The sequence below is a fragment of the Lissotriton helveticus genome, chromosome 7, assembly GCF_964261635.1.
Source record: "Lissotriton helveticus chromosome 7, aLisHel1.1, whole genome shotgun sequence".
Taxonomy (NCBI): domain Eukaryota; kingdom Metazoa; phylum Chordata; class Amphibia; order Caudata; family Salamandridae; genus Lissotriton; species Lissotriton helveticus.
The window spans coordinates 127176934-127249022 of record NC_136068.1 but is presented as its reverse complement, the minus strand read 5'-3'; positions in this window follow the sequence as shown (position 1 = coordinate 127249022).

The window sequence follows — 72089 nt, the reverse complement described above, 5'->3', positions numbered from 1 at the left end:
TGGTGTGGCCTAAAGTGATGTAGTAGGAAAACAATGGGAGAGCACGCGAATTGTGGGGTGCGTCCGAATCCCCAGTATAATGATGAGCTAAACAAAAGTGGAAGAACCCACTATGTAGATGTGGTACATTCAATAGTATGGTTGGTAGATGGAACATTAGATTTGTTTAAAAGACCCCCTCACATACCAACCTAGTTGGTGTCATGCTTTATCATTTGGGTCCCAACCGGGTGGCCAAACGCCCCCCCGGTTGTGCTACGACACCTGATTACAGCAGAGCTGGTGTGGTGTGAATGTGTGATGTGATGTGAATTATGCTTAAAAATATCTCTGAGAATCCTTGCCTGTAAACATTATTAGTGGCAGCTCTTTTTATTATACACTGCCCTGTGCCAGCTGATAAAAAAATGAAGATCAGCATGTCTTGTGGCCTAACCCAACGCGGCTGCACCGCTGCTCACTGGTCTTGCACCTGGATGTGGTAATGCTCCTAGCTTGTGCAAACTGGCAGTAAGAGAGAGACTGGGCAACGCATACCTGTGCGCCTCACTGGTGACAGGAGAGTGGAACCTCTGCAGTCACACCACCAGCCTAATATCCAGGATGCAGCAACACCTTTAACCGAAGGGCTCAGGGCATTGGGGAGCGCAGGACGACTGCTCCAAGTCAGCTGGAGAAGGTGTAGTGTGGTGTGCGTGTGTATGTCCGTCCCGCCAAAGGGTTCGTGCAGCCACCCACCTCCTTACAAGACAGGGCACCTTAATGAGTTCCCAGGTACCTTCTGTGATGCAGATGGCGCTCAAACTGGTACATGGACAAGCAATGTGGGCAACAATAAAATAAGTAGCAGATTGGACACTGCAGTCATGAGCAAAGACCAGCAGTCCATGGGCAGGCCCTACAAGTAAGCTCGGCAGAATACAGGTGGAATGGGCTTCCACAACCAGAGGGAGCTGCAGCATTACATAAGCAGGCACTGGCAGCACGGAGACAGTCATACGTACCAGATGTGTCTGCGACATTCCACCTTTACTTGTACGGACAATCATTAGTGGTGCACACTTACCACAAGCTTCCGATCTTGCTGGCCCAGGGGTCATCATCTAAGCTGCCCCAGAGAAATGAAAAGTAGGTCCTCCAATTGCAGTACTCCTTTCGAGTGGCCTATATACCCGGGATCTTGACTCTGGCAGACTATTTATGAAGACATGTGCATCCATTAAGCCAAAAGAGGAAATGGCAGCTCAAGTAACAGAAGACTTTGGGCCCCATTAGATTTTGGCAGTTGGGTCCTCCTCCTCCAGGGTGATGGAGTATTTTATTCCGTTGCCCTTGCAGATGTTTCGACTGCCAAATTTAGAAATGTCCATCGGGCAAACAGACATTTCTAGCATTGACAGGTACAGCGTCAAGACGGTTCCTGTCAATCTATTGCAACTTTGCTACACAGCTCCGTCAAAGATGTCAGAGTCGTACGGTAAAGTTTACCTTTTTTTTGCTTTCAACAACAAAACCCCAAAGTGGGATTTTGGTTTTGAAAATAAAAAATACAGTGTCCCCTTTGCCACTGGAGTTATCTCCCATGACAAGGGGGCATATTGAAGTTTTTACTGCCCCTTAACTTCAGGGTTTTCCTGGGAGTGATGGGCAGGGAAAAATGTCCTCATGTCTGCCCATCTAAATTGGACAGATGGGCATATAGCCAATTCTCAGACGGCACTTACGCCGAGACAGTGTGGTCTCCACTTTTGTCAAACTATGGTCTGCCCGCTTCTAAATTGGGTAGGAGGACCATTATGTTGGCGGGAAGAGTACTCTGTCACTGTTGTGAGGTGGTTATGAAGCTAGAGAAGATAATGGCCACGCTTGAGTTTCTGAATGAATTGTGTACAGACAACAGACCTCCATTTCAAGTTCAAGAATAGTCCGACTACTTAAAATCACTGAACATCACCTACCTCAAAATAACTCCTCAGTGGCCACAGGCAAATGGCACGGTGGGTCGCTTCATGTGTACCATTGCCAAGATTGTCCTGATTTCTTATGCCAATCACCTGCAATCAGAACAGGCAATATACTCATAGGTTCATACCTACCAAACTACCAGCAAACTCCTCAAATGACGACTGGTTGGTCACCAAGTCAGGCGTGTGTGGTACGATGTCATCCTGCATTGTCCAAGCTTGACGTCTAACTCTATTGATAATGCACATGTGTTGTATAACCGTTGTAAGCAAAATACAGAGACCAGTAGATGGAGAAGAGCTAAGTTCTCGGACCTGAAGTCTGGAGATCTATTACTTGTTCCCGATCATCATTCAGGGAGCAATTTCAGGCTTCCATTTGAGTCCGTTCCATGCCAAGTGGTTCAACAGTAAGGCACGTTGGGGACACTGCATGGGGGAGCAAAGAAAATCACGAAGAAGTCAGGTATGTATTGTTTTTTAAAAAGTGAAGAGATCAGGGGGCAGAGGTTATGTCCTGAGGAGTACCTGTGGAAGATATTCTGATCTCACCACTGGAGAGCGCATTCCCAAGAGAGCTGGGCTCGGAGAACAAGTCGTCTGTGCCGGCAGCCGGCAGAGATGAATGGGGGAAAGTGTAGAGTTTGCCAGAGGTGTGTGGTGATCCTCAGGTGGGAGAACAAACTGGTAAGACTTCAAGTCGAGGGGAAATTAAATGAATTGAAAATATATATTTATAAAGCACGCTAAAACCCGAGGGCATCTAAGCGCTAAGCCAAGCAACAATAGTTTTCAACAAAAGTCTAAGATGCCTAAGGAAGAATTTAAGATGAAAACTGCCAGGTGTTAGGCTTTTTCCTAAACAGTGAGAGAGAATCTAACTTAAAATATGGGTGGGCAGCGTGTTTCCCAACTTGGCAGCTACAGCAGAGAGGGAACAGCCACCTCATCTGACATATGAAAACTAGGAATAATGACCTTTACGCCTGAGGAAGATCTGAGAGCTCTACCTGGTGAATACCAGTTGCAGAGATGTCTAGGGGGCATATTATCAAGACAGGCGATAAAATTATCGCCACTTTATTGGCAGAAAACTGCTGATAAAGCGGCGATAATGTGCTTGATAATATGCTCTATGGAATTCCAATCGAAGCCCATGTTAGATGTGAGGCAGCCTAGGCAGCCTCTCAGTCCAGACGTAGATTGTTTCAGGGGGAATCTCTAAGATGCCCTCTGGTGCATTTTACATTAAATCCCACACTGGCATCAGTGCGGGTTTAATGTGTTGAGAAGTTTGATATCAAACTTGTCAGTCTTCAGTGTAGCCATTATGGTGCTGTGGAGTTCTAATGACAACCTCCCATCGTCATATACTCTTAATGGCATCACTGCACTTACAGTGCCCAGGAATGGCCCTGGGTGCTGTAGGGGCACAGGGCTCATGCACCTGTGCCCACACCGCTGGCATAGGGCACCCAGCTAGAGGGGTGACTGAGGTTTGCCAGGGCAGTGGGTTTTGTGGGCATGGCACACAGGGATGTGTGCCATGTCGACTCTCTGTTTAATCTGCACTGAGACATTCAGCCTGCAAAGGCAGTGTGAGGGTGTCAGGGTACAGGGCCCCTAAGGGTGGCACAATTAGTGCTGCAACCTCTTAGGGGTCTTCTCTGGTCACCATGCCATGGGTACCTAGGGGTACAATTTGCTAGGGGCTGACAGGTGGCCAGAGATGCCAATTGGGTTTTGGTTTCAACACAGGTTTAGGGAAGGAACACAGGCCCTAGGCACCTGGTTGGCAGGAGCACAGGGCACACTCAGTCAAAGCACATCAGCAGTTCAGCAAAAAGTAGGGGCATACCAATGCAAGAAAGATGGCACTTTCTCACACTCTCCCTCCAGCTTGCTGAAGACAGTGTACCGGGTGCAGGGATGAGACGCTGACAAATGCGGCAGCACAAAGACAGCCGTCCGCCCGATCAATCTGGCGCCTGATACTTTCATTAGCTGCAAGTAAAAACTTGAATGACAGTGATCCCTGCAGCGGGGCCAGCACCTAATCTACTATCCCCAATAATTAATACATATGGTGAAAGTCGTCCACCATTGGTGTGTGCACACTGTTAATGCACCCAATGTCCCGGTGCCATCCAATACAGGATAGTAACAGTTTAAAGACAAACACATAGGTGCACCACTCAACACTACAGAAAATGGACACCTAACAAAGAAATAAGTCTGTGTCTAAAATATCCATTCTTCCTCTTGTATTCAATTTTTGTTAAAAACATTGAAGAAACAGCCAACGCATTTCGTCCAGAAGATGGACTTCTTCAGAGCGAATAATCAATGTTGACACTCCCAACTCCAAGATGTCATGGGAATAATTTTCACATGGGCACCTTTCCAGAGGCGGTAATATAAATAGTATCACCAAAGTTTTAGAAATGAGGAGAGTTGTTCCCAACATTTTTATGGGGCAATCAATAGATGTGGTAAACCAAATGAGGCTAGGCTAACAGTCTCACCGAGATAGGCAAGCTTGAAATATCACATAGGATTCACCATCTCGAGCCTTGAGTGTGGTCAAGTGGTGCCCGGGCAGTAACACGGACGCTATCAGTAGCTGCAGTTAGTGCTGTGCCTCTACTGTGGCCACTCTTAAACCCATTCTGCAAAGATCAGTTTCAAAAATTCCTGATTTTTAAGATAATTTTCTAATATTTTAGCAGGTGATTGGGGAAACCTTTCATATCATCTGGATCCATGTTAGGTTTTTTCTGTATGGGAATAACTGTGGCTTCCTTCCAGGGATGAGGAAACATACGAATGTCAATGGTGTGATTAAGCACTCCCAGCAGAGTATCTGCAATGAGATCTGGGGCCAGCTGCAGAATGTTGGGCGGGCAGGGGTCAGCTGAAGACCCTGACTTGAGACTCAAAAGGAGTTCCTTCATTTTCTGCAACGAAATAGGGGGAAAGATTTCAAGCCGTGAGGGATGGGTTGAGATTACAGACACTTCAGTGGACAAATTGCACCCCTCAGAGGGGTTAAATTCAGAATATAAGATTTTATCTCTGAAGAAGATGGCGAGTTCATCTTAAAACTCTTGCGATAAGACCTTGAGTGGAAGGCTGAGACAATTCTCAGGCCTCTTCAAAGAGCTCCTTGGAAACATTTCTAGCCTTTCTAGGAAATGAGAACGTGGGCCTGGCAATACACCAAGGGACCTGAAAGAACAGGGTTGGCAGTGTGTTTCAGTCTAAAAAAGGCCACTTCAGCAGGCTCTAATGACATCATGGTTCTAGTGTACAATTAAAAGACAATTCAAATATAATTGTCAGGTCAGCTCCTCTACAACTGAGGCGATCCAGTCGAGAGATGACGTAGCCTGGAGAGACTGCCACAACACAAATCAAGGCCCAGGTTTCCATGACAAACAAGCAGTCAAGATGGAGAGACATTATAAATGTATGGACTTTGGCTTTGTGTATAAGGAAGGAGCAAGCATTTATTAAAGCACATGACCCTGACAATGAGTGTTAGAGCCTACTGCCATGCCCTTAGGCTCACCCGCTGCCAAAAAGGGGATGTATGAGTCATCCGGCAAGTTAATTTAAAAATTGCAATTAGAACTCTGAAAGCATGTTTTGTGTGTTAAGTCAGACCTTGTGCATCCCATCTTCTAACCCTTGTGGTGGAGCTCAAGTAGCTGTGAGAGAGAAACTAGGAGCTTAGAGGGTAATGTACGCTGGTTCGAAACTGGTGGAGACGGGCTTGGCTTTAGTGGGCCCACTTTAAAAGCCAGCCTCAGAGAGGGCGTGGCCAGGGGGGCCAGGGGCGGCTCCTCCACTAAGGCGGAGGAGCGTCACCCCACTGCTCTTCGAGCAGGAAAACTAAAATTATCATAACATTGTTATTATCATTTTATTTTTCGCAGGTAGGGGCTGGGTCAGAGCAGGGCGGGGCTGGAGGCACAGGAGAAGGAGTGGTTTGTGCACACTGAGTGCATATGACTGCTTGACCGGCTGTCTGGGCCCGGCCAAACAGTCATGCGCACTTAGAATGTTCCCCACCAGGCTGCATTACACAGCCTGGTGGGGAACATGCCTAGGTTCCCAGTCCCCATCTGAGCGCCAATCCACGGCGACAATTTGCAATCCAGCATTGTGATTGGCTATGGGGAGCCTGGGTGCTTCCTGGTTCCTGGACTCCCTAGAAGTGAGGAGAGACGGCCCTCAGCTTATCTCTGAGACCCATCTCCAAGGAAGCCAGAAGCTCAACTTAGCAAACCACAGGGTGTACCGCACAGATCACACCACTGGAGCCAAGGGCGGAGGAACAGCGGTGATTGTCAACACTAAAGTGAAGCACCACGATATCGCACTACCACCAGTGGGGAGTATTGAAGCAACTGGTATGCAGATCCAGACATGTGCAGGCCCTCTACGGTTGATTGCTGTCTTCTGCCCGTCAGCCAAGCTATGCCCAAAGGACCTGGATGCTTTACTGGACCCCAGCATCCCAACATTAATTGGAGGAGACCTTAATGCCAGGCATCAGTGCTGGAACTCTCGCACTGCAAACAGCAAAGGACACGCTCTACTTGCCCACTCAAAGAAGGAGAACTTTGAAGTGGCCAGCCGACTCAACCAAGACACTATCCAGGCTCTGCACGGCATAAACTGGATGTTCTGGACATAGTCGTCATGAAGAATCTCTCCCAGTCTATGAAGCTGGAAACCTTAACAGTGCTGGCGTCTGACCACAACCCAGTACTGATCACAGTTGGGGATGTGCTTGAAGACCAGCAACAGGGCACCAGGCACAACTACAAGAAGGCAGACTGGAGCCTATACAAGAGAAGCCAGGAGGAGACACTGGTCCCCAGCCCTTTACGCTGCATTGAAGACATTGACCAGGCAGTTCACCACTTCACAGCTGCAGTCCACATTGCTATTGAGCGCAGCGTACCCCAGCAGAAACTCCAATGCTGCTCCATCTACGACCTCCCGAAAGGCATCAAGCAGTCGATAGCTGACAAGAACAGAGCCCGAATAGAGTGGCAAAGGCATCACTCCCCTGACCTGCTGAAGAAGTACAATGAGCTGTCAAGACAACTGAAGATGCAAATAAGCTAGCACAGAGATGAAAAATGGGCAGCAGCTACAGCTAACTTGAAGTACTCGGACAACTCTCTCTGGAGAAGGACCCGACGTTTGACTGGGAAGAAGGAACCAAACCCACCAATACAAGGAAAGACTCATCTGGTATGCAGCAACAGGGACAAGGCTGAGGTCTTCGCTGACACGTTGGAGGCATCCTTCAGGCCTCACCAGGCCAACAAACTGGCAGCAGAAGTCAAGCAAGAGGTCGCTAAGCACCACCTGGAGCACCCACCAGAAACAGAAGCTGCAACCATTGAGGAATGCTCAACTGATGAAGTATTGGCCCTGGTAAAGCCACTGAAAAATGGCAAGGCTCCAGGAAAGTACAGAATAGCTAACCAAGCCATCAAGATGCTCCCAGATGCTGCAGTGGTTCATCTTGCTGAGATCTTCAATGAGTGTATGCAGCACCAGTAAACCTGGAAAGAAGCAAGAGTCGTCGTTTTCCGTAAGGGTGAGAAACCACTACGCGATCCTGCAAACCACCGCCCCATAAATCTGCTATCTGGCCAATCGAAGCTCTTCAAAAAAGTTATCCTCGCTCCCTAGGCCTGGGACGACTCATGGTGGCCGACCGCACTGGGAACAGCTCCAACACCCACCGACTACGCACGCAACCTAGGGGCCATCCTCGATTCCACCCTCTCCATGACGAAGCAGGTCAATGCCGTCTCTTCCTCCTGCTTCAACATGCTCTGCATGCTCCGCAGGATATACAAGTGGATCCCCATCAAAACGAGAAGAACGGTCACCCAGGCCCTCGTCATCAGCAGACTGGACTATGGAAACGCCAACCAGTAAGTTGCCAAATGTATGATCCATGTTTCAAAATAAACTGCAGCCTTTTATGTACCATGAACTGTTGTCCTCTGAAAGATTGGAAGGGGGGATGGTGCATGACTAGGCCAGGGAGAAAGGGGTGAACTTGCATGCCTGGGAGGGGTTGGTGCGGGGCATTCAAATCAACACAAGGCACTGGCGTCCTTGGTAAAAAGGAAATACAGCCATGGGACATTTCCACTTTTACAGGACTGGATTGGGACGGACGCCTGTGGCACCAGTAAAATGAGTGCTAGTCTAAAAAAATAAGTGCCCCCGCTGGCAACCAACAGCATAAGTTAAGCACTGGTGCTATTGAAGTCAGGGCAGAGGTCACGCTCAGGAATGTTACTCAGTTGAGGTTTAAAAACTTACACTTTTAACAAAGTTCACAGAAGTTGACACGTTTCAGTGCGTTAAAGAAAGGTGGATTTTTTGATTTTGAAGATATTTTTTCATGTTCTGACCTGGTCATTTTTGCATGATCCCCACCTTTTAAAAACTACAGAAAAAGTGTGATGATGTTATGATGCTCTGACCTTAAGTGTGCTGCGAGTTGAAAAGCTCTATTCAGTATCTGTCGCAGGCAGACTGAATCTATCAATGGGCCTCCCGGTGATCAGTGTGTGTCAACATTTATTATATTGCCCCCAGATGATTTCTTCTCTCGGGCCTCTATTCAGTGCTTAATTTGAGATAGTGGTTTCCAGTGCTCAGCACCGTCACTTAATTGTCAGCACTATGCCCTCTGACAGTCAGCAACACGGGTGCTGTCTGTACAATTTAGAGATGACCACAACAACAGTTAATTATTAACTCAATATACATTAAAAATAAATATTACCTGCCACCCAAGTCATTCTTATAGCTTTGTGGGTTTGAAATAGTCCGAATTGTCACACCTGTAGCAGTGTGAATGTTAGTACTTGTGTTGTTACTATCCCTGGCAGGACTGGCAGGGGCAGTGTGTGGCACAAGGTGCAGTGGTCTCCTGACGAGAGCCCTGGCACCTATTGTTTTTGCAAAGTAAGCACTGCCTCTGTTGCAAAAAGCAAGGTGAGGCACCCCGTGAAGCGCCAGGCTCGGGCTGCGTGTCATGGGGTTTTTATAAGTAAAACCATGCATTATTAGCGTAATGAGGCGCACTACCGAGGCTCCCGGTGTTGTTGTAGGGACACACTAGTTGCAGCCAAATGGACCACGGTGACACCCGCACCGATAGCTTCGGAACCCGGGCTCCATAACTAGAGGTATAAATGCTCCTGCCATTGCTCATTGTACGTCTGCATGAAAAATGGGATGGAATGATTTGCTTGTCATGTATTTGTGGACCACCCTGAATGAGAAGTACCTGTTACTAAAAAATCAAAATAAAGTGTTAAAAAAAAAACATAAAACATGCAGTATTAAACACGTGTTACTGCAAATCAATAAAAAGCGAGGCACCCCTCCAACAACCCTTTTGATGATCAACCCACTACCTCTTTGTCCCCTTCGGCCTGCCCTGCCCCCTCCCATTGAAATGAATGGAGGTTTGTTAACTCCTCCCAGGGCCACTGTATGCGCGCCTTAAAAGCAACCTTATAGATGGCACTGGAATTCACCACACCCTCTAATATGATGTCACTGGTGTAGCTTGTGCTGGAGAACCGCAGCCTTAAGGCCCGGCGGCGCAGGGTACGCCTGAAATCCCCTTGGGTTCACCTGCCTTGTCAGAAACAGAGACTCGGACTCTTCGTCTGGCGTAGTCGATAATATGTATTAGCTGCAGCTAGTACAGTGGTCTTAGAAGTCGTTAGTGAAACGAGGTTCAAAAGAGACTGCCACTTAACTCCGTGGCGCACAGGTTTATATACGGTACAATACAATGCAAAATGCAATCACAGAAGAGTATGAGACATAAACAAACGTTACAGACAATGCATTTAAGCCTAAACAACTCAAGTTTCCCGGTTCTATTTGTCACTCAACCCCTTAAGTAAATTACAAGCAAATCCACACAATTCGATTTACGAGTAGAGAAAACACAGCTGTATGTCGTAGAAGGACAATCGTGAAACAGGAGAATGCATGGAACATGTAGCGAAGGACAACTGATAAGATAACTTAAAGGAAAGAATGGTGTGAACCAACAAATAGTCCGGACGGGGCTTAATCAGCTCAGACAGGAATTAGTGTACTCGGCCAAACCCTGACACTTGTTAGTAAACATAGGCAAAGAAGCCACCTGACACGTAAATGCAGAAACGACAAAAACATCGCGTTCGCCGCGCTGCCTGAGTGAGAGCAACACAAGATGGCGGCGGTTACAAAATGGAGGCTGAGCACGAACGGTTTTGTAATTTACAGAACCTCAGGCCCTCCTTTTGCCATTACTCAGGCAAAGACAAACCAACTCATGCTAATCTGAGTCGGAATCAACATTGATGTTCATAAAATCCTCGAGCTGCTGCTGCACCATCATCCTAATATTCTCTGTCCTCTGAGTTACTGGACGTGGAACGCATAAAGTAGCCAAAAGGCCACACACTGCAGGACCACATTGAACACACAGACAACAAGACAATATGATGGTCAAAATAGCTCCAAGGAACGTTAGAATCTTCCATCCCCAAGTTGACAATATTCCCCAAAACCATCCCATGAAGGACCAATCCCCTTCGTCTTGATGAATTGACTCGGAGATGGTATGCAATTTGGAAATGGCTTGGTATATTACCGGAGCATCGTCTGGAATATAAATGCAGCAGCTAGACCCGATCAATCTACAGACGCCTCCTCGGTCTGCTAAGATTACATCTAGCTCAATTCTATTTTGCAACGTCATAAGACGGTCAGCCTGAAGCTCTGCTGTAATGTTACCTATCGCTCCTGCAGTAACATTAATAGTGGTCTCAACCACACGAACCAATTGCCTCATATGTCTGCTGTTGACCATCGGGCCCCAGAAGGGAAGGAATCCCTTAAGGAAATCTCCTCCCTCTTGTTCTGCCGTGTCCTTGGCATCAAATATACCTCTGCTATTTCTAACTTTGTGGTGGTCTGACGGAGCCGTATATGTAGGGGAAGAAGGAAAGCTATATAGCAACTTCCAGAAAAGTGGGAAGGGAGCCATGTATAAGCTCTGTCTTCACACACAAAATATGTTCCTTGAGACGGAACTAACGGAGGGAAATCAGGGGACGAGAAAATATAGCTAAGTAAGCAACTCTGCTTGCTGTCAGCTTTCTTACTGTTGACTTGGAGACAAAGATTACCTTGATGGGGTACAGTCCATACTGGGGAAGACTCACCCTTTCTAGTTTTGTCACCAAGGCTAGAGACATAGTGGGTAACATTTCATCCGTCATAAGCTCTCTTCTCATCTAACGGAATCTTGCCCTTCTCTATAATCTTAGCCATCGCCACTATTCCTTTAATTAAAGAACTATGGCTAAAATCCAATCCATTCCCAGAAGTCTTTACGGGGTTTCTAAGTCTGTCATGGTATGCGGCCGAAAACATAGTCAGGTAAGCCCAAGCTGAACCTTCAAATGAAAAGGGAAGAACCAAATATGGCATCCCCTTTTGCATGTTGTGTGGCATAAGACCGCACACCCAACAATCAGTCATATTAACAGCCAATTGGTGTTGGTGTAACAACTGAAAAAACGTATTATTCATATATTCAGTTCTCTGTATCCGTTCATGAGGGGGTAGAGTATGCATTTTATGTGACAAGACAGATAGATGAGAGGGCAAAGAAGTTGTAGAGTTAGCAACATTTTTCGGGTGCAAAATATGTACAATCCAACCTATGCAGGCCAACAAAATACACAAAAACATAAAAATACACAAAGTTACCCCAAATCAACTACGCAATGATTTGCAATATTTCAATCTCATTTCCTGTTTCCTATTTTCCCTACCTATGGTTGTTGTACCATCCATCTTTATCTAAAAAAAATGTCGCTCACGGCAATCTTCCTTAATCACTCAGCTATGTACTTCTGTATATCCTGAGGCACTAGCCACTTTACTAAAAGGACAAAAACCAGGTTACAGTCTGAGTCTCCTACCGTGACCCTGCGACGGAGACAGATGGCACATCTAATACTAAATATTTATACAAAAATAAATGTCTCTGAGCAATAAGAAAAAAGGTATTCGAAAAGTGTTCAGTTCCTCTGGCCAGCTCTCGGCCTCAAGTTGTAGCGCGTTTTGCTCGGCACCGTCTGGTCCTTGAATAGGGTTTTTGGATTCGTAGTGTCTATTCGAAGATGCGTAGGCACAGCGGCTTGAAGAATATCGTCATCTGCTTTTTCAGACTCAGTTCCATAAATTTGAGCATCACTGAAAGGCACAAAACAAGGAACCGCTGCAGTATCCGATTCCCTTACACCACTGCAAATCCACTTGTCAAAGGGTAATGGTAGTGGCACCTTTTTACAGTGCACACCATGAACCCAATTTCGCTTGCCGACCACTTTCACAGCTGTGCGGGTGACGAGCAAAACTTGCGTAGACCAACGAGGCTCCAGATTCTTGGTCCGTTGAAAATTCTTGATGCAGACCCAGTCACTGGGCAAAATGGTGTGACCTGGGTCTGTGGAGGCCTCTGGCAAAGTACTTTGTACCTGTTGACGAATAATGCTCAATTTAGTAGTCAAGTCATGCAGATAATCAATTAACAGAGGATATGGTATGTCTGAGTATTTCTTAGGACGAGGGACACCCCAAATATTAGCTGGGCTTCTAAATACCACTTCATATGGGCTAAGTCCCATACGAGAGTGCACAGTAGTTCTGGTTGACAAAAGAGCTAGGGCCAAAGCATCTGGCCAAGCAAGACCTGTACTGGCACGGAATTTCTGTCTAATACCAAGACCAGAACACACTTTCTGCATAATTTGACCCACAAATTCACTTCCATTGTCACTCCAGACAATGCGCGGCAAACCAAACCTTGGGAAAAACTCTTTAAGCAACACTTTAGCAGTTGACAAAGCAGTGTTATCTTTTAAGGGGTAGGCCTCTATCCAATGGGAAAAGGCACATACCACCACCAGAACATACTTAAGATTGTTGCATCGATCCATATGAATGTAATCGATCTGCAACACCTCAAAAGGATATGACGGGGGAGAAAAATGACCTGCCGGACTTGGGGTACCCTTTCCTGGGTTATGCATTAGACAAACAATACAATGCTTAACCACATTCTCTGCACATTTTGGAATTCCTTCATTCTGCCACACAGGAGCCAAAAGTTTACAAATGCCTTTCACACTAATTTGGGCTGGACCATGAGCCATAGTTACAACCGGCAACACATAAGCGTCCGGTAATAACCATCGCTGATGTTCCGACAATTCTGTCCAACAACCCGTCGAATCTAACATTCCCGTTCTTTCTTTCCACGTTCTGAATTCATTCTCAGTAGCCTCTCCCTGAATCGTTTTCACGCTCTCAATCGTGTCTTCACACATTCCAATTTCCCTAACCTAATTTGCGGGCCTGCTACATACATTCGACTAGCGGTGTCTCTAGCTGTAGTTCTTGCTACCTCGTCTGCAAATGCATTTCCACGACCCACATCATCAGTGACTTTCCTATGCGCGCTACATTTTATGATCGCTATCTGTGCAGGCAAGGTAAGTGACTCAAGAAGATCAGTCACTAACTGACCATGCTGGATCTTTGTCCCGTGAGAGGTAAAGAATCCTCTTTCCTTCCACAGCTTACCAAAACTATGTGCAACGCCAAAAGCGTACTGACTATCTGTGTACACATTCACTCTCTTTCCCTTTGACAGTACACACGCTCTGGTTAAGGCTATCAATTCAGCTGCTTGGGCTGAATTATGTTCAATACGTGCTGTCTCAACAACTGTGCATAAGGTGGTAACAGCATAAGCAGAAGTAGTCTCCCCATTTGGAAGCTTGAAGCAAGAACCGTCCACCCATAGGATCCCACCTGGGTCCTTGAGCGGAGTGTCCTTTAAATCAATCCTACCCTTCGTTTCTTCTTCCGTTCGAAGGAAACAATCGTTTTTTTACTGAACGTCTTTCTCATCTGGGAGGGGCAACAATGTAGCTGGATTTAACGTGTTACATCTTTTGATATATACATGACTCGCTAGAAGTGTCAGCTCATATCCAGACAAACGAGCACTGGTAAGGTGCTGTGTTTTTGTCCTATTCAGCAGGGTATCCACTGCATGTGGAACCATAACAATGAGTGTGTTATCCAACACTAATCCAGCAGACTGTCTAATAGAAATCGCCGCAGCTGCCGTAGCTCTGAGACAACTGGGCAAAGCTTTAGCTACCGGGTCTAATGTAGCAGATAAATAGGCACATGGCCTCTGCTTATCTCCAAATTGCTGTGTCAGAACTGACAATGCGCAACCCTCTCTCTCGTGGACGTACAGTGTAAAAGACTTGCTATAATCTGGGGTACCCAGCACTGGAGCAGAACACAGGGTAGTACGTAAGTCAATAAAACTTTTCTGACATTCATCCGTCCAAGGGAGCAGATGTGGCGTATCTTTCAACGTTAGTGCCAACAGCGGTTTAGCCAAAAGTGAAAAATTTGGAATCCATTGTCTACAGTAAGAAGTGATACCCAAAAAGGCACGCACGCCTCTCTGCATGGTAGGTACAGACATCTGTGAAATAGTATGAATACGTTCCGGGGTCAATCGCCTTCCCTCCTTCGACAAGAGATGACCTAAATAGGTAACCTCTTGGCGGGCATATTGCAACTTAGAGGGAGACACCTTATGATGTAGAGTAGACAAATGGTGCAACAACGCACCGGTCACATTCTTACACACATCTTCCGTATCAGCAGCCACCAGTAAATCATCCACATACTGAATAAGCGTAGCACCTGGAGGTAAAGAGAAAGCATCAAGTTGTGACTTAAGAGCCTGGCTGTAGATGGGGGGGCTTTCACAATAGCCTTGAGGTGCTCTTTTAAATCTAAAACTTCGGCCACCTAAAGAGAAACCAAAGATGTCCCTACTTTCTTCAGCAATAGGAATGCTGAAGAAAGCATTCTTAAGGTCTATGACTGAAAACCAAGCTGCCGAAGCAGGAATCATTGTCAACAAAGCTGTAAAATCCGGAACAACAGGAAACTGTGGCACAACTATTTTATTGACCTCTCTAAGGTCAATAACAAATCAGTAAACAGGAGGCTGTGAAGGATCAGTCCTCTTAAGGATTGGAAGAACAGGGCTGTTACAAACATTCCCTCTCATTTCTTCAACCACACCCTTCTGAATAAAATCATCAATAATAACCAAAAGTGCTCTCTCTGCATCAGAAGATATATGGAATTGGGGAATGCGTGGCATTCTCACATTCTCCTTGATTGTGACAACATAGGGGGGAATCGCAAGACAACCCACATCATTCGGTCCTGTAGCCCAAAGGCTTTCAGGAAGAGAAAGCAACTCAGGTGGGAACTGATCTCGGGACAAATACATAGAAGACGTCAGTTTCTTCCCCAACGTAAGATGCACACCAGAAGGGGAACAATACAATGTTGCATATAGTCGTTTCAACAAATCCAAACCCAGCAAGTTCTCACCACAACCAGTCGTCAGAATAAGAGGAGCATTCAAATCATAGGGACCAATCGAAACGGGAAGCTGATATCAATCTTCCCCAAGCCCTGGCCCTCCTCGATTTGTCCGCTGCGTTTGACACGGTTGATCATTCCATCCTTCTCGACCGTGTCAGCGCAGCGGGCGTTCGGGGCGCAGCCTTTTCTTGGATTGCGTCCTTTCTTCAAGGCAGGTCCTAAGCGGTTCACCTCTCAGGCTTTTCCGCTCCCCCTCGTTTGGTTACCTGTGGGGTCCCCCAAGGCTCCTCCCTCTCCCCCCTCCTTTTCAATCTTTACATTTACCCCCTTATCATTTCTCTTCACGAGCTGGGGGTCTCTATGTATAACTACGCGGATGACCGCCAGCTCGTCTTTGATCTTTCTTCCCCCTCGGACTCTCTCCCTAAGTTCTGCTCTACTTTAGTCTTTATTTCTGAATGGATGAGCATCAACCACTTGAAGCTCAATCCGGACAAGACGGAGCTTGTCCTCACGGGTGGCCCTTTAAATCCTTGGTCCACGGTTCACTGGCCCCCTTCCTTTGGTTCCCCCCCCCTCTCCGGTTTCCTCCGTTCGGACCCTGGGCATCAAGGTCAGTCATGACCTGTCCATGCACGCCCAAGTTAGTTCCGTTGTATCTTCTTGTTTTTTGTCCCTTCGCCTCATTCGGAAGATCTCCCGGTATTTCTCTGCGGACGCCCTCAAATCCATAGTCATGGCTCTCATCACTTCCCGCCTTGACTATGGGAATGGCCTGTACGTGGGCATACCCGCTTATGAAACCCGACGTCTTCAGGCCATCCAAAATCAGGCGGCCCGCCTCATTCTTCGCCTTCCCAAATCTTCCCACATTACCCCCGCACTTAAGTCCCTTCATTGGCTCCCTGTGCACCTCAGATCTTTTTTTAAATTGGCCTGTCTGGCTTTTCGGGCACACACCCACTCAGCTCCCCTCTTTATCAGTTCTATGATCACTCCTTACGTCCCTAGCCGCACTCTCCATTCCTCTTCTCTCTCCCTTTTGCACGTCCCCCGCTTCCGCAAATCCAGAACGGGGGGCACCCGTTTCTCGGTTCTGGCCCCCCGGTTCTGGAATAGTCTTCCTCTCTTCATTCGTTCCATTCCCATTTATACCCATTTCCGTAAAGCCCTGAAAACATTCCTGTTTTCCCAGGCATTCCCTTGCTAGCTCCCTCGGATCCCCCCGTTGAGTCAGGTCTAGTCCCCAGCGCCAGGAAGCCGCTTGGCCGCAGTGCGCTTTATTAAGTTTCTTTTTCATTTCATTTCAAGAGACTGGATTGCGAACTGGGGCGCCAGAAAATCCTACAGAAGTATTTATTAAGCCAGACAAAGGTGCCCCAGGGAGTTTAGAATGCATAATAGAACTTCTCATCGCACCAGTATCAAAAAGAAACGGTTCTGAAACACCCATAGTATTGATAGTGACATATGGCCCATTTTGATCTACTGGAATCGATACAACTCCCTCACTTCGTCCATGGCTGTCCTATTCGATCTGAAAATCGTCAGCCCCTTCCCTTCTTCACAATAATCATCATTATAATACTGCGTGGACTGAACCCTCTGTTGATCAAAGCAATTCGCTGTAGATGAAGGAAGAGAACACTGTCCCTGAGAGGACATACCTCGTCCTCTACCTCTAGATCCTGTCTGGAAAGTACCACGACCCCTTGGAGCAAGCATCCCATTATTACGCTGTAATAGAATCGGACAATTATTCTTGAAATGTCCCTCTTCCCTACAATACGCGCATTGATTAGGGCCCAACGAAAGATGTGGTGTAAAATACTCAGGTTTCTGGAATACTTTCTGAAACTGTGGAGGTTGAGAAAACTGAGGTTGTGCAGCACGTGGAGGATAAGCTTGCTGTAAAAGAACCTTAGTCTTCAAATCTTTATTTTTCTTCTCTTGTTTCTCCTTCTCCTCCTTATCTCTATTCTCACAATACTGAGCAGTAGCCAGTATTTTAGCAGGGGAAGAGACAGCCCATGCACTTTCAGAACATTTTAGTTTATTTGACAATTCAGGAAGCAAATTGTAAACAAACTTATCCACAAACAATCACTGACCACCCTCTACACTTAAATCCTGACCACTATGATCAATAAATGTCTCTTCAAAACGAGTGAAGAAATCCGAGACGCTTTCGTCTTTCTTTTGCTTACATGCAGCGAGCTTATCCCAATTAACTCGCACCGCAGGCATCATAGTTTTCATTAATTCAATTATTCTGCCTGGTAGGGCCGTAATCAGATCATCAGGTTTCGCACCACCTTCTTGATTTGCGTCAGCGGCTCTAATAACGGCCCAATCACCACCTAATTCACCAGCATGATTCTCCCTGCGAATCCGTGCCCATAGTGCTTGCGGAACAACATTGCCAAATAACATATCAATATCGGCCAAATTCATAATACAGGCCTCAACTGTTTGAGACAATTCCTTGTAATATCCAGCTGGATTTTTACGAGGATCCGGAAGAGTCTGTTTAAGCGCCAATACTTCAGACCTTTTCCAGGGTTCATGAACCCATATACGCTGGAAATGAGCAGGGATAGCAGGTGGACCAATCACCGCTTCTCTCCATACTGGAGGGACTTCGCGCATCGGATAATTCTTGATGCCCTTGTGTTTGGCAGGATCAGTCTCGGAAAAGGACAGGGACAGAAACATGTTTCGGAACCCAACGAGTTCATTCACCGCTTCTTCAACTCGTGGTCCTACAATAAAACCTTTATCAAAATCAGCTTGTAATTTCAGCAGCTCCGAAGGAACGGTATCCAACTCCATATCTTCCCAACCTCTGATAAGAGTCTGACACATGACATTAAAAACATATCTTTGTGTGGGCTCTGCCCATTGATGAAAAGAACTCATAATGTCCCCTGTACTGTATTCTAATCCTTTCTCAATCCATTTACGAGCCAGGGAACCCAAAACTACTCTCTCATCCGTGAGAGGAAGTTGACAACGAGATTGTCGTCTAGCGAAGGCTGGAGACAAGTTAAAAGACCCAAGAAGAGGGGAAAAGAAATTTGAAACGGCGTCCGCTAGTCTTCTATGTGAGGTAGGGGAATCCCATGAGAGAACAGGAGGCGTAGAAGGCAATGGGGACTGAAACATAGCCGACTGAGGAACAGAAGCGGGGTATTGAAGAGGAGGTGGTGGCTGAATCACAGGCTGCAAAAACGGAGCAGAGGCAGGCAAGGGAGCATTAATAGGCTGAGCCAGTTGCTGAACAATCGGCAACTGAGCAACCATTGGTTGAGCAACAGGAGGAGGTAACAGAGGTGCGTTAGGAGTTTGGGCATAGGGCGGAGGTGAATTTAACAAACAAGACATTAGGGAATCTTCCTCCAATTCCTTACTTTTATCTGAAGAGGAAGTAGGCAGCATTGGATAGCATCTATCTATCGCCATGCGATGTTGTCTCTCTAGTACCTCATTCGCGTCGTCTACTTCATTATTTTTAAACTGCTGAGCAGCCTCTATAATGGACATACTTGTCGCTTTCTTATCCTTTTTAGCTTGTTTAATTTCTTTCTGTTTGGCTTCCTTACGCCAAAGACGAAAAGAGTCAAACATTGCCGGCCGGGCTTTTCTTCTAAACAGAATTGTTTCCAAATTATCTAGTATGGCGGGATCAAAACTACCATTTTGGAGCCATCTCAAAACTCCACTATTTTTCGTATATCGGACCCATGTCTCGTTAAAGGTAATGGGACCAATACCATGTTTCGAATAGAGCTCATAAGTGGGAGTTCCAGCTGGGGGAATCGGACATGAGTCCTCCAACTGGGAATCCCTCGTATAACCTAAACAACAAAGCCTCTTAAACTTACTCAGTCCAGGCATCGTTACTTCTCTAGACTGCTTACAAACAACAAGGGGTAAAAATCGACGAAACAGTACAAACGTACTTACCCCTTGGCTTCAGGTATTGGAATAACTGAATAAAAAAAGAAACCCAAGAAACCAAAGCAAAACAAAGTTTCGTGGGAGCGACCCACCAGAATACTTAACTAAGGATAGTCCTACAGCAGCGAAGGTCCGACTATCGTCTCGCTTTACCAAACATCATCAGAAGGGTCCAAGGCAGGGCGACAGTCAGGGCGGCTGTCGTCAGCAGCCGTCGGAGAGGAGTAGCCGCGCTGTCAAAGACCTTCGGTCCACTTCCGACATACAGGGGTCGATCACGTGGTGCGCTTCCTCCGGAATTTTCTTGCGGGACTCCTCACGACCCTCGGGCTCAACTGCTACCGCTGAAGTCGCCCCGCGTTGGGCACCAGTTGGAGAACCGCAGCCTTAAGGCCCGGCGGCGCAGGGTACGCCTGAAATCCCCTTGGGTTCACCTGCCTTGTCAGAAACAGAGACTCGGAGTCTTCGTCTGGCGTAGTCGATAATATTTATTAGCTGCAGCTAGTACAGTGGCCTTAGAAGTCGTTATTGAAACGAGGTTCAAAAGAGACTGCCACTTAACTCCGTGGCGCACAGGTTTATATATAGTACAATACAATGCAAAATGCAATCACACAAGAGTATGAGACATAAACAAACGTTACAGACAATGCATTTAAGCTTAAACAACTCAAGTTTCCCGGTTCTATTTGTCACTCGACCCCTTAAGTAAATTACAAGCGAATCCACACAATTCGATTTACGAGTAGAGAAAACACAGCTGTATGTCGTAGAAGGACAATCGTGAAACAGGAGAATGCATGGAACATGTAGCGAAGGACAACAGATAAGATAACTTAAAGGAAAGAATGGTGTGAACCAACAAATAGTCCGGACGGGGCTTAATCAGCTCAGACAGGAATTAGTGTACTCGGCCAAACCCTGACACTTGTTAGTAAACATAGGCAAAGAAGCCACCTGACACAAAAATGCAAAAATGACAAAAACATTGCGTTCGCCGCGCTGCCTGAGTGAGGGCAACACAAGATGGCGGCGGTTACAAAATGGAGGCTGAGCACGAACGATTTCGTAATTTACAGAACCTCAGAGCCTACAGGTCGAACAATACCTCGCCCTTCTGGCACATGCGCAGCAGGACATGTCCACAATCCGACTCCATTCTCCCCTAGGAGACACACAAAGATTCGGCCCACTTTATTACCGAGCAGCAAGTAGCCATTTGTTTCTAGATGCCCAGCGTTGTTTCTCACCTTGCCTCCCCCCTCAGGGCAGTAAGCAACACACCTAATGCACCTTACGCTAATAAGCACCAGCCGCCCCTGACTGCAGGCAATGTCCAGGTGGCTTCTGCAGACACAGAAAAGCAGGGTAGTTCTATTGCAAAGCTTAGCATGCATTGGGGATCTCTGTGGAAAATGGTTGGAATAAATGGTACAAAACATCAAGAGTGCACTACATGGGTATAAGGTATCTCTATTACTGGGGTGTGCGCTTAGTATGAGGGAAGCTTGATTGTCTTCCTCTGGCCTCTGTCACTTTTAAGTTGCCAAAAGTCCGAAACTGATTTTTAACCTATTCGATGCTCGAACGTCTGCTTTTTAAGTTGAGCCTGTTGGCGAGATTATAGTAGGCGACCTAAAAAGTCTAACAAAGCTGCGGATCGGACACAGTGCATGTGAGCACAACCACGCGCTCGTACGCGTGCGCCGCGCTCCACCTCTGCTGCCACTTTAGCTCACCAGGCTGCCCACCCCCTCACCCCTCGCTCGCCAATGTCCCTCCCACCCTTCCTTTGATCTGATGCAGGTGCACATCGCCAGCCACGCCACACACCACCATTTGTCCGTGCCTCGGCATCAGACTCCAGAGGCTGCTGCTCCCTCCCACCCTCCCCCCCCAGCAATGCCAAGAGCTTGTTTTTTTTGCATCCATTTCGCGGGGAAGCCGTGTTTTGTTCGGCGTTCTCTGTACCTTTCTCGGTTTTTTTTCTGGATGAAAGTGAAAGCCTACCGTGCTTGTTCACCTTTTTGTCCTTTAAGTGTATTGAAGTTAAAAGATCACTTTGGAAATTCGGAGCCACTATATTGCCCCCGCATTCCAAAATAACCCCTCTACCTCGGATTCTGTAATACCGTCAGGCTCTGTTAAGGGAGATTTCATCTCTGTTGAACAGAAAGCATACTGTCCCAGTCCCTCCAACCCAAAGGGGTGAATAGCTGTAAACTGTCCTCTTCTTAGGTCCCAGTGCAGATTGGGATTGTCTTCCTATCATATCACATAATTCATTTTACTTTTCTTTCTCTGACTACACAGTGGGAGCAGTTTGTAAACACCAATCTAATTTTTTTGCTCACCCTGCCATTCCAGTTTGGACCCAGCCATATGCAAATTAGTCTTGACCCTGCTCCCCATGGGAAGAGTCCAGCCCAAACTGCCAGTCTAGGTCCTCCATTGACCAGAAACAATCATCCTTCCCAGAGCGGTTTCGGACTACTTCGCAATAGAATTCACAAACAAAGAGAAGGGGAGAGGGGGCTCTGCCGCCTGAATCTTTGGTGGTTACAGGCTAACTCCTTTCACGGCTATCTCTACAACAGCATACTGATCACTTCAACCTCAATAAGGGCTCTATCACTTTCCCAACCTCATTCTGGGAGGCCTTTAAGGTAGTCACAAGAAACAACACTATGTCATACATTAGGGGCTAACCCAACTATAGAGAAGCAGAAGTATTGCGGCTGGAGCGAGAAGTGGTGGACCTAGAGAAGGGTTTCACCGCCTGCCCTTCGGAGGACGCCAAGAGGTATCTGAATCTCGCTAGAGTCTCACTCAAACAGAAACTCCTCAATACCACGAGGCTCGGCTGGCTCCACTCCAAGGGCAGAACATATGATATGGGGGACAAGGCTGGAAAATGAATCTACAGGCTCGCTAAAATAGGCCATGTTAGCAGGCAAATCCCTGAGGTTCGCATGGCTGGAGGGCAAATGGCTGAAACAGCATGCAATATCACAGCCGCATTTTCCTCCTACTACAGATCATTGTACACGAGTCGCCAGTCAATCACAGCTGAGTATGATAATTCCCTTGCACATGACCTTACAGTCGGTGTATTGCCTAATGTTGAATGCCACGACTTGGACCTTCCAATTAGTAAAGAGGAGATGTGCCGGGCTATCACCGCCATGCCTTCCAGGAAGACCATGGGATTCATTGGCTTTCCATTGGAGCTTTTCAAGAGGCATTCCTCGCTGCTTGTTCTCCATCTCAGGGACCTGTATGGGGATGCCTGCACATAACAATCCCTCCTCCACTACCTTTGAGGAGCCACAATCACTCTCATTCATGAATCTGACAAACTCCCAGAGGAGTGCGCTTGCTGTCGCCCCATTTCCCTGATCAATATCGAAGCAGCCAATGTCATATGTCTCCTCGTACATGAGGACCAGAACGGCTTCATGCCATGCAGGGGTACCAGGCACTGTCTAAGATGACTGCATATTGTGCTAGCCCACGCAAAAAAATTTACTAAAGACAGTGCCCTCTTACTAGTCGATATAGTACATGCTTTTGCCACTGTGAATTGCCTCTTCTTGATGGTTGTCCTTCGTAAAATGCACTTTAGGCCCTGTTTCCTTCAATTCCTACCTATATTATACTATATTGTGGGACAGGTCAGGGTCAATGGGGTACTACCCAGTCCTTATCCCATCAAAAGTGGCACGGGTCAGGCTTGGCCCCTTTTGCCCTTACAGTTCACTTTGATAATGGAGCCATTAGCAGAGATAAAATGTGTTGATGCTCGAGTTCAGGGATTTTTCTGGCTGGGAGTGCATGAAGATAGGGTCTCCAATATGCTGATAACATGATCCTGCACGTCCGAAGGCCACATACCCCAATTCCCCAACTCATGGAGATCCTACGGGTCTATGGGGACACATCTGGGCTGAAAGTGAACAAGTAAAAGTCTTCACTGGCACCGGTCAGGGGTGACTTTTCTTTGACTGGGGTAGGCATTAGACTGAGTGTGCATCGGACCATTTTCGTTACCTCTGTATAATAATTTCACACTCCCCGCAACGCTATTAGGACCATAATATCGCGCCTCTCTAGACCAAGACTAGAAGCAAATTCAAAATGTGGGCATCCTTACTGCTCTCCATGGCTGGCAATGGGCCCTCTTGATCTCCCTCCCCCGCTTCCTCTATGTCCTGCAGCACTATCCACACCCCCTGCTGGCCTCATTCTTCACTGACCTCTAGTCTACTCTCAGTGCTTTCCTCTGGGTGGAAAAGATTCCCCGAGTGTCATTTGTGAAGTGCGACCAATCGCCATACGACAAGGGCTTGGGTTGGACAGACATTCCATGCTGTACTACTGGGCCTCCCAGATGCTTCCAGTCAATGACTTGTTCAACAGGAATAGACACCAGCTGCAGCTCGTGCAGGTAGGGGCGGTGTGGCCGGATGAGGGGGGATTTCATTGGATGATGACGAGGGATAATTAATTTTTATTTAATTTTCCTTCGTCATCGTCCATCGAAATCCCCCCAGCTGGCGCCACCGCCCCAACGCTCTTACCTGCACGGTCTGCGGCGGATAGGCACAATCCCACTTATGCATTGGAGGTGGAATCCCTTGAGACCCATGTGGTCCTGCATCTACTGTACAGCAGGGCCCCACCCCGCCATTACCAGGCTCCCCCCTTCTCTGCTGGCATGCAGTGCTTAGGCACTTTAAATGGCATCAAACCCTACCGGCCATGACTCTGCTTTGGCAGGGCACTTGGCTGGCACAGGTGCTGTGGTTCCTAGGATTCTCCCAGTGGGGTCTGATTGGTATATCCACCGTAGGGTATGTCTGGAAGGGGAGTCACATTAAAACTTTAGCTGTACTGACAGCAGAGTTCCAGCTGCACCAAATGCAGTTCTACTGGTGTCTTCCGTTGAGACACGCACTGGCCTTCTATCGAGACAGACTGAATGGGTTGCCCGATTACAGACCCCTGGGCGCACTGGAGAAGCTTGGCAGAGTGGGAATCACACAACTGTACAAAACCATTGTGCGCCATTCACCCGACCAACTTCAGAAATTCCGGGTAGCATGGGAGGCGGACTTCAGAGTGCTTGAGGACACAGAATAGATGGAAGCCAAAATGGCCTCCCCTGAGTGTTGATCTCCATGCATCTCACACTCACCCAGGTCACATTCCTTCATCTTAATACTGTGGCTCTGCGAGGCCGTGGCGGGTGGGTAGAGCTGTTAGCCCGAACTGTCTCCGGTGCCGAACCTCACCCGGAAAGTTCAACCACATGGCATGGGGGTGTTCAGCAGTCCATTAGCACTGGCCCTTTGGGAGTATCCTGGGCTCTGTGAGGCTTACTAGAGAATGAGGCAATAAAGGAAGTGCCTTGGTCGGAAATTAACCAGGGGGAAATACTCAGTCTATTTCCTCATACCCGAGAAGGACAAACCATAATCTATTTTAGACCCATACCAGTCAATAAACACGTCAGGATGACTGTTTAAAATTACAATATTGCAATATGTCTCTCAGGTGTTACATAAAGACTCCCTTAGGTTCACAGACTAACATGAGGCCTGATTTCACATGTGAAATTGGGCCTCATGTTAGTCTGTGAACCCAAGGGAGTCTTTATGTAATCCATGGCACTGCAAGCATCTCTTGTTTGTGGCAAGGTGCAACCATTATCAGGTGAAAATATTTTATTTCTGCATATAAACTGCACCAAGGGGAGCTAAAAATGGCTCGCAGTTGTGTCTGCATATATCAGAAGACAGCAACTTTTGTGCATCTGTATCTCGACGATTAGTTGGTGAAGGGGAGTTCGTATTATAAATGTCAGGACAGCATCAACAAATTGCTTCGGCTGTTGTTTAAAGTAGGTTTCACACAGTCAACATGAATCCATGCTACCTTCAGATCCACCGCTTCTCAGGAGGCTGGCATCTCCTAAGCTGGCTGTAGACTTGGCATCAATTTCAGCATTGCTAGAGCCGGCTGATCCATTGCCCGCAAAGCCCTCCTTATCACTGCTAATTTTGAACTCGATCAAAATTAAATCTCAGAAGAGAAAATCATGCCACCTTTAAGAAAATAAGGAGTCTTTACATAGAATGCAGCAGAATGTAATCAGATTTCGATGCAATGCAAATACCTACTCACCCTCTGCATAATGCAGAAGCCAAGAATGAGGGAGGTAGCTTTTTAAGCCCATTTTAACTCATTTGAAATTGCTGGAAGACCTCCAAAATGCCAGTGGCTTGGCACCTCTCCAGACAGCAGGAGGGACAGCTCTCCAAGTGCATTTTTCATCGGTTATAAAGAAGGCTGGTGACACACTGCATGCCAATGCATTAGGCAGAACCTAATGCATCCCTATTCACTGAGATTGTATCAGGGAAACAGACAACATATGTCATCTTGCCCTTCATTAAGGCACCGATGGACCATGTTACCCGAGGCCATGTATTTCTGACACATGACTCATTCCCAAAGCCCTTTTTGTGCCTCTTGTTTGCTTCTAAACGTTTCTAAGCAGTTAGAAAGCACTAAGTGTTCCTGCTGTTTATTTCAAACGGAAACCACCCTCCATAGTGCCAAGTTTCCTATTTAGAAAGCATGGCCAAGGGCAGGCTTTTGTTTCACTTGACCGACATCTCATTTTGATTTTGCAGCCTTTATCCCCTCTTCTCAAAATAGTGACTATCTTAGGGCTATTATCCATGCGTAAATTAAGGTTTGTTCTTGCTTGAACTGATCCTATCTAGTATACTTGTACAGTTTATAAATTTGCCAAATGTTTCACTTCACTTTTCTAACATTATTATGTTTTTGAATTACCTGTATAGTTCATTCACTGATTTTCGGGCACAAAGGAGGCAGTGATTTTTTCGTTGTGCCTTGTGATGCTTTTTCATAACATATCCTCTCTGTTGGAGATTTAGGGCCTGTTTTAGAGTTTGTTTGAGGGGTTACTCTGTCACAAACATAGTGGATATCCCATCCAAGTTCCTTATATCCTATGGCAATCCGTACGCCAAACTCTAAACCAGGCTGATAATCCCCAACCAGTAAAAAGTATGTGTGACTTACTCCTATACTACCCTTGGCATCCGACTCAATTCCACAAGTAAGCCGGGAGTACGCCTCCTTATTCTAGTTTATTCCTGGATTTTAGGAGTACTGCAAGAGTGAGCCACAGCAAACTCTTGGTGAATTGGGGCTGGTATCTTCGGGCCCGATTCACAGAACTAACTTAAGACAAAATCCTAAACTTACTACCATATTCGTATTCACAGAAGACACTTACTCATTTTGGTATTCACAGAAGACACTTACTCATTTCGGTATTCACAGAAGTTAGGAGTCCTAACTTTAGGATTCCTAAATGCCTTCTGTGAATACCGAAAGTCTTAAAATTAGGATTTTTCTCAGTTTAGTAGTAGTAAAGTTAGGACTCCTAAATGCCTTCTGTGAATACCGAAAGTCTTAAAATTGGGATTCTTCTCAATTAAGTAGTAGTAAAGTTAAGACTCCTAACTTTAGGACTCCTAAACGCCTTCTGTGAATATCTAAAGTCTTAAAATTAGGATTTTTCTCAGTTTAGTAGTAGTAAAGTTGAGAAAAATCCTAATTTTAAGACTTTTGGTATTCACAGAAGGCATTTAGGAGTCCTAAAGTTAGGAGTCCTAACTTTACTACTACTAAATTGAGAAAAATCCTAACTTTAAGACTTTCGGTATTCACAGAAGGCATTTAGGAGTCCTAAAGTTAGGACTCCTAACTTCTGTAAATACCAAAATGAGTAAGTGCCTTTTGTGAATACAAAAATGGTAGTAAGTTTAGGATTTTGTCTTAAGTTAGTTCTGTGAATCGGGCCCTTCCAGTTTGTCTGCTGTACAATCAATTATGCTCTCCACATCAGTGAAGGAGATATTTTTCTGGTTAGGCTTCCTCAATTTAGGCTGGAACTCCTTAATTTAGTCCCTACTTTGGCCTCTTGCTTATTTATGGATGTTCGGAAATTGGAATATAGTTCTACTCTCAGGGTGGTTTGATTTGATTTGATTTATGGTTTCTATAGCGCCCGAATCACCCCCGTCGGGCTATCTCAGCGCTTTGACTGCTAGTGGCCAACCAGAGGAGAGTTTAGAACAATGTCGTTTTCAGTAATTTTCTGAACGTCAGAAAGTTGGAACATTAACGCAAGTGGGGGGGAAGCTGATTTCAATACCGTGGGGCGAGGTGAGAGAATGCTTTACCGCCCATACGTGGCCAGTTTGAAGCATGGAACTTGGAGGAATCCTTGGTTGCTTGATCGCAAGGTTCTGGGTGGCATGTATCTGACCAGTTTTTTGGTCAGATAGCTGGATCCCTGGTTGTTCAGGGATTTCTGAACCATTCAGCATAATTTTAATTTTACTCTTTGTTTCACTGGAAGCCAGTGGAGTTCTCGAAGTAGCGGAGCAGCTGAGGTTCTGGGAGGGGCGTTGTTCACCAATCGAGCAGTGGTGTTTTGGACTACTTGCAGTTTGCCAAGGGAAGATTCCATGGCAGAGATAAGTAAGGCGTTGCAGTAGTCTAGGCGACTGAGGATTAGGGCCTGGACCAGCGTTTCATGTGTAGATGTTGGTAGAAGAGGGAAGACCCTACGGAGCAAGCCCAGTGTGCGATAGCATGTCCCTGCGGTGTGGTTAACATGTTCTTCTAATGTGAGTTTCTGGTCACGTTTTACCCCTAAGTTTTTCACCACATGTTTGGGGAGTGGGGCTGACTCTAGTTTCTCGGGCCACTAATTAGGGGACCATTTCATCGTTGCTTCCCCAAACAGCATGATCTCAGATTTGTCAGCGTTAAGCTGTAGGAGATTGTTTCTCATCCAGTGTGTAATACTGTTCATACCCTCCGAGAAGCTGGATTGGATGTTCTTGTCCGTTTTATCAAAGGAGAGAAGAAGTTGCGTATCGTCGGCGTAGAAGATGGGGATATAGCTGAGTTTCCTTAGTAGGTCAGCCGGGGGGGCGGGGTGACATAGATGTTAAATAATGTGGGGCTCAGGCATGAGCCCTGCGGTACCCCACTGGTGACTTTAGTGGTTTGTGAACTGAAAGGGCCTAGGTTTATGGTTTGTGTTTTGTTGGTGAGGAAATTGGTCAGCCATTTCAGGGCATTCTTTCGGATGCCTATGTCCTCGAGTCGGTTGAGAAGAATCTGGTGGGAGATGGTGTTAAATGCTGCGAACAGGTCAAGCAGCACCAAGAGTACTGCTCGACCGTCATCCGCCAGCATACGGATATTGTCCGTTACTTCCACTAGGGCTGACTCGGTACTCGGTTCACAGGTTGTCTCTCTTAGGGCCTGAATTATGAGGCCTTATGCCGCTGTTGCATTACTTTTTTGTGACGCAGCAGTGGCGTAAACAATGTACTACACTGCGCCATATTTATAAAGTGACACATCTAGGCAGATGCGTGATTTTGTAAACTTCTGCGCTACATTATACCTGCGTCAGATAAAATATATGCAGGGTGGGCGTTCCCGCGTAAAAAAGTCTCATAGAAGTGGTGCAGTGAAATCTATGAGATTTCACTGCCCCACTTCTACGAATTCACTGCGTCAAATCCATATGCCTGCTTCACAGCAGATGTTAGGACTGATGCAGGCCCTTTTATTTACATGGTACTCACCCATGTTTAATGACAGATTGCTGGAGTTGCGTCTGCTTTGGGATACACTCCATCAATGCGGCATTACTGGGCCACCAGATACGTCAGCATTCCTGATGTATATGGCCAATCCTTGCGACATAGAGCACTGTACTGTAAATACGGCGCATTCATGGTGTCGCAAGGAGGGCGCACTGAAAAGTGTTGCATCGCTGTTTTCAACCAGCAATGCAACACTTTTCATAAATGAGGCTTAGTCTGTACCGAGTTTATGTCTTGGTCCTCGTATTCAGCCATTCAGGTTCATGCGTAATGAAGGGAGTTGGGAAATTTGAAAGTAGTTCTGTTGTCGGGCAGCTATATTAGTTGTCTCTCTTAGTATGTATTGATTGTACGCCCTGGAGTCCTGTATTCAGGCGTGTGGCTCTTGGGGTACCAGTATATTGGAATGCAGGCGTCTTCTCAGTGAGCTACATTGGTTATCTCTCTTAGTGCACACTGAGTTTATTGTCAGCAGTGTATCTCAACCAGTGAGCTTCAACAGGTGTGATCCTCAGATACCCCGACAATCCCTTTGGTGTACTTTACAAAAATGAGAACGCAGCATCCATTCGCTGGTGGAGGAGTGGAGGCATTGAGAGGGTTATAAAGTTGGGGGGCAGTGGCAGGGTGGACAATATTCAACATGTTATTGAAATAACAAAGGAGAGAGGTTTTTCTGTGTGAAAGGATCTTTTGAAAATTATATAGCACATCTCAGATTACAGGCTCCGAACCCAATAAGATACTTCAGGTGATCTGTTTGCAACATGAATGTCATAGGCTGGGCCACTGAATTTACACTATTTTGTGGTCCTTGCCTTTTCCACATATTTGCAGCATTTGCCATATAATCCATCATAAACTGCAACATCTCTAGATTTTAACAAAATATTGTTTCTAGCTCAAACAGATCAAAAGTTACAAAAAACACGACTACCCTTGTTGCCGCACAAGAGAAGACCCTTCACAAAGGTTGACTGGTCACCTTTCTGTTGCTTATTAGTGTATTTGTGTGTTAAACTGGTACTAATGATAAGGAAATCTTGCCAGGAGGAAGAAATCTTGACAGTGTTAGCATGAGTAAAAATGACAAAATAGTCACACAAAATGAGATGCATTACACAGCATGAGTTGCCTATTCTTTTTTTAAAAAACATTTTTATTTTTATTTTATCATATGGCAACAAAACAGTCATGTCATCACAGGTCAACTTATCACCCCTTCCAACCCTCCACCCCCCTAGCCAAGCCAAAACATACAGTATTCCACTAATCATCTCCCTCCAATCGTCAGTCTTCATTTGTGTCCATGTCGGCCATAACTCAATATAAATCCCCCACACCTCCAGAATTGTGTGTGTGCCTTCATCTCGCCTTGCTCCTCACAGACCCCCATCAAGGCCCCGGTATTTCCTCCATTTGCCCCATACCCTCCCAAATGTTTTAGGGCAGCCCGTGCCTTGTATGTAACCCTTTCAGCAGCCATATAAAGGTCCAGGCCTCTTCTCCATTCCTCTAGCTGAGTTGCCTATTCTTGACGCATAATTTAGTCAACCCATCTGCATAATTTGGTCCTCCACTGTGACATTATTCCAGTGGCTCTGGTCTTAAGTTTCAATGCCAGTAAGGTAGTTTGCTGGGTTGCTGCATTTGCAGCCATGGAAACTGACACCTGCAGGTCATGGCTCTGAGGCAAATGGGTTAGAACTGTAGCCTTGGTGTTTGCTGTAGTGATCTGTCTTTAATATGCAAGTCACTATATGCAAAGCAAGTAAACTAGCTGGTGGACTGATACACCTGCTGGCCAAAGAGGGAGAGTGTGTGTGAATGTGTTTGTGTGAGAGAATGAGCAAGCTGACAGTTATTTTTATTTTATGCTCGGAATTTAATATGGTATGATCCAAACTCCCAGGAACCCTAAAGGACATTGTATGGAGAACATCTATGTTGCAGCAGGAGGTCCTCAAACTTGAGCTGTAGAAACAGAAGTATTGTGTGTATGAAGTTTGGTTGAAACCCTATGCCAGAAAAGAGAACATTATGAGGATGTTGGGAATAGCAATAAGTTGGGAGGACAGTACTAAACAGTAGCCTGATGCTGAATTACTTTTTACGTTGCACATTTTTATATGACATACATTTTCATTTTGATATACAGGGAGGGAGAACATTTTGACCACAATTGTACATTTTGAAACTGGGTGTTTAACCAAGGACTGCAGGTTCAGAAAGCAAAATGAATATATTGAAATATATTAAAAGCTGTTTGTCAAAGTGGGATCTAGGATGTCAGAGCCTATGTACAATTAGCATTTATCTGTTTCTTGGCTGCATCCTCTAGCAATAGAAAACTGGGCCTTTCGGCTTCGGTAGGAAGGATATCAAGACAAAAGGAGTATACATATTTATCAACCGAAGACTAGAATTGAAAGATCGAAGGCTGTATGCACACCCCCATTTCACTATTCAAAATTGCACAAGGGGTCGCGTTTTGTGTCTTGTATTCATATTCCCCTCTTCTTCCTTCACCCCCAAAAAACAGACAAGCTGAGGAATACTGTTCTTTCCTTAGCATCATAGCAACCATATTATGAGAGTGTATCCAAGAGCTGGTGACAAAATAACATGTGAAAATTAATCACAGGGTTGGACATGCAGGAAGCATGGGTTTATAGTGTGAAACGTTTCTATGGACCAATTTATTGCGAGGCCATCAGGATACAAAAGTTGTTAATTACTGCTCTGTTTGTAGGAGGCAGGGAAAGGGTTGTTCTCAGCCAGGGTTCTCCGATGTCGGTGCTGGAGGGCCAGTTCCGTGCCAGATTTTCAAGGGAGCTACATTTTTCTAAATGTGGATATGCTAAAAATCTGGCATGGATCTGGACCCCCAGGAACAACATTGAAAACCCTGTGCTAAGCTAATGCTTCAAAAGATTAGAGGCACATACATCTGTGTAAGGAATGCTGCTGGTGCAGAGGAAACCCAAGACAGACTATCTAACTGTGAGCCATAAGTCACTACTAACAGCCGGAGACTCTGTATCTTGGGTGGGGTATAACACCCCATGCACCCTACACCCCAAAGATACACCCCAGACAAAAGACATTTAAAGATTGAATTCTTTAAATTGACAGCCAGAGTTAAATTTAGAAGATCTGAAGACTGCAGCAAGAATAAACAACCTGAGAGTTTTAGATGTCCCAACCGTTCCCGATAGAGCAGTTGTAAGAGCAGGACTGCAAAACATTATAACAAAAACAATTTTGGGGGATACTTCACAAATCCTCAACAAAATAGGCAAGACACAAGAATTCTCACCATAGTCACAGGGGGCACTCCTTTTGGGGCTTGGACTATTATTGCAGACCTGAAAACAGTGGACAAAGTGATGTGGTAATATCTTCCACAATGAAACAGATGGAATTCTATGTGAGGAGGTATAAAGAGCAGATTTTTTTGGGACCTTTCCCGTAGCTCCCAAGTGGGGAAGCAACAAATCGTCAAGAAAGAAAATGATTTGGCACACACAGAACTCTCCGTTTGGCACTCTGCAAAATTACAAGTTGGGGCAGATGGGAAAATCTGAACATTCACCACGCCAGAAGACACTGATAGGTTCCTGCATAAGGTGAAAGAGAAGAGTCAACCAAATATACAATCCCGTCTCCTGATCCTCTCTTATCAACCTATTGCAATGGTTATGGTCTGTAGAAACCTTGTTCTCTCATAGCTGTGAGGTTATCAGAGAGGCATGTTCTCTAAAGATGTCCTAATATAGCGTAGGTGCAACTTACATACTTAAAGGTCTACCTCAATGCTTCCTACACCCTTTGCAGACTTTTCTCTTTTCTCTTATAGTTACGCCTCATCAGTGAAGTGCAGCATGAGTTCTACAGAAAGAGCACTGGGAAGAACAAAATTAATAGATTGAATGATTGAATTAATTTCAGTCACTCATAATTACTTTAGGCAGCATTCCATTCCATTGTTTTTGGGAATGAACAATATGCCAATCATTCTTGGCCTTGACCCAATAGAAAAAGTCCAGCACAAACTGCTAGTCCACCTCTCCTCGGTATAGGAACACAAGCAGGCATCTCCAGCCATTGGTTCAGCACTTTGGGCCTCATAGGTGAGTTGCAGCGTTGATCCTCCGGCACAGCAAGCCACAGGACCTACGTCTGGGCACTGTGTCTCTCTCACAATTAACAAACAAAAAGTAATCGACAGAATGCTTGAATTAATTACGGCCACTGGTAATTACTCTGGGCTTACATACCAGTTCATTGTTTTGTTTTTTGTTCAAAATCATATGCAATTAATGCTGGCCAAGCTCCATTTGGAACAGTTCTGAAGGACTGACGCGACGTAGGTCAGTCGAGTACCTTTGAAGATTTCACAAGGAAGTCACTTACCATAGGAACCAGCTTCGGCTCATCAAGAAGGAGGAATATTACTGGCCTGAGGGCAAAAATGTAAGTCACAGACTGAGTCACCTATAAACTCACACTCTATTTGCTGCCTCTAGGAGACTTGGGCGTCAAATGAAATTAATCTTGACGTCTACTACACATACTCTGTCCAGGCAACAAAATAAGGGAGAGGCAGGCCTAAAGGAGGCTTGGTCATATGGGTTTCCTGCAACTAAATATATAAATTCAGATAATTGAAAATAATCCTAATAAAAACATTCAGCACATTAGACTCAACCATGCCACAGGGGAACTTCACCTTTTCAACGTCTATCTTCCACCGGGGAACTTGAATGAATTTGTATCTCTTCTAAAAGATCTCAAAATTGCATTACTGCCTCCAGAGAAGAATTCAGTAGCCATCAACTTAGCCTACAGAGAAAGGCGGGATCCCACGCCATAATTGATTGTGGAGACTTTACCAGACCTGACTTGTCAATGACAGATCTCAGGCCGACTGCCTTTGGATACCTCAGGCTACAGCACATTCAAGCCTGGAATTTATGAGAGTATCATCAACGACTTTGTAATAAAACCTGAACTCTGGCCACTGGTAGCTGACTTACAGGTTCAAAGAAGATTTGAGAGGGATCATGATTCGATTGTAGTCACTTTCAAAATCTCTATTTTCCACATTGCCAACCACACATCAGCCCAGAAACAGGTGCTTCTAAAACCTAATAGGAAAAATGTATTCTGGGGTTGTAGCTCTTCCAAAACTTACCTGACTCCCAGGGCTCTGAAGCAATTTCATTCTGTGCAAACAAGTTACTTGCTGCAAAGGAGGTACCAGCTCCAGGAATAATCAAACAACTGGAAGTATTGCTAAAACAGCTTTGTCGTGCAGGCCCTTATAGGAACGGAGGCAAACAAGGATCAGAGATCCTCTCAAGGAAACTGATATTAGAATGGTTTGACCCTGAATTCGTCAAGCTAAAACATGCTCTTGCATCGGCCTTAAGACACAGAAGATGGGGAACCCAGGCTAAAGTTAATGAAGCAGGCATATAAACGCTTAATTTAACCAAAAGAACAGGCACATTGGCCTAAACGCCTGGTCTCTTTTGCACCCAGTGGCAGACGGCACAGGTAAGCCAGGTGGGCAGGGCGCGGCAGGGGGTAAGCCGACAGATGACGGAATAGGTATTGTTTATGTATTTAATCATACCTATTCCGTCATCTCTCGACATCCCCCCTCCCACCCAGCCCCCGCCTCACCACGTTTACCTGTGCTGGCCACCGCTGTTTGCACCAGCAATAAAAGTAAAACAAAGCACTCCTTTTTTCTATTTCTTGACATTACAATCAATCGCAGCACCTGCACTTTAGCTTAAGATGTTTAAAGCTTGTTCAGCTTGAGAGTCAGCATTAGACTGAATTGCCAGCATAAGTTCGGATTCTGCCCTTCTAAGGTCCTCTATCATTTCTGCAATCATAGCTTTCTGTTCTTTTTGCTTAGCCCAACCATAGCTACACGGTCCCCCCCCGACCCCTGCTTTCAGAGAGTCCCACACCATCGGTTGGCTAGCAGTACCTCTATTAAAATCTAAGAATTGTGTAGCCCAAAGTTTAATATGATTAATAAACTCCTCATCGCTTATAAGTTTTTTATTGAAAGTAAATGAGCGTATTGGACGGATCAATTGCATACAAATCACACCCAGAACTATCGGGCTAGGGTCTGACGTAATTCGGGGCATAACTTGAATCTTCGCACCAATAGTTAGGGACCGAGGTATACAAATATAATCTAGCTGCACGAACTTGGAGTGGGGAGAAGAGAAGAAAGTATACCCTGGATTACCAGGATTTATTTTAGCCCATCCGTCAATTAATTCATGTTGGGATACTAACTGATATAATGCCCGATATACCTTTGGCTTACGACCATATCTCTGGGTCTGGGAATCCCAAATATGGATATCACCATGGATATTAAAATCTCCCAGTAGTATTAGTGGCATAGGCCATTGTGCTAACTCCACGTTTAAAAACTCCAAAATATCTGGCTCATCAAGATTGGACCCGTACACAGTACATATTGTAGCTTTCATGGCCCCTATAGCACACTCAGAAATGGCCCATCGTCCAAAGTTATCAACCCGTATCCTACCCGTACCTGTTACAGCCCGACTACCCATTATGACTACACCACGGTTCATGGTAGATTGTTTAGACACTGCTAGGATTGAATAGCCCAGTTCTAGTAAAAGCTTATAGTTAGACCAAGGAATGTGCGTTTCCTGCAAACAAAGTATATCTGGATTAATTAAACGTAATTCGTATTTAACCCGTTTTCTTTTCATACCGTTGTTAAGACCAAAAACATTAAAGGAGCTGATTCGTAGCTTCCTAGCCGCCATCTACACAGATATATTGCAGGTCGTTAATAAACAAACATATTTGTACCCTTGCTCCAACATAACTAAAACAACTGCTATGAACTGATATTTTTTCCCTTTTTCCCCCACAAATCCTTACTCCCCTATCCCAACACACCCCCCAGTGCCGCCCAGCCACCCCACATCCACACACCACCACCCTGAACCCCCCCAACCTCCAGAAGTGTCCCCCCTTAACTAAGGTTGCCAGCGGTAAAGCTAGGATTAATGGGGTGTGGAGTCAAGATATTGCCTCTCAGTATAACATTCATAAAACCAAAAGATATGATTATGGAGAGGCAACGGGGAGATGTCTGGCTCAAAGGATGCGGGGTAAACAGGCGGCTCAACGTATTGATTTGTTGGAGAATGCTAGGGGAGAGTCGGTTGAAACTACAGATGGTATTATGGAGGTCTTTCGTAGCTATTATCAAGAATTATATACACAAGATCCAATCCCTCAAGATCAAATAGAAACCGATCTTAATGACTTGGATTTTCTTAAACTTGGGCCCTCCGAGAGGGAAATGCTGGAGGCTCCAATTACTATGCAAGAGCTGCAGCTTGCCTTAGAAGACTGAGCGTTAGGGAAGACATCTGGCCCTGACAAGCTTCCTTTGGAGATTTATCACTTATTATTCAGTGCCATCAAGGAGGACATGCTCGTTACTTTTATTATGGCTCAACGTGGTAATCCGCTGGCATCTTGGGATGATGCCAACATTGTAGTTTAAAAAAAAAAAGATAAGCCTCCTCAACTGCCTGGGTCATATCGGCCCATATCATTAATAAATGCTGACGCAAAAATATACTCCAAAATATTAGCCACACGACTGCTGCGAGTTACTCCAAAGTTAGTATCCCATCATCAGCACGGATTTTTCCCCGGGAGAAGTACGGTAAACCATCTCCATCGGGTAATAGCGTCAATAGACTATGCAACCGCATTCCAAAAGAATATAGGTATTATTTTCTTGGAATGCGGAGAAAGCCTTTGATCGGGTTGCATGGCTGTTCTTATGGGCAACAATGGGTAGAATGGGGTTTGGTCCTTTGTTTATGCAGGCTGTACAAACCATGTATAGGAGTCCCCGGGCTAAAATTTGCAGTATGGGACAAGAGTCATCACCTGTCCATATTACCCGGGATACGCGACAGGGCTGCCCCTGTTCGCCTTTACTTTTTGCTATCTATATAGAGCCACTACTGCAGCTACTGGAGTCTACCAATCTTATAAAACCAATGATGGTTGGCGATTATGAAGTGCACGTACTCGTGTACGCTGACGACATTGCGGTGGTGACCTCGGTTCCCGAGCTAGCAATAAGGGAGGTTGAATGCTTGACGCAATCATTTGGACAGGTTGCTGGCTATAAACTTTAACATCTCTAAAACTCAAATTGTCTGTTCAATGGGGCTGTGTGTTAGTGAGCCACGAGTGACGAAAGAGGCTAAGTACTTAGGGATTAAAATTAGGATGTGCGTACAGGAGATAATTGATGTTAATTGGAAAGATATGATAGGAGCTGTCAAGAGTCAGTTAGAAAAGCTAGAATGCTTGCACTTGTCAATGGTTGGGCGCCGCAATGTTCTCAAGATGTGTATCCTCCCCAAAGTACTTTACTATTTCCGGACAGTCTCTTTGGAGCTATCCAGGGCACAATTAATGCAGCTGCAAGGCATTTCGGATAGGTTTATTTGGGGTTGGAAGAAGCCCCGTCGTGCTTCTAAATATATGACATTACCTCTGGAACGTGGTGGATGGGGTGTCCCAAATTTTATTCTATATTATCTAGTATGCCTCATACAAAATTCAAGGTTTATGCTACTTGGGGGGAATACACGGGTGTTTGAGACACCTAATGTCTATCAAATGATATTGGGTGATTCGGCCTGTGAAGCTTTGTTGAAGTTTTATGAGCCTAGTTATTTTAAGCGTACCAGATTCAAAATCATGACCGCAGCTTATAAGGGTTGGAAGTGGCTTTGGAAAATTTTGGATATTCAACGGTTCAATTTCTATACACCTTTAGACTCTAGGAACATATTACTATCTATATTCTGGGACGCCAAGATGCGAATTTGGAAAGCTAAAGGGATATGCCGTCTGGGGGATTTTTTCCAGGATGGTACACTGGTCCAATTTACGGATTTAATGGAGGTATACTTGGTGGCGAAGAATTATTTTTTTAAATATCTGCAAATACGGGACTTTTTGTATAAACGCCAACTACAACCTATTGTGAATAATGAATTCATCGAAGCTCTTTCAAAAGGAGCTAAGATTGGTGTCTTGTACGAAATATTACTATCAAAACAATCGGATGATATTGAAAGGCAGGATACCAAATGGCAAAATCGATTGGGATGTTCGGGTGTATTCTTGCAAGATTCAATTGATATGGCAGGTGCAATAGTTTTGTCTGCTAATTTACGCACTCAACACTATAAAACTGTGTTTAATTTGTATCACACACCAGTGAAAAAGATGAAGTGGGGAGATATTTATGATGGAAAATGTTTTCGATGTCAAATGGATGCAGCAGATATTGTTCATATATTTTTTGATAGTAATGCACTTTCTCCGTTTTTTTTAATTATACAGAAATTTTTATTTACAATAACGAAGGTGCAATTTCATATTAGTCGGGAACTGCTGCTTTTTGGGGTTGGTATTGATGATGAAATGGCACAGAACTGCTATCCCCACCGATATTTTCTTTTCATGGCTATGGCGGTAGCTAGACTATGTATCGCTACAATGTGGCTGAAACCCGAACCCCCTGCTTTTGAAATGTGGAGAGCTAAGCTCTATAATGTGTTCCATTTAGAATTTAACTCATATAGCATTAAATCTAGGAAAAAAAAACAACTGGGGTTGAAGATATGGCAGCCAATGCTCCAACATTGTCATTTGGATCGTAATTCTGTTTGATATTTGTCATAGTGTTATAGTATTGTTTCAAATGCTATTGAATTCATGCTTTATTTGCCTTCTTTTGTCTGCTATGAACTGAACAAAGAAAAAAAGAAAAAAAAAAGATGTTTAAAGCTAAAGCACGGGTGCCGCCAATGTAACGAAAGTCAATAATAAAAAAAAAGCATGTGGCCGCAATTGCTTAAAAAGTAAAGTAATATTTAAAAAATGTTTTTTTTTCTATTTCTTTACTTTTGAAGCAATCGTGGCACCCACGCTTTAGCTTAAGATGTTTAAAGCTAAACCGCTGTTGCTGCGATTGATTTGCAATTAAATAGCTCTCGAATTACTGAAAGTTTGAGCTACTGCCGTTGCATTATTATTAGCAATGGCTCAAACTTCAACGCCAATAGCTCAAACCTTTAGTAATGTGAGACCTATTGCATTGCAAATGCTTGTTGATTTGGTAGCTCATTGCAGGGAAATTTGCGATTTATTGTTTGCAGATTGTGTTTTGCCGTTGATGTGATGTCTAAGCTGAGAGAGTCGCACAGGGAAATAGTAGAGATGTCTATTATAGGTTTTAGTTGTTCTAGTTGAGATGCTACAGGAGACCCTCTCATACCATACCCTTGTATTCTGGTAAATGTAGTATGCTTACTTCAATGTTCCTGTAGTTTTTCACCAAAGTTGGTGCAGGTAGTGCTGTTATCTCTAGACATGTGTTTCTGGGTTTAGCCATTCATCAGTAGAGAGCTGAAGTAGTAGAGAGCAGAGAAAAGTCATCTGGGGTTGTTGAAATGCTGCCCAAGTCTTCACAGGTCACAGTACCACTCCACAGAAACACAGGTGCATCCCAGTTGAGCTTGTCAGCTTGTTGGCTCAAAGGAGCCAGTGAAGGATAAAATCCAGAAATACGTGTCTAGAGATTTACAGCACTATCTGCAACAACTCTGGTGAAAATCTACAGTTAATATTCACCTAAGCGCAAACACTGTACTGCACTTACTATAATGCTAAGGGGCAAATTGTGTGTTGTGATGTGAGGGAGTGTGCTCTCATTCCCCTACAATGTCAAACCCGTTTACAATCCTTCCACTTGGTTGAAAGCCAACTCTCTGTGTTTAAATACAAACAAACAGAGATTAGGATTTTTGGTAAACCATATCTTTGATCCTCTTGCTGGCGGCCACTTTCTTTCGGTGATTGTCATACTCCAGTCAGATTTTCTCGCACTTTGGGAGTGATTTTCAGCCCCAGCTTTTCGTCTCTAAACTTGTGTCATCATGTTGTTATGCTCAATGTTATAAAAAAATATATCTCTCCTTCTTTCTTCTGCTACTAGGAACTTGTTAGTTTAAGCAGGTTGGACTTCTGCAATTCTCTATACGTTGGTCATCCCATTTATTTTACCACCAAAGCTGTATGCTCTGGTCCTTAATTTCTTTTTTGTTGTCAATCCTACTATTCAAGAAATCGTGTATGGGTGGTCGGGGCTTTTCCACTATCACTGCTTCGGGGAACATCGTTTACAACGAAACTTTTACCACGCACTACCATTACACCGCAGGAATTACAACGAAAGTCGTTACAACGACTTTCGCATTAGGGCGCTGTTGGATAGGGAATAGTTTAATTTTCTATCCAACACCTTCCCTACTATCCACGGGGACTGGAGATGGAATAGAAAATTAAACTATTCCACTATCCAGCGCCCCCCAACGCAAGACGTTGTAACGACTTGCGTTGTAATACCTGCGTTGTAAAGGCATGCGTGGTAAAAGCATGCGTTGAAACGTCATACATCCCACTGCTTCTACATACCTAGAACAGCCTTTCCATTGCGCTACACTCTCAATCCAATATATTAAGGTTTTATACATTTCTCAAGAGTCATTTATTTATTCTCCAAGCGGCTCTATACCTTTCAACTCCAGTGCCAAGAAACCCTTGTGTATTTTTACACTTTATCAATATCAATTTAAATCAAATAAGCAGCGCCTTCAGGTGTTGCAGTGGTGTCAGGCAGCACAAGGTTACTATTCAAGCTTGATTTCTTTAAATGGTATGCTGCCGGGGCTGTGATGGGACACTATCACGACAGGGGTTGTCTCCGGAGGGTCTCACAGGGGTCTTCCACAGACCGGGAATACAGCTGTCTTCTTTTAATGCATACATTATTTTGAAAGTAGGAGACCCCTATATAATAATGCACTTGCTATACATAGGGAAAAACAACAGTTTTGGAAAAGGTCTATAGCAAAGTAGAACAACAGCAAAATATACAATGAAAATACTAATAATAAAAATAATAATAATGAGACTAGGTGACTAACCAAAATTCAATAGAAAAAGCCCACGTAGAAAGAACTAATGACCTCATGGGTAGAAAATATTTATACATTTTATTAATCAATTATTGATTTTGTATGAAGACATCTTTGGTGAGATCCATACATATTATTCTTTGACTGTGAAGGAGCAATGGACTATTTACAAATGCATAGCCTGTCCTTCTGCAGTATCACTTTCCTAACCTCTCTGAGCAGGCAGGCAAGCTTCTGGACCTTGGGCTTCTCCAGCAAATTGTGCAGATTTCAGGTGATGTCCCCTTACTCGAGACTAGCAGTCATGCAGGCACCAGCTCTGGTCACAGAGCAGCTCCTCAAGTACCATACGTAGTACTCCCTTCCACGGCTTTAGAACTGGTTTTGGATTGTTCTCTTTTGCATGTCATTTTCAGGCTGCTCTTTAGAAACAGCCTTTGTGCCAGGTGATGGCTGTCACATCTGGTGGCAATGGCCCTTACTCCAAGCAGGAGTACCCAAAAACAAGGGTACAGTGTATTCACAAACTCCAAGTGTCAACTTACTACAAAACTGTCAGTTGCATGTCTCCATCCCTTAGAGCAGTGGTTCTCAAACTTTTTTGACCTGCGGCTCCCTTGACCTATTGGCCATTGGCTGTGGCTCCCCATTATGTCACTTTTTTTCGGGTGGGGGGATGTAGGCCCTGCCTCAGTAGTACTTTCATTTGTTTCCATGAAAATAATTGGGATGAAGCCGATGAACATATTATAATTATATTTGTCACAAAATAAAAATGAAAGCAGTCGTTTATAATAAACTTTACGTGTTAAGTGACTGTAAGCGCATAGAAACATTCCTGCGTCTTCAGGTGCCTGTGTTAATCTCACTGTGCTGTGCCGTGATCTTCTTGACTCTGTTAGTGCTTCTATTCACCTCCTTTTCCCTCCCTGTGTTTTGGTGCATCTCTTTGTTTGTATGTATGTGTTGGTATTTTTGGAGCAGAGACCTAGCTGGAGCACAACGGAGCTCTGAAGTGTGGACTTAGCCTTGTGCCAAAGATGTTTTGATTCAGCTCAATGTCCCTGAACATGCTTAGGGGCCCATCACTCTTGTAAAAGCGTCTAGATGCTCCGTTTTATCCCTAAAGATTCTTAGATGCACCACCATGGCCCATAAGGAAATGGTAAAAGGTACTCACTGTCTTTGATTTGAAATGGCTTGAATGCACGGCTACTCTGTCTCAGAAGGTGCTTTGATGCACATCCTCGTCAGAGTCCCTGAAGGTGCTCAAATGCACCCTTATCCCTGAAGTCAGAGGTACCCTTCCTCTCTGTGTCACTACCAGCTGTGACAACCCCCCCTTCTACATTTGAGATATCCCCTTCCTGTATGCTCCTTTCATATGTGAGACCCTCTCTCCAATGGCTACTGGAAATGTGAGGAAAACAACATATATATCACACATCAGGGCATAAATACGAAGCAGTTAGGTAATGCATAACACAGAAGAATTACCCAAAGCATAACCATATCTATATCACCATAAGTCCCCCGTATCGCAGAAACCACGAAGCCATGCCATAAACGTACAAGTAGCAGCAACCTACACTCCATATACATGATATATGGTACTGTGCACAACACGAAGGCGACAGGGACATCTGCACACCTACCACAGTGAATTTGGTAATTTAGCAACTTTGTTTCTCAATGACGCTGGGCCTCCGTCGAGGACTCTCTCCGGCATTGCTATCACTGCCAAGCAAATGCCCCCAACGTAGGAGCTAGCATGGGGGCATGGCAGACATGGCACAGAAGAGGGGAGCACTTACTAGGTCCCTCACAAGTGAAGTTTCAGACGGCGGTGGCTCCCAAACGGGGAACATCTTCTACAACGCAACTTTTACAACGCACTACCATTACGACGCAACTTTTACAATGCATATCATTACAACGCATTGCGCTGGGGGGCGCTCTAGGATAGGGAATAGATTTAATTTACTATCCAACACCTTCCCTACTATCCACGGGGACTAGAGTTGGAATAGTAAATTAAACTGTTCACTATCCAGCACCCCTTAGCGATATGCGTTGTAACTGCATGCGTTGTAAAAACTGCGATGTAAAGGTAGGCGTTGTAAAAGTATGCGTTGTAACGTCATACATCCCTCCCAAACACATGGCTCAGCTGTAGCTGCTCTGACACTTTAATCTGGACCGCCGCAGCTAGGGGGCCTGGGGAGAACTCAGGGGGCCTCAGGCCTGGAAGTGCGGGTGAGGTTTCAGACTGTGGTGCACTTCTCTGGGACAGAAAGTATCCGGCATTCAGGAGCACTGTGGCTGGCACAGGGAATCTGCGAGGCGGGTCCTGAGGGGCACTAGTCGGAGCTCCTCATGGTAAAGCCCTTCAATAGTGAATGCGGGCCCATCCGTGCTCGAGCTCTTGTCCATGGGCTGCTATGTTATATTATCAGAGGGCTGGGGAGGGGAGGTGGTGCAGTGTAAGCCTGCTGGGAGGCCGTCCCCGTAGAGCTGCAGTGTTTGTGTGTGAATGGGACACAGTGCTGTGCTTTTCACTCTCATCCAGGCTCATTAGTGCCTGCTGGGAGGCGGATGCACCAGAGCTGTGTGTGAGTGAGATGCTGACAGGGGGCCTTCCTTAACTCCCCCCACGACAGTCCAAAATGGGTTATTCGGCGCCACAAAGACAATCTACAAACTTTAACCTGCTACCTTTTCCACTTTCCCAAGCTGTGCGTGGCGCCCCTGGCTACTTCTAACGGCGCACCAGGGTGCCACGCGCACAGTTTGGGAACCACCGCCTTAGAGTGAAGCCAATTGGCTTACTCTTGTGTGGGTGGGAGACATAAATCAACAAAGGGGAGAGAAAGGGTATTTCACCATAAAGGGAGGGAACTCCTGGTTCCCTGGACTTAGTATATCACAACAAACAGAGGAGTACCCCCTTGAGGTTCGTTACAACCTCTGGTTTATAAGGTGCATGTGTTGTATAAGACATGCACCTTATAAACCAGAGGTTGTAACGAACCTCAACTGGGTGGGAGACATCCCTCCCTAAACCCTTCCCTGGCCCTCCCTAAACCCCTCTTACTCGTTCCTAATCCCATCCTCATTAGTAGTAAGTCGGCCCCTTTTCCCGCCCACTTCCCCTGTGGTACTCTCATATTAATTACTAAAATCTACACTTACTGGTGCAGAGACTCTGCAGCCGTGGTGTAACAAAACTTAAGGGGGCCCCCTTGCAAAGTGCATGGAGGCCCCCCCCACGCTCCAGACCCAGTCAGAAGCTCTCACTGCCGTCTGTGCACAGTGCTTGAAGGGGCCCCCTGGAGCTCAGGGGCCCTCCACGCTGTGGGGGTTATTGTTACCCCACTTCTCCGCAGTCGGGGCAGAGAAATCCGCACACATAAATACAGATAAAACTTTTCGTACGTACGTTTTGTAGTACTACAAAGTGCAGTTTGTGAATCCAGCCCCTAGTCTAGTTTGGTGTAGCCTTTCTCATTGTCAGATCTCCAAGCTTGCCATTGTTTCCGGTACTGTGCACTGCTGCAGGAAGTTGTCAGTAGGTGGTTTCCTCCTCGACCACACCGGCTTCACTCAGGTGACCAGGATGTACCGTGAACTTACGTAAATGTGATCTCACTCTGTTTGTTTTTTTGGGCTGTAACAGTTTATTTCTCTTTTCTTCTTCCTTGAAAACATTACAAGGAGGAACCCCCCAAAAAACGCGACTGCAATAAGTGCAGCTTTTCCTTGTGAGAGTATAAATCGCGCCACGTGCAGGAGCAGTCCACGCATTCTAATCACTAGTATATGCAGTAGACCTTTGTAATATCTACCATTCCTATGTGACTCTTAGAGTATATCCAGTCATATCCCCTCCCTATGTATATAGAGATAACTCTAATCACTAGTACATGCAGTAGACCTTTGTAATATCTACCATTCCTATGTGACTCTTAGAGTATATCCAGTCATATCCCCTCCCTATGTATATAGAGATAACTCTAATCACTAGTACATGCAGTAGACCTTTGTAATATCTACCATTCCTATGTGACTCTTAGAGTATATCCAGTCATATCCCCTCCCTATGTATATAGAGATAACTCTAATCACTAGTATATGCAGTAGTCCGCTGTGCTCTCTACCATTCCTATGTGACTCTTAAAGTATATCCATTCATATCCCTTCCCTATGTATATAGAGATAACTCTAATCGCTAGTATATGCAGTAGACCGCTGTGCTCTCTACCATTCCTATGTGACTCTTAAAGTATATCCATTCATATCCCTTCCCTATGTATATAGAGATAATTATAATCACCAGTCTCTTCTTTGTGTGACTTTACATCTTGTACATTTGCAATTTTTTTCTGTGTGTATCTTTTATGTAACACATGTAATCCTAAGTCCTTATGTTTTGCAACTGGTTCTTATGTAGAGCGCTCTGACACCTTCGGGTAAAGTTTGCGCTATATAAAATCGCATTAAATTAAAAAAATATATATTTTTAATTCCTGAATGAGCAGTCAGTCGCTCTGAGAGGCCTCTGGCGGGAGCTTTGTGACGCATTCTCCCAGTAGTCCGGATTCCGGCCAGTATAACATATATTTGTAAAGCGCACGTTCACCCAGGAGGGCGTCTTGGCTCTAAATAACAGTTTATTGTAACCCATCTCAATGGTACCAGGGCCTGACTGGGAACAGAAACCAGCCCTGGCAAACTGCTCAGCTGTCATGTTTCCATGTGTGGTTCCCATGTTTACATTCCACACTTCCAGATTGCACACTGTGGAATCCTGTATTGTAATTATCCTGTTACTTTCTCCCTAGCTGCTCAGCCAGTGTGGATGTGCTGTGTGGAATGTTTCTGTGGTGGTGATGGATGGAATGTTTGGGTGCCTGTGGGGTGAGGTGTGATGGTTGGAGTATGGGCTGAACAGCAGGCAGGTTGCTCCTGGTGGGGCTGCTTCACTTGAACTTTACAACCTGTAAATAAAGCATAGTAAATCTACCTAAAGTACATATTGCTACTGGGCTTCATTTCCTACACTACACACACACAGTGGTACTATAAGTGGCAAGATGTTTCTGTGCACACAGTGTGTCTGCGACGTTTGTGCAAATACCTACACAGCACACTATAGGGTTTGCACAGTTTTGGGGTTTGTGTGTTACTACAGGCCACAGCCAGTACCTGTAGGGCCTGTACATGCATATTGTGACAGTAGAGGGAAGTGGGTGTCACTGAGCTTGAGCAAACAAATCCTCAAATAAAACAAGCATTGAAAAAAAACAATTGTCCTGGGTTTTTGTTAATGAATGCGTTTTCTGTTGATGAGTTTGTCTGTCTGTTGTGTGGGTGGGTCAGTGGGTAACTGTGTGAATGAACCAAACGAAGCATATATGGACAAGGGAATGATCAGCTGGATGACTAAGATCATGCATTGGATGGATGAATGAATGCAGGGATGCCTTCATGGGCGGATGAATGATGGTGTTAGGGCATGGTTTGGAAACTGGGTAAATGGTTGAATCTGTAAGTTGTGGAGTGTCTATATGGATGGATGGATGAATGAGCTGAGTCGACCAGTGTTCCTCAGTTTCACTTGCTTGTAATTGCAGACACACAATATGCTACGACAGTGATGCCAAGATTAAATCAGCGTTGGCACAACTCAGTCCATGAATGCCAGTATTATGTCCGGGGTAGACACAATCATCTTAAGGAGGCCCACAGTCTTTCAAGAATTAACACCATTATGGCAGTGTTTAAAAAAAAAAATTACGATATGTTTATTAGTTTTCAATTGAACAGTAAAAAAACAAAACAGTTGTCTCACATTGTCATACCGTGAAATACATACGAGCATAGTACATAATTTATTGAGGTATATCTAGAATACTCCAATAGTACCTCTCCCTTGCCCTAAGCGTTCAGTGTCCATCCTGGGCCCCATTTTAGAGTGTGTCACCCCCCCTGCATGAGTGTTGTAAGAGTAGATATTCAATTCCTTGTCATAATGCGTCTGCGTCTCATTGTCCAGTATGTTGAGTCCGCTGTATTTCCTCCATCCAGTGCTTAATTTGAGCCGGAGCTGTCTGGTGCTGAGCACCAGCACTTAATTTGTTTCCGGTGCTCGGCACCAGCACCTAATTGTCAATACCACACTTAGGGCAGTCTGCCACAAGGTGGAGCTGCTGATAGAATTTAGAGAGGAGCAGTATAACAGCTGTGTAGGGAAACAATATACATACAAAAATTACTAATACCTGCCTACCCAGCCATTTATTTAGCTTTGGGGACCAGGAATAATCTTTACTGTCGCATTTACATACGAGAGCGATGGTTACTAGTTGTTATGGCACGAATGCCAGGGCCGATGGGTGCTGCAAGCTGCAGTGGCCTCCTGGTCAGAGCCCTGGCACTTAATATTTTACAAATTAAGTACTGCCTCCATCTATCCCATATCTTGTGAAATTTCCTTGGGCAGCCTCTAGCTTTGTATGTGACCCTTTCTACTGCCATGTATATGTCCAAGGCTGTCCAATCTGTGCGGGGCATTCCATCGGCACGTGCGCCGCCAGCTGGTGACGTTAGAATCATGGCGGGAGGCCCAAAACGCGGCTCACTACAGGAAGAGGAGGGTGGAGCACAGATGCCACTCATACCATAGGGGATGCAAACAAACACGTTCCTTGGACTCAGTTAAGCAGAAGGGAATGTGTTTAAAGTGCACTAATCCCCTTAAGTATAGACAGCAAGAGCCCCGGGCCCCCACCACTCCTCCTCCTAGCTTTTGATGGTGGAAAGATGTCAGTGAGGCTCAGGAGCACGGCAAGGCAATTGGAGCATGAAGGCCAGAAACTCCACTCCATCAATTCATCCAAACATTCATTCATGTTTGCTTTCCTCAGTGACCGAACTGATCACACCACTCAACAATCAACAAAGAATTTCCTTTTTTATATACAAAAAAACGATGGGCGTCCTCAAAGGGACTTAGGAGACACTGCGTGGCATATTTACAAGCCCCTATCGCCACCTTTTCCGACGTTCCTGTGGCGACAGGGGCTTTGCCTTATTCACAAGGCGGCGGGCTTAACACCGCCTTGTGAATAAGGCCCCCTTTCAAGCTACACTTAGTGTGAAAGGTGTGGGCAATAGGTGTTGCGGTGGGCGTTCCACTACAACACTCACTGATTTTGACACTGCCCCCTATTTAGAAGGGTGGCGCAAATAGGGGGCATCACCAAAATTAACACCAGGGAAAACCTTGTCGTAACATGGCAAAATCAGTAGAAATGCTTTATTACTTTCCTTCCTGCACATAAACAATCTTTCCCTGCAACGCAGGCACCCTTGCACAATGGTGCAAGAGTGCCTGTGTTGACGCTAGGCAGCTACATTTAGTGCCAGTGCTAAGGGAAACGCAGAGGTGCATAGTATTCTCATGAATAAACGCAGTCCTGCGTTCGGAAACTGTCTGGAGAGTAGCATTAGCCTTCTTGACTTAACTCCACGCTCCGAAAGTTTTGTAGTAAATATGCCCCAACATGTCGGGGACGAGGAGTACAGAGTCAGCCTCCGGTGCTTTTCATTGACCCAGTTGAAACTGCTCTGGGTCTTTGCGCTCAGGTCCTCTGATAGACTAGTATAATCAGAGTTTTGAAGTAAAATAGTGATATTGAAATTGAATATTTTTATACAGAACACAACCCAATTTACGATGGTTGAGGGAGTCAATGCGCCTGCTGCCAAAGGCCAATCGCAACTTGGAGGCTACAGGTTTGAATCTCTGCAGGATCTGCTTTTCATCCTTCCAAGGTTCATAACATGAATGCCTCAGAGTTGGTATATTATTAGCCCCTGTAAATTTCTGATCTGTTAGACCGTGATTGAAAGCGCTTCATATATGAAGTTGTTAATATGAACAGAGACTGGGCTTTTAGATGAAATACAAAGAAATGCATTCTGGGAGGCAGGCAGCTCTCCTGACTGTATTTATGGTTAGAAGAATACATCTAACTCGCTGGAATGCATGACGATAATCTAAATGTATTGTGTCAAAGTGCCCTGAAGTGGTTGAAAATACTTGTTAAATGCTAAACAACACATACTAAATATGGCTAGAAGCAGGAAGGCAGCTGAGGTAGAAAGATAACCCTTTAAACAAGTCTCTCCTAGAGCTTGGTGCCTTGAAACAGATATATCTTCTCCTATTTCTAGGGTCTCCCCTCTCACCGACTGGGGCAGTCAGAGAAGGGAGTGCCACTCACAAGTTTGCTACAAATGGAGAGGTGCAGTCAGGTCTGTGCATACTGAAGCTGAGCAGTCGGCACAAGAGGGGGAAGCATTTAATGCCAGTATGTGTTTGGAAAAAGTGAAGTAATTTGGGTCCATCTGCTATTTCTTTTCAAAGGCTGTTGAAGAGCAGTGGTGCTAGCCTTGTGCATGGGTAGATAGATAATGCCTGTGCCTTTTTGGGGCTACTGAAGTACAATGCGAGACCCAGGGGAGGCGTAGGGTAGAATGTGTCTAGCTTTCTCTTGTGATGCTGAAATTTGAGGCAAGCCCTTTTTAGTCAGGTCTCTGACCCATTGTACTCAGGATTATGGATTCCATCGTTTTGTATGCACAAATATGCACAAAGCTCAAGGCGCACCTTCACCCTGGCCCTCATCTTCAGCCTTCTGGACTACAGCAACGCTCTCTATGCAGGAATAGCAGCTCACCTCCTCCGGCAACTACAGACCATACAGAATGCTACAGCCAGAATCGGCCTGGATCTCCCTAGACGAAACCACATCACCCCCTACCTCAGTGAACTCCACTGTTTCCCTGTACAGAAAAGATTCCAGTTCAATCTCCTGACCTATGTTCCCTGTAGGCTGCGTGTGCGCGCAGACGTTCTACTTTGAGTGCCCAGACTCTCTGAGGGAGCACGCCCATTGTTCCTAGACTTAATGCAGATAAAAGGGAGGCGTGGAAACTCCCCTTTTTCTCTTTTCGAGGCAGGCGCACCAGATTGCCCAGCAAATGTATCAATGACAATAGGTGCTGTTTCTTTCATTCAAGTTCAGAGCTTTTTATGAGTAGGGCATTGTAAAAAAATAACGTGTGATTGTGTTTCACATGGCAAAGAGAGGGTGAGTGTGTAGAATTACTGCCAGAGCTCCTGACTTTGGAACTGGAAAAACAGGTTCCAGTCTTGATGCTCAAGTGAAGCGCTCCAATATTTTCTGGTAGTTTTTGGTACATTAAACTGCAAAAAAACAAAAAACTTTCAGGATGTTTCTCAGTTCAGTTTAGAAACTCACTTTTAATAAATCCTTCAGCACACATTCTGATATACTAAGGTCAGGGCCAGTAGAATTATGCAGCAAGAGAGCACCAAATTATGCGGCCGGGTTGACTAAATTATATGGCAAGAAAAGGCAAATTACGCAGCCTATTGTGGTAAACTTTTATATTGTATTATGTTCTTGTTTTGTAATTTTTACACAATAAAACTGTCTATGCACAGATTTAACCTCATTACTACCAGTTTAACAACCAAATGAAGAAAATAAACAACTGAAAGATGACCAGTTTACATTTGCTGAGAGCCTTATACTGGCTCCAAACACATGTGGCCACCTTTTTAGTAACCTTTTACCCGTTTGACATAGAAGCTATTTTTAGTGTCAAGATCTGCAGATTATGCAGCAGATGATGGATTATGTGAGAAGTACGGCAAGTCCATAATTATGGAAAAAAAAGCATTCCAAACCGTTGTTCTTTTTCCCACCATGCCAACTCAGTTTGGACACAGCCATATGCAAATCAGTCATGACTCTGCTCCAATAGGAACAGTCCAACCAAACTGCCAGGAATCAGAACACAAGCAGCCAAAGACTGCCCTGATTTTACTAAGAATGTTGTGAAGTGTCACCCTGGGTTTAGCTGTGTGGGGTCTCTCTGTCTGAGTGGGGTTGGGGAAGAGAGTCATTCAAACAGAGAAAAAAACCGGTCCCAGGCAGGCACTGGTAAAACACAAAACAGAGGATACAGCAGAGCAGATGCCAAACATTAATTCAATGGGTTGTGCAGGAGTAAGTCATACAGTAAGAAAAGAGAACAAGGAGACAGGGTGGAAGTTGATGGATGAGACGAAAAGGCAGCAGAGATGAAGAAAAATAGAAGGGTGAGATTAAATAGAGGTGGATAGGATGAAGTTGGAAGGAGGAGGTCAACTGTGGAGGCAATATGTTAAGGAGGGAAATAATGGAGGGGTTTGATTGCAATATGAAGTAGAGATAATAAAGGAAGAGGAGAGGCAGCGTTAGAAAATGAACAAGGAAGTAGTAAAGACAGAATGAAAAGAAAGATGGGAGAGTAAAGCAAAGGAGAAAAGAGAAGTATGGGGGTTGGAAACAAAGAAAAGGTACTGGATAGGAAAGGAGAAAAATAAAAGAAAGATGAAGAGGAAAGAAAATCTGGGAGTGCGAGGGAGAGAAGAGATGTGAGTGTAGAGAGAAAAGGAGGCATATATGGAGAGGTTAAATTTGGAAGTGAGACAGAAGAAGGAACAAGTGAATAAATAAGATATGGAGGGAAAAGAAAGAAAACTGAGTTAAATGTAGAAAGGGAAGAAAAAAGGGAGGGAAAGGAATAAGGAAGAAAACGATAAAACAACCAAAAGGGGATAGGTAGACCAAGAGGTGATAAACAAGGAGGTCGGAGACAAGACTCAAGGTTCCACCTCTTGCCGCTTTCCTCATTCACCCCACTCTTCATGACTCCTGGTTCCTCTTCATACCTCTTTCTTCCACCACCCTACGCTTCATGACTCATGGTTCCATCTCTTGCCTCTTTCTTCCACCACCCTACACCTCATGGCTCCTGGTTCCACTCCATGCCTCTTTCTTCCACCACCCTACGCTTATCATTCCACCTCATGCCTCTATCTTCCTACACTTATCATTCCACCTCATGCCCCTTTCTTCCACCACCCTACGCTTCATGACTCATGGTTCCACATCATTCCTCTTTCTTCCACCACCCTACACCTCATGGCTCCTGGTTCCATCCCATGCCTCTTTCTTCCTACACTTATCATTCAACCTCATGCCCCTTTCTTCCACCACAATACGCTTCATGACTCATGGTTCCACCTCATGCCTCTTTCTTCCTACACTTATCATTCAACCTCATGCCCCTTTCTTCCACCACAATACGCTTCATGACTCATGGTTCCACCTCATGCCCCTTTCTTCCACCACCCTACGCTTCATGGCTCATGGTTCCTATTCATGCCTCTTTTTTCCACCACCCTACGCTTCATGACTCATGGTTCCACCTCAGGCCTCTTTCTTCCACCTCCCTACACCTCATGACACTTTGGGGCTGATTAGGATGGCGGGCGAACTTGGTCCGCCCGCCACCCTAATGGAGAACGGGACCGCCCGCCATAAGGACGGGGGTCCCGTAGGGGAAATTAGGATGTGCCCGACACAGTGGCGGGCACATCCTACATGTTTTGCATTGTGGCGGGCGGTGCTCTCTGCACCGCCCGCCACAATGCAAAACATAAGAGAACGCATTTGCATATGCAATGCGGAAGGCACCGCGCGGTGCCTGCCGCTTTGCAGATGCCAATGTGGGGGGGGTACCATAGGTACCCCCCGTCCTCCCCCTAAGCTGGCGTCACCTGGGGGCCCCGCAGGCGGCCCCGCAGCAAACACCGCCTGCCTTTCCGCGGAAAGGCCCCTTCATCTGGACATTGTAATGTGGCTGGCGGTGTCCATAGGACACCCCCACCATATTATTCTATTACCGCCGCGGTCGCCTTGCGACCGCGGCGGTAAAGCGGCGGACGGTCTTTCCGTCCGCCGCTGTCCCCACCGCCATCCTAATCTGGCGGGGGGGAATGCAGGCATGGATGTCGGGTGGATTGCCTCCGCCAGGGTGGCGGTGGCCACCGCCACCCTGGCGGAGGCAATCCGCCCGACATCCTAATGGGCCCCTTTATCTCACTCTTCCAGGCTCCTTTTTATCCCCCCATTCTCCCTTTGTCACCTTTCTCCTATCACTCTCTTTCCTGTCACCCTTTTCTTCCTTTCTGTCTCTTGCTCTTAGTCAAAGTCTGATGATGAGAAATAAGTACCGGTCACCAAAACTAACTGTACTATCCCCGGATGTGTCCAGAACCTTGTAACGCTGTTTTATTTTTTGATGAATTTTTTTAATCACCTGCATTTTTATGGCCGTGATTGGCAGAATAAAGTTTTTGTGACTGACTGAGTGCCAGTGCCCATGACCCGCAGAAACCTGCACACGTTAAGCATAAGGACAGCACCCCTGGTGGACATATTGTTAGTTATTGGCTTCCAGATGCTTTAACCCCTTGGGCGCGGCCGCGACTCTGCGCCTGTGCGGCACTTCTGAAGAGTGGGCGGGTTCATGACGGCCCCAGCCGTCATCAGCACACGCCCACCATGTTGCATGAAGGACGGGGGCCGTCATCATCATGGAAGGGGTTAATAGGCCTCACCTGAAACCCCCAGGATGTTTGTGGAAGCACGTGATACCCAACCCCTACATGAAACACTAGACAAGCAGACTGTGGTGCAATTAGCTGGAAAGTAACCTTTCTATTTTTAACACCTTCCTCTTATCTCTCCCTTTGAGGAAGTCCCGCGCGCCAAGTTTCCTATTGAGACACTGAGGACACGTCATTGTATGCAATGTTATTTTATGTAGTCTCATCAATAATATTTGCTAAAAAAAAGCACCAGGAAAAAAACCTGTGGATGACGAGGAATACAAGGAAGGGTGAGTTTCGATCAGCTGGAAGCCAATGTCTGGTGCAGCCAAGTGCAAAGGCATGCAGACATTGCTCAGACATCGTGGGAGGTGAGGTCTCAAAAGGCTATTGAGCCGGGGCACTGGAACAAGCCCGGTCATCTGAGAGTGTCAAACAGCGAGAAAGGACTGTGATAAAACAGAGAGAAAGGCAGTGAAGAAGTTCAGGGCATATTAACAAGGGCTTTATCTCAGCTTTTTTGGCTTTTTAAGCCAAAAAGCAGAGATAAAACTATCGCTCTATTTACAAGAGGGTACTAACATGCATAATCGCATGTTAGCACCCCTTGTCCCGACGCCTCCCTTTGCATCTCTAATGAGATGCAAAGTGGGCGTCACTGGGTGTACCCCGGATGGACTACCCTGTAAAATATCGCTGATGTTCACATCGCGATATTTACAAGGCTGCCCACAGGATTTTAGCACGCGTTAGATTTTGGCGAAAACAGCGTTTTTTGTCAAAAACTAACGTCTGCCAAAAACCTGACTTACCTATGCTTAACATATGGGGCGGATTATGCTGATATGACCACAGGGTCGTATCATGTTTTGCAGGGGACATCGCTGGAAAACCAGCGATGTTCCCTGCAAAACGACGATTTCCCCCCCCGCTATCGCTGGATTTCTTATCGCCGTTGTGAAAAGCGTTGTTGATACAGCGCTATCACAGCGATGCAATCCAGCGACAGGATAAACATCGCTAAACGCGCTGAGCGATGTTTATCTCTAATCGTTGTTGATATGCCCCTTAGATCTTTGGCCACCGGTGGCAGTCCCTATGCAGCAGCAGGTAAGGAGGGTGGTGCTGGCGATTCCTGCGTTTGCCACCCCATGACACCGCAGGTAAGAGGGGAGAGGCCGCCAACCCTAACACTCGTGCCGCTCGGACGGACCACCCCCGCCCGCCCTTGCTACATCACTGGAGAAAGGACTGTGAAAAAAAGAGAGGATGTGCTTGACCTGGGTGTCAATTCACCAAAATGCCTGGGGTAGCGAAAGTGACATCACCCGCCATTTGACCTTTACTTTAACTCACACAAACACATGCTTGCACATAGACACGTAAATTCACACTCTCACCCGCAAGCACGCATACAACAAACATTTAAAAGCATTTGAGCTTGCCTTAGCTGCCAGATAGTGTCATTTTCCAGCTAATTGTTCTCCATTTTAATTACACTAATAGTGAATAATATGAGTCACTATTTGTGTAATAAAAAACCGACAGAAAACCATGAAAGTGGTGGTCCAACCCACTGTCGTCTATTAGAACGTGCTGACCCTGTGTTCCCGGCACTGATTTTGCCACATCTGAGGCCAGGGGTCTCAAGGATAAAGGCAGGTTTCGCAAGGGCCAAGGCAGGATTGGCTGCTGCGAGCCCTAAATGACGTCCATCATGCATGAGTGCAACTGGAGCACTATCACTAGCAGAACAAGGGAGCTTTTACTACCATTGTGCCTACCTTTGCAAAGAGTCATTTGGGGCATTGCACCCAGTGCTTAATTTGAGACAGTGGGGCCCATGCTCACTGATTTTTGGGCACCAGCACTTACTTTTCCTGATCAGACTTTGACACAGAAAAAGAGAAAGAAAGACCCTCAAGGGGGAATGAACAATGATGAGGCAGCAGGGGAAAAGCAGGGACGAAAAAGAAGATGCAGAGGTGAGTTTAAGGGGCATGGAGTGGTTGGTGAATGGATTAAAGATGCATAAGGAAGAATGAAGGCTATGCAACCTGATCGAAGCTTCTGTGTCAAGTTTTGAGCCCCGGTACTTATTTTACACACAATACTTTGATTGTGACACTCTGAGGAGGCCTCATCTGTAGAACGGTTTCAACTGTGTCCAGTTCTGACAGCTTTAATTGAGGTATTACATATAGTTCTGGGAGCTACTTCCAGAGTGCTGGGCATATGTCTGCTGGTCCCATATGTTGTGTTGCATACAGCTCTGGAGGCCCCATTTTAATTATAGTGTACAGTCGTGGACAGGGGTGGCTCCTTCACCATGGCGGAGGAGCATCGTGCAACTGGCAGAGCCGGCAGCTACAAAATAAAACGACATTTGATTATTATTTTATTTTGAAGAAGCTGGCTCAGCCAGCGTGTGCAGGGTGAGGCCGGGGCATGGGAGGGGGTAGGAAGAGTGCTTGTGCACTCCCTAAGTACGCATATGTGGTTGGCCGCCGTCTCTGGCCGACCAAAACACTCATAAGCACTTAGGTTTCACCAGCCCGGCTGCATTGAGAAGCCGGGCTGGAGAAACTCCACAGACTCCCTGAACAAAGCATGTTTTCAGTCCTCTCAGGCCAATCCCCTTGTGGATTGGACAGGGAGTCAGATGGAGCCCCGGTGCTTGCTGGGACACCGAAGGGGATACACCCGGCACGACGTGGCCGGCAACCTAAGGTATGTTTTTTTCTTTTTTATTATATTTCCCTCGCGTTTCCCCTTCCGTGCGCCCCACCTCCCCTGCCCCACTACCTTTTGTATGTGGCGGCTGCCACTGGTTGGGGAATCCCATTTGCAGCGTTTTGTGCAGGGCCCCAGGGTTGGACGGGAACGGAAAATAGGTCTGTGCACAGTGACATTTTAAGGCATGGACACAGTGGCTGTGGCCCTGGGCCCCCACCTTTCAAGGAGCCCTCTCATTAACCTTTTGTAATAGTCCCACAGTGTCTAGAGTTTTCAAATAACCAGTTTTACTTTATTTTTTGTGCCACCTCAGGTTGTCCAGCCAGTCCGACCACTGCCTGAGAGACAGAGAAAGATAAGGAAAGGACCTGTCTGATTCTGGTGAGATTCCTTTTATTCAATGCTTCAAGATTTATAAAGTGCGTAGCTACCCAAAATTGGGCTTCTCAACGCTATAGGACTGGTTGGAATGAGTGAATTAGAAAGCTAAAAGAACTTTAGAGATTAGGAAAAAGATAGGTTAAGTTTTTTTCTAAAATTAACAAAGTTGTCCTACCTTCTGATTGGCAAGGAGACCATCTAGCATTCTAACATTTTAAGCCCTTAGGCCAGTGGTTCCCAATCGGTGCGCCTTGGTTCCCTGGTGCGCTGTCAGAACTGGTCAGGGAGCAGCGCATCAAGCACTTTATTGTATTTAATGTTGAAGGGTTTGTTGGCCTCCGTTAAACTAATGAGATTTAACCTCATGAAGTCGATGATTTGCAAGTGACATGCCTAAAGCTGGAAACATATGTAGGTAGGGCAATACCGGTCGGAAACGGCCGAAAATACCGATTTTCGGCCGTTTCCGACCGGTATTTTGACATTGACATGTAGGGGTGTTTAAAACATACATATTCGGTAATTTTACCGAATCGTTAATTTTACCGAATTACAGAATTGGTAAATTTACCGAATTTGTGAATTTTACAGATTCGGTAATTTTACCGAGCGGTAAAATTACCGAATATGTATTTTCAAATGTAGGTAGCACTGTTAACAGTGCTACAGGGCTTTTAGGATTCGGTATTTACCATGTAATACTATTACATGGTAAATAACGATTCCCTGTGTACATGCACATCTGTGCATGTACATCTGTGCCATGTGGCACACAGACATGCCCTAAGGGCATGTATGTGTGTCACATGGCACACAAGCCTGAAACAGGGGTGCAACAGGGTGTCAAAGTGACACCCTGTTCCCCATGTCAATTCGGTAATTTTACCGATTCGGTAATTACCGAATCGGTATTTGCTATTGATTCCTATGGGCTTCAAGGCCCATAGGAATCAATGGCAAATACCGATTCTGTAATTACAGAATCGGTAAATACCGATTCCTACCGAATCGGTAAAAATGACCGATTTTTTATCTACATCTAATTTACCGATTCATAAATACCGAAATACGGTAAAATTCGGTATTTATGAATCTGTAAATTAGATTTACCTACATCTGGCCCTTAGTGCTTAATTGATGGCATGTCAAGGGAGATGACCTCCATATTTCACTGGATCCCCACGTTACAACACTCCCAAAGTAAGCAGAAGACGCCTGATTTATTAGACACGTTTGCATTTTACACCAATGCAAGTTATCATGAAATTAAAAGTTGTCCTGTCTCTCAATTGCACTTTTATTAAGTATTGACATGTGTACTTGACCCATAGGTACTTCCAATACACATTTCTTCTAGTACACACACATTTCCAGACAGGTCTGCTCTCTCCATGAGCACAGAGAAGTAAAACACCATCCACGGCATAATGGCAACATTTGGAAGCAAGAAAGAGGCACATTAAAAAAAATCTAACAAAATAAATTCAGAGGAATTTATTTGGCTTGCATTGAATTGGAGGCAATTTTAGGGAGGAGTCAGCTAAAATAAAGCTGTATTTGGTTTAAAAAATCGTGAGTCACCCTGCTGAGACAGGTGTGTTGGCACATATGACATGTGTAGAAATGGAAGTGCATGCAAATATTCTTCAAGCGCAGAAACACTTTGGCAATGGGGCCCACATGCATAGGGGTGCTCTCTGGTGCTGTAAGCGGGATAAAAAAGTTTGAGAGGGTTCACTAAAAAAAGGCATGGGCAAAGAAGTGTAACTAGGAATATTTTATTGGAGGAGCAGCCTTACTAATACAAAACACACAGCGTATATGATTATAATAGCTTTATCAGCTTCATCCCAATTATTTTCAGAGAGAAAAATAGAAGTACTCCTGAGGCTGAGCTTACATCCTCCCTCCAAAAAAAAGTAGCACCCATCTTCACCGTATGCCTGAATTTTATTGACAGACTGGCTACGGCTGTAACAACATAGATTGTGGGTAGGAGGCTTGGTCGGACTACAAGCCTTTCTGCTTTTCTGGCATGTATGCCATGTACCAGTGTGCAGTGTACAGTGGTATAATATGCTCCCTCCATGACCACACCATCAGGGCCAGACTGGCGCTACCAGGCATCGGGCGTTTACCCGGGAGGCTGGAAGGGTGGGTGCCAGTTCTGCGGCATTGGGGAACGGTTTTGTTACTGGAGGCTGGTTTTGCAGTGTTGCTTCAATATCAACCCCCAGACACAAAAGCAGAAGTGCTTCCAATTTCCACCCCACCTCCTGGGTCTGGTCCAACAAAATTGCCAGAGCTGCTTTGTGTTCCCAGTCCGGCCCTGCACAACACCCATATGGAGCTGGTGCAATCACAGCCTAGTGCCATCTGACTCAGAGTCTTTGTTCCTGACAGAGCAGAGACTGGAGTGTAGCAATAAAAAAAGCACCCTCAGGATGCACAGGCCTGACACGTGAGACATCAGCCCCCTGTGCCAGAGGTAGCAAGCTTGTTCATGCTTCTTGTCTTTCTGATTCTCTCGTGCTGGCCAGCAAGGGAGAGCATGTTTTTTCTATGGCTACGCTGAGATGTAGGCTGGCCAAGGAAGAGGACTGTCAATCGTCTGGCCATGTCGCTGAAGGCGCCAATGAGCTAAAAAGCATAATAAAATCAGAGTTGTTCTGAGCAAGGGGCCGCATAATACTCCATATGTCCCTGCCTGGGCACCACAATTAAAGTGATCCCTATTAGCGAATCAGATAGTTAAAAAAAGTTGCCCATATTTTGCAGATTGGGCAATTTTGAACTTGTAAAGACAAGCTGGCCGCATAGATTTGTTTTGTAAGGTATGGGAACCTGCATGAATTTGAGCTTGCTACAGGCAGTGTTTGCGGTAATATCAGATACATCAACTGTAAAAAGCAGCCCCCAGACCATAAAACAGACCCACAAACAGCAAAAACACCACTCCACACACTGACCCATCAGACAACCCTTTTGTCAGTGCCTGATTGCTCTGTAGCCGGTCTGACCCTTGAAGGCCACAGTGGATCATTGCGTGGGATTCTAGAAATCCCATTTACATTATTGTGCTGCCCTGGAGGCTGCTTTTGCAGCATTCAGTGAATTTCTGGATGGCCATTTGCAGTATTGTGTGCAGTTCTGGAACCACTGTTGGGTAGCTATTTGTGGTTCTGGATGCCCAATTCAAGCACTGTGCAGTTGCCTATGCTCTATTTGAGGTATTGAATGCGGTATAGAGTCAAAATATCGAGTTTTTAATATCGAGTAGACATAATATCGAGTAAAAAATATAGAATGGACATAATATCGACTAGACATAATATAGACTACCAAAATATCGACTAGAAAATTTTAATATCGAATAAAATGGACATAATATCGAATCAAAAATATAGAATGGACATAATATCGACTAGACATAATATAGACAACAAAAATATCGAATTTTAGGTAAGTTAATATTATTTTTTTTTGTGTAATATAATTTTGTAGCGGGTTGTGGGTTTATAGGGGAATAGGGTGGGAAGTAATTTAATTATAAATAATTAAATATGTTATTTTATTTTTTGTTATTTATTTAGAATTAATTGGTAGTTAATTAAAATAATAATTGTTATTAATTTTAATTGATTAATTGATAAATATTTTAATTGTAGTAATTTATTTTCTGTAGCGGGTTGTGGGTTTATAGGGGAATAGGGTGGGAAGTAATTTAATTATAATTAATTAAATATGTTAATTAATTAATTGGTATTTATTTTGAATTAATTGTTAATTAATTATTAATTGGTAAATAATTAAAATATAATTGGTAATTAATTTTAATTGATTAATTGATCTATATTTTAATTTTAGTAATTTATTTTCTGTAGCGGGTTGTGGGTTTATAGGGGAATAGGGTGGGAAGTAATTTAATTATAATTAATTAAATATGTTAATTAATTAATTGATTGGTATTTATTTTGAATTTATTGTTAATTACTTTTTAATTGATACATAATTAATTCTTAATTGATAATTAATTTTGATTAATTGTTTAATTGACAATTATGTGAATAATATTATTTTATTTTCTGTAGTGGGTTGTGGGTTTATAGGGGAATAGGGTGGGTAGTAATTTAATTTTAATTATTTAAATATGTTAATGAATTAATTGATTGGTATTTATTTTGAATACATTGTCAATGAATTTTTAATTGGTAATTAATTAATTGTTTATTGATAATTAATTTTTATTAATTGATTAATTAATAATTATGTGAATAATATTATTTTATGTGTAGTAGCGGGTTGTGGGTTTATAGGGGAATAGGGTGGGAAGTAATTTAATATCATTAATTAAACATGATAATTAATTGGTATTTATTTTAAATAAATTGTTAAATAATTTTTAATTGGTAATTAATTAATTCTTAATTGGTAATTAAAATGTATTAATTGATTAATTTATAATTATGTGACTTAGATTAATTTATTTAAGAGTGGGGATATTAAAATTTACCCCTATGCTATCCAACGCTTTCCTTACTGTTGCACTCTCTGGAGTGGGAATAGTAATTTTAACCCCTACGCTATCCAACGCTTTCCCTACTGTTGCACTCTCTGGAGTGGGAATAGTAATTTTTACCCCTACGCTATCCAAGGCTTTCCCTACTGTTGCACTCTTTGGAGTGGGAATAGTAATTTTTACCCCTACGCTATCCAACACTTTCCCTACTGTTGCACTCGGTGGAGTTGGAATAGTTATTTTTACCCCTACGCCATCCAACGCTTTCCCTACTGTTGCACTCTCTGGAGTGGGAATAGTAATTTTTACCCCTACGCTATCCAACTCTTTCCCTACTGTTGCACTCTATGGAGTGGGAATAGTAATTTTTACCCCTACGCATTCCAACGCTTTCCCTACTGTTGCACTCTCTGGAGTGGGAATAGTAATGTTTACCCCTACGCTATCCAACGCTTTCCCTACTGTTGCACTCGCTGGAGTTGGAATAGTTATTTTTACCTACGCTATCCAACGCTTTCCCTACTGTTGCACTCTTTGGAGTGGGAATAGTAATTTTTACCCCTATGCTATCCAACGCTTTCCCTACTGTTGCACTCGCTGGAGTTGGAATAGTAATTTTTACCCCTACGCCATCCAACGCTTTCCCTACTGTTGCACTCTCTGGAGTGGGAATAGTAATTTTTACCTCTACGCTATCCAACGCTTTCCCTACTGTTGCACTCTCTGGAGTGGGAATAGTAATTTTTACCCCTACGCTATCCAACGCTTTCTCTACTGTTGCACTCTCTGGAGTGGGAATAGTAATTTTTACCCCTACGCTATCCAACGCTTTCCCTACTGTTGCACTCGCTGGAGTTGGAATTGTTATTTTTACCCCTACGCCATCCAATGCTTTCCCTACTGTTGCACTCTCTGGAGTGGGAATAGTAATTTTTACCCCTACGCTATGCAACGCTTTCCCTACTGTTGCACTCTCTGGAGTGGGAATAGTAATTTTTACCCCTACACTATCCAACGCTTTCTCTACTGTTGCACTCGCTGGAGTTGGAATAGTAATTTTTACCCCTACGCTATCCAACGCTTTCCCTACTGTTGCACTCTTTGGAGTGGGAATAGTAATTTTTACCCCTACGCTATCCAACGCTTTCCCTACTGTTGAACTCGCTGGAGTGGGAATAGTAATTTTTACCCCTGCGCTATCCAACGCTTTCCCTACTGTTGCACTCTTTGGAGTGGGAATAGTAATTTTCCCCCCTACGCTATCCAATGCTTTCCCTACTGTTGCACTCGCTGGAGTGGGAATAGTAATTTTTACCCCTACGCTATCCAACGCTTTCCCTACTGTTGCACTCTCTGGAGTGGGAATAGTAATTTTTTCCCCAACGCTATCCAACGCTTTCCCTACTGTTGCACTCGCTGGAGTGGGAATAGTAATTTTTACCCCTACGCTATCCAACGCTTTCCCTACTGTTGCACTCGCTGGAGTGGGAATAGTAATTTTTACCCCTACGCTATCCAATGCTTTCCCTACTGTTGCACTCTCTGGAGTGGGAATAGTAATTTTTACCCCTACGCTATCCAACGCTTTCCCTACTGTTGCACTCGCTAGAGTTGGAATAGTAATTTTTACCCCTACGCTATCCAACGCTTTCCCTACTGTTGCACTCGCTGGAGTTGGAATAGTAATTTTTACCCCTACGCTATCCAACGCTTTCCCTACTGTTGCACTCGCTGGAGTTGGAATAGTAATTTTTACCCCTACGCCATCCAACGCTTTCCCTACTGTTGCACTCTCTGGAGTGGGAATAGTAATTTTTACCTCTACGCTATCCAACGCTTTCCCTACTGTTGCACTCTCTGGAGTGGGAATAGTAATTTTTACCCCTACGCTATCCAACGCTTTCTCTACTGTTGCACTCTCTGGAGTGGGAATAGTAATTTTTACCCCTACGCTATCCAACGCTTTCCCTACTGTTGCACTCGCTGGAGTTGGAATAGTTATTTTTACCCCTACGCCATCCAATGCTTTCCCTACTGTTGCACTCTCTGGAGTGGGAATAGTAATTTTTACCCCTACGCTATCCAATGCTTTCCCTACTGTTGCACTCTCTGGAGTGGGAATAGTAATTTTTACCCCTACACTATCCAACGCTTTCTCTACTGTTGCACTCGCTGGAGTTGGAATAGTAATTTTTACCCCTACGCTATCCAACGCTTTCCCTACTGTTGCACTCTTTGGAGTGGGAATAGTAATTTTTACCCCTCCGCTATCCAACGCTTTCCCTACTGTTGCACTCGCTGGAGTGGGAATAGTAATTTTTACCCCTACGCTATCCAACGCTTTCCCTACTGTTGCACTCTATGGAGTGGGAATAGTAATTTTTACCCCTACGCTATCCAACGCTTTCCCTACTGTTACACTCGCTGGAGTGGGAATAGTCATTTTTACCCCTACGCTATCCAACGCTTTCCCTACTGTTGCACTCGCTGGAGTGGGAATAGTAATTTTTACCCCTACGCTATCCAACGCTTTCCCTACTGTTGCACTCTCTGGAGTGGGAATAGTAATTTTTACCCCTACGCTATCCAACGCTTGCCCTACTGTTGCACTCGCTGGAGTTGGAATAGCAATTTTTACCCCTACGCTATTCAACGCTTTCCCTACTGTTGCACTCACTGGAGTTGGAATAGTACATTTAAACCTCTCGGTATCCTAAGGAAAAAATATTGTATATGTTTTGTTAATAATATGTATATATATATATATATATATATATATATATATATGTTTTAAAAAAATGTTTACGTTACAATAATTATTTATAAGTTTATTTAAGTATTTTTTTAAAACTTTTTATTGAATTCAAATAACAAGAAACATAGAAATGAAACAGAAACAAGGCAATATAATACTAAATGTGTCACCTCGGTGCTGGGGGGGGGGTACATGTGCAATTCAAATGACAGAAGTATACGATGAGATTAGGGGGGGGAGGAGATCAGAAACAAACAAGATATTTAAACACCTGCGGAGGAAACATCAGGTTGGGAGGATGACAGGTCAGTATTCAGTTCCGGATGGGGGGGAGTACATATATCACCACGGTATGTGTTCCATTGAGCCCAGATTTTCCCCCATTTGCGGGGCGTGCCACGGGAAACATAAACAGTCTTTTCTCTAAACATACACCAGTCCATGTTTTGTTGCCACACCAGAACTGTCGGTGGCCTCTGGGCGCCCCATAACTGGGCAATGTCTCTCTTGGCAATCATATTACCCAAGGTCACCCATCGAAGCTGCGCTTGGTCATAATCATTCGGCTCCCAGACATTCAACAGACATCTCCGCGCCTCAGGCATTGATTGCACGCCCGTGACCTCACTCATAACTTCATGCACGCGAGTCCAATAGCGTAGCACAGCAGGACATTCCCAAATAATATGGAGAAAGGTACCCACCATACCACAGCCACGCCTGCACAATCCATCCACTGAGAATCCCATGCGTACCAGACGAGGACCAGTCGCGTATACCCTATGAAGAATTTTGAGCTGGACAAACCGGAGGCGTGCCGGGATAGCCACCTCCTTCGGGGAAGAGATCGCAACCTGCCAGTCCTCGTCATCGAGTTCCAGACCATCACTAGTCCATAGCTCTCGAAGGTTATCCAGTAGGTCAAGTCTGGTATTAATTAACTTTTTATATATGAGCGAGGTCGTGCTATCAGGGACATGCCCATCCAGTATCCGATCTTCAAGCGGGGACGCCTCCGGAATAACCGAGCCCTGGGGAAAAACGGACAGGACCGCATGTCGGATTTGCGCATACCGAAAGGATTCTCTATCACTCAGGTCGTACTCAACTTTCAGCTCCTCAAACGTCTTGACTCTATCCTTGACCCATACATCATTAACCCTGCTGATACCGATCACGTCCCACCTATCAAAACCCTTCGATTTCCAGAGGGAGCCAGGTTTTTCCGACGCATAAAGCGGAGTTGCACGAGTCGGCTTGTCAGCCCATCCCATAGCCGCTGTAGCACGATGCCACACCTGCACCGCTGTCTTAGTGGGGCCCATGAGAGATCTGCCGGCAGATTTCGCGTATAGAGCCCTGTTGTAATCTCCACCGGGCAGTAGCCATTTATCCATTCCAAAAGCCGGGTTCGGCAAAGGAGCGTAAGTGCCGTGATTGATGGCCCCCAGCTGAGAGGCCCAATAATAGCGACGGACGTCCGGGAGCGCGATGCCCCCATCGTACCAAGGGAGCGTCAGCTTTGAAAGGGCAATACGAGAACGGCCCCCCCATATCAACTGTCTCTGTAGACTTTCAATCTCCCGAAAGTAACTGGCAGGTACAATGTCAAGTGTGTTTTGAAGCGCATAAAGAAACCGTGGGAGCGACATCATCTTAAATAGCGCCGCTCGTCCCAGAGGAGAAAGAGGGAGCCTGCCCCACGCAATCACATCAGCACGGAGGCGCTGAAGAGGGGGCAACAAATTGCGTTCATAACGAAGCACAGGGTCCAAGGTAATAAAAATACCCTGGTACTTGAATCCCTCCAGCACCACCGACGTAGGACAGCCACGGGGCAGGAGAGGAGCCTCGCCGGAGAGGACAAAGACGCAAGACTTCGACCAGTTGATGACAAGACTGGATTTTTTACGGAAAGAAGTCAAGACGTCGAAAAGGACGATCAACGACTTCCGAGGGGACGTAAGGTACAAGAGAATATCGTCTGCGTATAGAGATATACGATCTTCCAACTCCGGAGACCACCTAATGCCCTTCAGAGACGGCTCCCACCTCAGCCAGGCCGCCAGCGGCTCCAACGCAAGGGCAAACAAGAGAGGGGACAAAGGGCAGCCCTGGCGCGTACCCCTACCGAGAGCAAAGGAGGTCGAGACGCGTCCGTTCACCACCACTTGGGCCAAGGGGTCAGTGTAAAGCAACTTTACCCAGTTGATAAAAGTGGGGCCGAAACCGAATTTAGAGAGAACCGCCCAAAGATATGGCCACTCCAGCGTATCAAACGCCATGGTGGCGTCCAAAGACGCCAAGATGGCCGGTTCACGCAGGGTCTCCGCCCGCGCAAGGACTCCGTGCAGACGCCGGAGGTTCAGTGCCGTGTTGCGGTGTGGTATAAATCCGGATTGGTCCGGGTGAACCAGATCGCCTATGACAGAAACCAAACGATTGGCAAGCACTTTGGCCAGGATCTTCGGTTCGGCGTTAATCAGAGAAATGGGCCTGAAGGAGTCGCAGCGGTCACGTGGCTTACCATCCTTATGAATAACCACTACGGAGGCCAATCTTTGGTCAGGAGGAAGAGAGCCTGTCTCCAGTGATTCTAAAAATATCGACCTTAGATACGGTGCTATCACATCCGGACGGAGCTTGTAAAGCTCAATGGGGAGCCCATTAGGGCCCGATGCCTTCCCCGACCGAACCGAGCGGATGGCAGTCGCGATCTCCTCAACCGCAGGCGGAGCCTCCAGGAGATCCCTTTCAGGGTCGGACAGGCATGGCAGCGAGATATCGCGCAGAAGCAAGTGGGAGTCACAGTCAGGTCTATCGGACACAGGGGAGTACACTTCCCGAAAATAATCGGCAAAACATTCCACAATATCAGCAGGGTCAGTGATACTCACGCCATTCAAATCAACAATCACAGGGACAACCCGACTCGCACATTCCCTCCTGTCCAGCCAAGCAAGCAATTTCCCTGCCTTATCTCCCACATCATACAGACATCCCTGCTGTTCCCTGCTCATCTCTTTCGCCGCGTCAGTCACCAACGCCCTATAGTCAAGTTGTTTCAGACCCAAAAGGTGCAGCCTCTCTGGGGTGACCTCGGACTCTAACTCCCCCTCAAGAACGGTGATTTCATTTTCAAGACGGACAACCTCCTCCCGCCTACATCTCTTAACAAGGCCAATCAAGGAGAGGGCCTGGCCCCGAATAACAGTTTTGTATGCTACTCACAACGAGACAGAAGAGGACACAGAATCCACATTTTCGGCAAAGTATTGGTCAATCGTTTTAATGAGTTCCGTTCTGACCCTGGGATCACGGAGATACCATGGGTTTATCGGGGCCACCCTACCCTCCGACCCCGCATGCGCGTCCACGACCAGCCACAGTGGGGAATGATCCGAGATACCCCTAGCAAGATGTCTCACCTCCCTTATGGAGGAGGCCTGGTAGGAGGGCATCAACACATAATCCAGTCTCGAAAGACTACCATGGGCCCCTGAGTGGAAGGTATATTGCAATTGCCCAGTGTTAGACCTGACATCATTGGCATGAGTCTCTCCTCCATTTTTTCTGTTTGCCTCCTCTGTTTACGATGTTTTTGCTGGTATAATGCTTTGGGCACTGTGCCACTGCTGATCAGTGCCACAGTGCAAGTGCTCCCTATGTGAAATTGCTGTATTGATTGACTTCCATGTTTGGCTTATTTGGTTTACTGTCAGTCCCTAGTAGAGTGCACCAGGAGTGCCAGGGCTTGTAAATACAAATGCTGCGAGTGGGCCTGCAGCACATGTTGTGCCACCCACAAGAGCGGCCTAGTAAAAGTATGTCTGAAGGTCTACCATTGCTAGACCACGTGCAGTCTGACTGTCACGAGGACTGCGCAAGTACACCTACTTGCCAGTCCCTAAACCTTCCCTTAACTTCATGTTAGTCACCCCTATGGTAGGCCCAAGGGCAGGGTGCATTGTAAGCATAAGGTAGGACAAGCTTGGCAAGGTTGGCATGTCCTAATAGTGAATTACAGCCATATTCGTTTTTCACTATTGTAAGGTAACCTTCTCTCCATCAGTTAGAATGGGCTGCCAGGATTATTAATGCTATAATCCTAGCGGGCTCGGGGAGCATGGTGCAATGTCGAGTTTGGTATCCTGAACTCAGGGTTTAATAACGCATCCGTTTGTGTGGATGGTTTTTGGACTCTGTGTTTGAAAATAGCACTTTTAGAAAGTAGCTATTTTCTTGTCTAAATGTCTACCGGTCTCTGCTGGTTCTGGTGTGCGTGTGACAGGAGCTGGGTGGCTCCAGAGGTCTGAACGAGTCAGTGTGGGATGAGTGGGGCATTTGCATTTAGAGTAGGGGAAGAGTAGCTCCTGATAGCCTGCCCTGCCTGATACAATGCTGGCTCCGCCCCCCTGCCAGGCGACTGATGACTCTGTGCCTGCCAGGGACTTTCCTGGCCCACCTCCTGCCGGGCAACTGATGGCCCTGCCCCTGCCAGTGACAATGCTGGCTCCGCTCCTGCTGGGCGGCTGAGGACTCTGCCCTGCACAGTGAATAGGCCAGGTGCCTAGGCCTGGCAACACCCACAACAAACCCAGGATGGGGGGAAATTCCCCTGCATGGACAAAGGGATCAAAGCCAAAAAGGGGTATAAGAGAAGGACCCCTGAACCAAGAATTTAGATCACTTCTGACAAGGAAACCTGAACCAAGGACAAGAAGCCTGCTGATCCAAGGACTGTCTACCCATTCTGCTAGAGTGCTGTTTGTTGGGGGAATCCTGCAGTTGCTTCTTTATTTTTGCCAAGGAACCAGGAGAGAGGAACTGAGTGTGTACTCTCAAACTTGCTAAGAAAATCTCCAAGGGCTGGAAGAAGTGCCAGCCTCCTGTTGAAGTCACAGGGCCAAAGGACTTCACCTATTTGCTAAAAGTGCTTGTTGCTGGAACCTGAAATCCAGCACCTCTGAAGAATCCAGCAATCTCGACGCCGACGGACGTCGCCGAATCCAGCTCGACATCGTGAGTAACGGCTCCAGTGTCCCGCACCTTCGACGCCGGCCGCCAGGCCCGATCGACGCCAGTAGCGACGCCAGTGAGTAGTGAGTTCGGCTCCAGCTCCAAGTGACCCTGTGTCGACGCCGCTGCTGATCGCATCGACCTCGAGCCCTCTCGACGCCGTGAGCGCTGCTCACTCTTGCAACATCGACATCGACGACGCCGTATCCTGCTTCACCTCGTGAGCGCTGCTCCTGCCTGACTTCGGTCGACGCCGCTGCAGATCGCCCCGACTCCGAGGCCCGATCGACGCCGAAGACGCGACGCCGGACATCTCGACGCCGCTGATCATCGAGTGCTTCACTTTTCCAAGGTACTGTGTTGTTGGGGTCTGTGCGACTCCGGGCTCGACGTAACGCTCCTCGCGGTCGACGCCGAACCTTTGGATTAACTTTGCCTCGACGTCGTGTGACTCCCGTGTGGGTTACATTGTTGCCAAGAACTGTATTTTAAAGAAGAAGAGTTGCTTTTGATACTAAAGACTTTGTGCTAAGAAGAAACCGTGCTTGAACTATTATTTTTCCTTCCAAGAGTATTTATTAAGATTGTGGTATATTTTTGTCGTTATTTGGTCTTGTGCTAAGCCTTATATAAACATTCTTATTTTTCTAATACTACTGTGTCGTGTCCATTTGTAGTGTATTCACTTTATTACTGTATGTGGTCATAAATGCTTAACGCACTGCCTCTGAGATAAGCCTGTCTGCTTTGCCAAGCTACCAAGGGGGTGAGCAGGGGTTATCTAAGTGTGTGATCCCCTTGCCCTGACTGGAAAAGGTGTGTCCCTATTTGTCAGAAGTGTATACCTCTGCCAACTAGAGACAGACGCTTCTAACATTGGTGGGTCAGCGGTGAGGATTTGAACTTTGCATTTATGACCCATGTGCAGTGATTAGTGTGCGCTACATAGTGAAAGCAGACCATAGCGCAGCCACAATCTGTTTTGGTTGGATATCCTATTTTTGTTCTCCGCTTTCCTGAAGCTTGATTTTTGAAACTACCAGTTTTGACCATGAGTGATGCCGGAGTCACTACCCCTGTTGTTGTTGTGGAGGAATTTGATAGGAGTAAGATAAAGGATTACAAGTTACAGGATCTGAAATCCTTTTGCAAGCAATTTAAAGTTCCTACCACAGGCTGCAAAAACAAACCAGAATTTCTCAAAGCATTGCAGGCCTGGTTAAAGGCCAGAGATCCCTCTGATCCGGTGGTGGTACCGACAGGGGAAGGGGAGGAGGAGGTGCCAGTGAATGGGCCCACATCCCCTCCCGGCAGCAGTGTTTCCTCCAAAGGTCTTTCTCCTGAAGAAAGAAAAGAAAGGGCGAAGGAGCGAGCATACAACATGGAAATGGCAAAACTTAAGATAAATGGGCAGTTGGAGTTAGAGAATGCAAGAGGCAGGAGAGAAGCTGATCTGGAGATCAAAAGGTTGGAGTTTGAAAGAGAGAAGTTAGCTTTGGAGCGTGATACCAGGTTGAGGGAGTTGGAGCTCAAAGCTAAAGAGTTAGAATTGAATCCCTCTGGTGGCAGCATCCCATCTGTGCCTGCAGAAAGTAGGTTTTATTTTCCCAAAGATGTGATCAAAGATTTTCAGAAGAATGAGGATATTGGTCAATGGTTTAAAGCATATGAGTTAGCATTGTTGGCCCACCGGGTCCCTGAGAAGGATTGGGGAGCGGGGTTGTGGGGTCGCTTTGTGAATGAGGGAAGAGATACCCTATTAGACATGCTTGTTGAGGATAGAATGTCTTATACTCATATGAAAGATGCTTTAATGTTAAGGTATGGCCTAACCCCAGAAAAGTACAGACAGGCCTTTAGAGAATGTAAGAAGTTGCCTGGTACTACGTGGGTGGAGTATGTGTCATATTTTTGCAGAGCCATGGATGGTTGGGTAAAGGGCAGCAAAGTGGAAAGTTATGATGCTCTTTATGATTTGTTTGCTTGGGAGCACTTGTCTAATAACTGTTATCCAGAGCTGCGCCAGCACCTTATTGATAGCAAGATATCTAACCCTAGAAAACTTGCTGAAGAGGCGGACCGCTGGGTCAGTACCAGGGTCCACAAGGGTCCAGTGGGAGACTCAGCCAAAGGTGGGCAGGGTCCCCAGCAGAAGAGTGGGGGGGACAAGGGTAAACAGAGGGAGTTCCAGAAAGGGCCCCAAAGTAATCCCCAAGGGAACCAAGGGAAGGGTTCCCAGCCTCCCCCTGTGAAGAAATCAGAGGCCCCGCCAGGTAAACCTGGTCATAGGGGCCCAATGACCTGCTTCGCTTGTAAGCAGGTGGGACACCGTTTTTATGATCCTCAGTGTCCCTTGAAGAATTCTGGTGCACCACCCAGTGCACCACCCCGTCAGCTGGCGAGTGTAGCCCTGGGAGGGGAGGAGATGGTTGCCCATGGTGGGGAGGGTCCCGCAGAGATGTCCCTGGTCTCTCTAGGAGACCTGGAATTGGTCCCTCCCCCCCTCTGCCTAGTAACACTAAGAAATATAGGCAGTGGGTGACCATTAATGGCCATAGAGTGGAAGCTCTCAGAGACACCGGAGCGAGTGTGACAGCTGTCAAGTGTCACTTGGTGTCCAGAGAGCAGGTTGTTCCCCACGCATTCTACCCTGTGATAGCTGCTGACAACTCCCAGAGAGAGTGTGAGGTAGCTCAGGTTCCCTTTGAATGGGGGTGAGTTTCAGGTACTCTTCAAGTTGCTGTAAGGCCCGCCATGCCTGTTGATTGTCTCCTGGGCAATGATTTGGAAGACTCCCCTTGGGCTAAGGTGGAGAGGGAGACACATTTGAAAAT